General features: G+C 44.4%; 1 pseudogene; it reads right to left on the reverse strand.

Moving 5' to 3' along the window:
- Window positions 1-32,316: 32,316 nt before the first annotated feature.
- Window positions 32,317-34,757, reverse strand: LOC123125774 (probable inactive purple acid phosphatase 2; annotated as a pseudogene).
- Window positions 34,758-72,089: the final 37,332 nt, after the last annotated feature.

The raw sequence follows: 72,089 nt of genomic DNA on the forward strand, positions 1-72,089 counted from the left end.
GAGGGGGGCAATCTCCATCAACATCTTCACCAACACCATCTCCTCTCAAACCCTAGTTCATCTCTTGTATCCAATTCTTGTCTCCAAGTCTGGGATTTGTACCTGTAGGTTTCTAGTAGTGTTGATTACTCCTTGTAGTTGATGCTAGTTGGTTTATTTGGTGGAAGATCATATGTTCAGATCCTTTATGCATATTAATACCCCTCTGATTATGAACATGAATATGCTTTGTGAGTAGTTACATTTGTTCCTGAGGACATGGGAGAAGTCTTGCTATTAGTAGTCATGTGAATTTGGTATTCGTTCGATATTTTGATGAGATGTATGTTGTCTCTCCTCTAGTGGTGTTATGTGAACGTCGACTACATGACACTTCACCATTATTTGGGCCTAGAGGAAGGCATTGGGAAGTAATAAGTAGATGATGGGTTGCTAGAGTGACAGAAGCTTAAACCCTAGTTTTTCCATTGCTTCGTAAGGGGCTGATTTGGATCCATATGTTTCATGCTATGGTTAGGTTTACCTTAATACTTCTTTTGTAGTTGCGGATGCTTGCAATAGGGGTTAATCATAAGTGGGATGCTTGTCTAAGTAAGGACAGCACCCAAGCACCGGTCCACCCACATATCAAATTATCAAAGTACCGAACGCGAATCATATGAACGTGATGAAAACAAGCTTGACGATAATTCCCATGTGTCCTCGGGAGCACTTTTCTCTATATAAGACTTTGTCCAGGCTTGTCCTTTGCTACAAAAAGGATTGGGCCACCTTGCTGCACTTTATTTACTTTTGTTGCTTGTTGCTCGTTACAAATTATCTTATCACAAAACTATCTGTTACCTATAATTTCAGTGCTTGCAGAGAATACCTTGCTGAAAACCGCTTATCATTTCCTTCTGCTCCTCGTTGGGTTCGACACTCTTACTTATCGAAAGGACTACGATAGATCCCCTATACTTGTGGGTCATCAAGACTCTTTTCTGGCGCCGTTGCCGGGGAGTGAAGCGCCTTTGGTAGGTGGAATTTGGTAAGGAAAAAATTATATAGTGTGCTGAAATTTATTGTCACTTGTTACTATGGAAAGTAATCCTCTGAGGGGCTTGTTCGGGGTATCTTCACCCCTACCAGTAGTGCAAAGAGTTGCTCCTCAACCTACTGAACCTACTGAAAATGAAAATGTCTACTTTGAAATTCCTTCGGGTATGATAGACAAACTGCTAGCTAATCCTTTTGCAGGAGACGGAGCAATGCATCCTGATGAGCACCTAATATATGTGGATGAAGTTTTTGGATTATTTAAGCTTGCAGGTGTGCCCGATGATGTTATTAAGAAGAAGGTATTCCCTTTATCTTTGAAGGGATATGCGTCGACATGGTATAGGCTATGTGATGATATGGGATCATGGAACTACAAACGATTGAAATTGGAATTTCATCAGAAGTTTTATCCTATGCATCTTGTTCATCGTGATCGCAATTATATATATAATTTTTGGCCTCGCGGAGGAGAAAGCATCGCTCAAGCTTGGGGGAGGCTTAAATCAATGTTATATTCATGCCCCAATCATGAGCTCCCAAGAGAAATAATTATTCAAAACTTTTATGCTCGGCTTTCTGATAACAATCGCACTATGCTCGATAATTCTTGTGCTGGCTCTTTTATGATGAAGACTATTGAATTCAAATGGGATTTATTGGAAAGAATTAAACGCAACTCTGAAGATTGGGATCTCGACGAAGGTAAGGAGTCAGGTATGACACCTAAGTTTGATTGTGTTAAATCTTTTATGGATATCGATGTTTTCCGTAAATTTAGCACTAAATATGGACTTGACTCTGAGATAGTAGCTTCTTTCTGTGAATCTTTTGCTCCTTACGTTGATCTCCCTAAGGAGAAGTGGTTTAAATATCATCCTCCCATAGAAGTAAAAGTAGCTGCACCTATTAAAGTTGAAGAAAATACCATCACTTATAATGATCCTATTGTTCCTACTGCTTATGTTGAGAAACCACCTTTCCCTGTTAGAATAAAGGATCATGCTAAAGCTTCAACTGTGGTTCGTAAAAGCAATGTTAGAACTTATACACCACCTGAGCAAGTTAAAGTTGAACCTAATATTGCTATGGTTAAAGATCTCTTGGCTGATAATTGATGGGCATGTTATTTATTTCTGTAATGAAACTGCTAGAATTGCCAAACCTTGTGCTAAAGATAAACATAGACCTGTGGTAGGCATGCCTGTTATTTCTGTTAAAATAGGAGATCATTGTTATCATGGCCTATGCGATATGGGTGCTAGTGCTAGTGCTAGTGCAATACCTATTGACTTATACAAAGAAATTATGCATGATATTGCACCTACTGAGTTACAAGATATTGACGTTACAATTAAGCTTGCCAATAGAGATATTATATCACCAATTGGAATTGTTAGACATGTTGAAGTCTTGTGTGGGAAAACTAAATATCCTGCTGATTTTCTTGTTGTTGGTTCCCCACAAGATAGCTTTTGTCCCATTATATTTGGTAGACCCTTCTTAAACACTGTTAATGCTAAGATAGAAAGCGAAAAGGATGTTGTTACTATTGGTTTAGGTGATATGTCTCATGAGTTTAACTTTTCTAAATTTCGTAGACAACACCGTGAAGAGGAATTGCCTAGTAAAGATGAAATTATTGGTCTTGCTTCTATTGCCGTACCTCCTAGTGATCCTTTAGAACAATATTTGCTAGACCATGAAAATGATATGTTTATGAATGAAAGAAGGGAAATAGATGAAGTGTTCTTTAAACAAGGACCTATTCTGAAACACAACTTGCATGTTGAAATCCTAGGGGATCCTCCTCCACCCAAGGGTGACCCCATGTTTGAGCTTAAACCATTGCCTGATACTCTTAAATATGCTTATCTTGATGAAAAGAAGATATATCCTGTTATTATTAGTGCTACCTTTCAGAGAAGGAGGAAGAAAAATTATTGAAAACTCTGAAGAAGCACTGTGCTGCTATTGGATATACTCTTGATGATCTTAAGGGCATTAGTCCCACTCTATGTTAACATAAAATAAATCTGGAGAAAGATGCCAAACCAGTTATTGATCACCAACGACGGCTGAATCCTAAGATGAAAGAAGTGGTAAGAAAGGAAATCCTAAAGCTCCTTGAGGCAGGTATAATCTATCCCGTTGCTGATAGTCAATGGGTAAGTCCTGTCCATTGTGTCCCTAAGAAGGGAGGTATTACCGTCGTTCCTAATGATAAAGATGAATTGATTCCGCAAAGAATTATTACAGGTTATAGGATGGTAATTGATTTCCGCAAATTAAATAAAGCTACTAAAAAAGATCATTACCCCTTACCTTTTATTGATCAAATGCTAGAAAGATTATCCAACCATACACATTTTTGCTTTCTAGATGGTTATTCTGGTTTCTCTCAAATACCTGTATCAGCTGATGATCAAGCTAAGACCACTTTTACTTGCCCTTTCGGTACTTTTGCTTATAGACGTATGCCTTTTGGTTTATGTAATGCACCTGCTACCTTTCAAAGATGCATGATGGCTATATTCTCTGATTTTTGTGAAAAGATTTGTGAGGTTTTCATGGAAGATTTCTCCGTTTATGGATCCTCTTTTGATGATTGCTTGAGCAACCTTGATCGAGTTTTGCAGAGATGTGAAGAAACTAATCTTGTCTTGAATTGGGAGAAGTGCCACTTTATGGTTAATGAAGGTATTGTCTTGGGGCATAAAATTTCTGAAAGAGGTATTGAAGTTGATAAAGCTAAAGTTGATGCTATTGAAAAGATGCCATGTCCCAAGGACATCAAAGGTATAAGAAGCTTCCTTGGTCATGCCGGATTTTATAGGAGGTTCATTAAGGACTTCTCAAAAATTTCTCGGCCTCTGATTAATCTATTACAAAAAGATATACCATTTGTCTTTGATGACGATTGTGTAGAAGCATTTGAAATACTCAAGAAAGCATTGATTTCTGCACCTATTGTTCAACCACCTGATTGGAATTTACCCTTTGAAATTATGTGTGATGCTAGTGATTATGCTGTAGGTGTTGTTCTAGGGCAAATAGTTGATAAGAAATTAAATGTTATTCAATATGCTAGTAAAACTCTAGACAATGCTCAGAAAAATTATGCTACTACTGAAAAAGAATTTCTAGCAGTTGTATTTGCTTGTGATAAGTTCAGACCTTATATTGTTGATTCTAAAGTAACTATTCACACTGATCATGCTGCTATTAAATATCTTATGGAAAAGAAAGATGCTAAACCTAGACTTATTAGATGGGTTCTCTTGCTACAAGAATTTGATTTGCATATTATAAATAGGAAGGGAGCTGAGAACCCCGTTGCAGACAACTTGTCTAGGTTAGAAAATGTTCTTGATGACCCACTACCTATTGATGATAGCTTTCCTGATGAACAATTAAATGTCATAAATGCTTCTCGTACTGCTCCATGGTATGCTGATTATGCTAATTACATTGTTGCTAAGTTTATACCACCTAGTTTCACATACCAGCAAAAGAAAAAGTTTTTCTATGATTTAAGACATTACTTCTGGGATGACCCACATCTTTATAAAGAAGGAGTAGATGGTGTTATTAGACGTTGTGTACCTGAGCATGAACAGGAACAAATCCTACGCAAGTGTCACTTCGAAGCTTATTGAGGACACCACGCTGGAGATAGAACTGCACACAAGGTATTGCAATCCGGTTTTTATTGGCCTACTCTCTTCAACGATGCCCGTAAGTTTGTCTTATCTTGTGATGAATGTCAAAGAATTGGTAATATCAGTAGACGTCAAGAAATGCCTATGAATTATTCACTTGTTATTGAACCATTCGATGTTTGGGGCTTTGATTATATGGGACCGTTTCCTGCCTCTAATGGATATACACATATTTTAGTTGCTGTTGATTACGTTACTAAGTGGGTAGAAGCTATTCCAACTAGTAGTGCTGATCATAACACTTCTATTAAGATGCTTAAAGAATTTATTTTTCCGAGGTTTGGAGTCCCTAGATATTTAATGACTGATGGTGGTTCACATTTTATTCATGGTGCCTGTCGTAAAATGCTTGCTAAGTATGATGTTAATCATAGAATTGCATCTCCATATCACCCACAGTCTAGTGGTCAAGTAGAATTGAGTAATAGAGAACTCAAATTAATTTTGCAAAAGACTGTTAATAGATCTAGAAAGAATTGGTCCAAGAAACTTGATGATGCATTATGGGCTTATAGAACTGCATATAAAAATCCTATGGGTATGTCTCCGTATAAAATGGTTTATGGAAAAGCATGTCACTTACCTCTCGAACTAGAACATAAGGCATATTGGGCCATTAAAGAGCTCAACTATGATTTCAAACTTGCCGGTAAGAAGAGGTTATTTGACATTAGCTCACTTGATGAATGGAGAACCCAAGCCTATGAGAATGCCAAGTTGTTTAAAGAAAAAGTTAAAAGATGGCATGACAAAAGAATACAAAAGCGTGAGTTTAATGTAGGTGATTATGTATTGCTATACAACTCTCGTTTAAGATTTTTTGTAGGAAAACTTCTCTCTAAATGGGAAGGTCCTTACATTATCGAGGAGGTCTATCGTTCCGTCGCCATAAAAATCAACAACTTCGAGGGCACAAATCCGAAGGTGGTGAACGGTCAAAGAATTAAACATTATATCTCAGGTAATCCTATAAATGTCGAAACCAATGTTATTGAAACCGTAACCCCGGAGGAATACATAAGGGACACTTTCCGGAACATTTCAGACTCCGAAAAGGAATAGGTATGTGGTACGGTAAGTAAACCGAGTCCAAAACAGTTCTAATGGCAATTTTTCTCCGTTTTGGAATATTTAGAAAAATAGAAAAATAAGAAGCAGTCCGGGAAGGACACGAGGTCTCCACGAGGGTGGAGGGCGCGCCCTACCCCCCTGGGCACGCTCCCTGCCTCGTGGGCACCTCGTGCGCTCTCCGGACTCCGTTTTCTTGCACGATACGTATTTTGGTCGGTAAAAATTCATTATATAATCTCCCGAAGGTTTTGACTCATGTACCACGCAATTATCCTCTGCTTTTGTTTCGAGCTGTTTCTGTAGCGGATTTGGCGCAAGATGTCATCTCAGGATTCCGACGGAGAGAGCTATGTCTCACACCTCATTGCTGACCCAAAGACCTATGGGGATCTATCTCCTTGTGGTCAAACTACGGATGAGGAGGAGGATGCTTATCTGATGAGGATCAATGATTCAAGTTCGGAGGAGGAGGATGTCCCTCTACCTCAACCTGGGGATATGCACGTGAAGTTCAAGAAATCTAGTCTCCCTAAGAGGGCTAAACTATCTAACAACCGATCTATTCCTTCTCGTTTTCGGCAGAAAAGCAAAGGAGATTTATGTGACAAGATCTTGAAGCTGGAGTCAGAGGTCGATGATTTAAAGGACGAAATTGATGTCCTCAACTACAATATGAAGAAGCTGAAAGCACAATTTACATCATCAACAACTCCATCATCACCACCTCCGAAGAAAGAGATATAATCACATGGGTATGGGCACTCCCCTTGGAAACTGCCAAGCTCAGGGGAGGTACCCCAGTATCGTATCACCATCACATCTCTATCTTTACCGTTTTTCTTAGTTCGATCCTTTTAGTAATATCTTGATCTAGTAGAATAAAGTTTTGGTTTGATCTAGTTTTGAGTTTTGCTTTATGATCCCTTTATGTAATCGAGTCCGTGAGCTATATAATAAAGATTAGTGTTGAGTCAAGGGCTTGATTATTTTGCTATGATCTTGAGTGAATAAAAGAAAAAGAAAGAATAAAAAGAAATAAAAAAGAGATCATATTGATCTTATGGATAGTAATGACTTCACATAGAAAGAGTATGATGATTAAAAGTTGTTGAGAGTTGACAAGCATAGCTTTGGTCATCGTTGCAATTAATAGGAAGTAATAAAGAAGGAGAGGTTTCACATATAAATATACTATATTGGACATCTTTTATGATTGTGAGCACTCATTAAAATATGACATGCTAAATAGTTGATGTTGGACAAGGAAGACAACGTAATGGGTTATGTTTTCTTATATCTGAGATAAAGTATATTGTTATGGATCATCCAACATGTTGAGCTTGCCTTTCCCCCTCATGCTAGCCAAATTCTCAGCACCAAGTAGAGATACTACTTGTGCTTCCAAATATCCTTAAACCCAGTTTTGCCATGAGAGTCCACCATATCTACCTATGGATTGAGTAAGATCCTTCAAGTAAGTTGTCATCGGTGCAAGCAATAAAAATTGCTCTCTAAATATGTATGATTGATTAGTGTGGAGGAAATAAGCTTTATACGATCTTGTGATGTGGAAGAAATAAAAGCGACGGACTGCATAATAAAGGTTCATATCACAAGTGGCAATATAAAGTGACGTTCTTTCGCATTAAGATTTTGTGCATCCAACCCTGAAAGCGCATGGCAACCTCTGCTTCCCTCTGCGAAGGGCCTATTGTTTACTTTTATCTTCTACCTTATGCAAGAGTCATGGTGATCTTCACCTTTCCTTTTTACATTTTATCCTTTGGCAAGCACAGTGTGTTGGAAAGATCGAGACATATATATCGAATTGGATGTAAGTTAGCGTGAACTATTATTGTTGACATTACCCTTGAGGTAAAAGGTTGGGAGGCGAAACTATAAGCCCCTATCTTTCTCTGTGTCCGATTAAAATTCCGTAACCACAAGTATTGCGTGAGTGTTAGCAATTGTGAAAGATTAAATGATAGTTGAGTATGTGGACTTGCTGAAAAGCTCTGACATAGACTCTTTCTGATGATTATGATAAATTACAATTGCTTCAATGACCGAGATTATAGTTTGTTAGTTCTCAATGAAGTTTCTGAATCATACTTTGCATTGTGAATAGATTATTACTTGAGCATAAGAAATTATATGACATTATCCATATATGTTGCTATTATGAGAATAATCATGGTGCCCTCATGTCCGTATTTTATTTTATCGACACCTCTACCTCTAAACATGTGGACATATTTATCGTTATCGGCTTCCGCTTGAGGACAAGCGAGGTCTAAGCTTGGGGGAGTTGATACGTCCATTTTGCATCATGCTTTTATATCGATATTTATTGCATTATGGGCTGTTATTACACATTATGTCACAATACTTATGCCTATTCTCTCTTATTTTACAAGGTTTACATAAGGAGGGAGAATGCCGGCAGCTGGAATTCTGGGCTGGAAAAGGAGCAAATATTAGAGACCTATTCTGCACAACTCCAAAAGTCCTGAAACTCCACGAAAGTTGTTTTTGGAAATAATAAAAATACTGAGCGGAAGAAATACCAGAGGGGCCCCACACCCTGGCCACAAGGGTGGGGGGCGCGCCCTACCCCCTGGCGCCCCCTGCCTCATGGGCCCCCTGTTGGCCCTCTGGTGCCCATCTTCTGCTATATGAAGGCATAAGCAAGCTTCCGGGACGAGACTCCGCCGCCACGAGGTGGAACCTTGGCGGAACCAATCTAGGGCTCCGGCGGAGCTGTTCTGCCAGGGACACTTCCCTCCGGGAGGGGGAAATCATCGCCATCGTCATCACCAACGCTCCTCTCATCGAGAGGGGGCCAATCTCCATCAACATCTTCACCAGCACCATCTCCTCTCAAACCCTAGTTCATCTCTTGTATCCAATTCTTTTCTCCAAGTCTGGGATTGGTACCTGTAGGTTGCTAGTAGTGTTGATTACTCCTTGTAGTTGATGCTAGTTGGTTTATTTGGTGGAAGATCATATGTTCAGATCCTTTATGCATATTAATACCCCTCTGATTATGAACATGAATATTCTTTGTGAGTAGTTACGTTTGTTCCCGAGGACATGGGAGAAGTCTTGCTATTAGTAGTCATGTGAATTCGATATTCGTTCGATATTTTGATGAGATGTATGTTGTCTCTCCTCTAGTGGTGTTATGTGAACGTCGACTACATGACACTTCACCATTATTTGGGCCTAGAGGAAGGCATTGGGAAGTAATCAGTAGATGACGGGTTGCTAGAGTGACAGAAGCTTAAACCCTAGTTTATGCGTTGCTTCGTAAGGGGCTGATTTGGATCCATATGTTTCATGCTATGGTTAGGTTTACCTTAATACTTCTTTTGTAGTTGCAGATGCTTGCAGTAGGGGTTAATCATCAGTGGGATGCTTGTCCAAGAAAGGGCAGTACCCAAGCACCTTTCCATCCACATATCAAATTATCAAAGTAACGAACGCGGATCATATGAGCGTGATGAAACTAGCTTGACGATAATTCCCATGTGTCCTCGGGAGCGTTTTCCTTCATATAAGAAATTGTCCAGGCTTGTCCTTTGCTACAAAAAGGATTGGTCCACCTTGCTGCACTTTATTTACTTTTGTTACTTGTTGCTCGTTACAAATTATCTTATCACAAAACTATCTGTTACCTATAATTTCAGTGCTTGCAGAGAATACCTTGCTGAAAACCGCTTATCATTTCCTTCTGCTCCTCCTTGGGTTCGACACTCTTACTTATCGAAAGGACTACGATAGATCCCCTATACTTGTGGGTCATCAGTAGTGCCTCAGACCTTGCTGGTAAATGGCTGAGCAACTGAGCGCTAGGAGACGTGCTTCTTCGAGCAGGTCGACGCCGTCTTTGTGGCCTTCCTTTGCTTCGATTTCCGTGTACATCGTGACGCGCGGCGAGTCGAACTCAACGTTGGTCAGGATGACGGCTTCTGCTCTGTAGAAGAGGAAGAATGGGGTGAACCCAGTCGACCTGTTTGGCGTGGTGCGGAGACTCCAGAGGACGGCCGGGAACTCGTCAAGCCAACTGCCGGGTGAACGGATGAGCGGCTCGACGAGTCGTGGTTTGGTGTCGGACAGGATGAGGCCGTTGGCCCGCTCGACCCGGCCGTTGGACTGCGGATGTGCAACAGAATCCAGGTCGAGGCGGATGCCAGAGATGGAGCAGTACTGTGCGAGCGCGCCCTTGGCGAAGTTGGTGTCGTTGTCCGTGATGATGCTGTTCGGCATGCCGTAGCGTACTCCGATGTCCTTGACGAATCAGACGGCCATTGGCCTGTCCAGCTTTTTGATCGGCCTTGCCTCGATCCACTTGGTGAACTTGTCCACTGCCACCAGCAAATGCGTCATGCCGCCTCGAGCGGTCTTGAAGGGCCCCACTGATACGTCCATTTTGCATCATCCTTTTATATCGATATTTATTGCATTATGGGCTGTTCTTACACATTATGTCACAATACTTATGCCTATTCTCTCTTATTTTACAAGGTTTACATAAGGAGGGAGAATGCCGGCAGCTGGAATTCTGGGCTGGAAAAGGAGCAAATATTAGAGAGCTATTCTGCACAACTCAAAAAGTCCTGAAACTCCACGAAAGTTATTTTTTGGAAATAATAAAAAATAGTGAGCGGAAGAAATACCAGAGGGGGCCCACACCCTGGCCACGAGGGTGGGGGCGCGCCCCCTGCCTCGTGGGCCCCCTGTTGGCTCTCCGGTGCCCATCTTCTGCTATATGAAGTCTTTCGTCCAAAGAAAAAATCATAAGAAAGCTTTCGGGACGAGACTCCGCCGCCACGAGGCGGAACCTTGGCGGAACCAATCTAGGGCTCCGACAGCGCTGTTCTGCCGGGGACACTTCCATCCGGGAGGGGGAAATCATCGCCATCGTCATCACCAACGCTCCTCTCATAGGGAGAGGGCAATCTCCATCAACATCTTCACCAGCACCATCTCCTCTCAAACCCTAGTTCATCTCTTGTATCCAATTCTTGTCTCCAAGTCTGGGATTGGTACCTGTAGGTTGCTAGTAGTGTTGATTACTCCTTGTAGTTGATGCTAGTTGGTTTATTTGGTGGAAGATCATATGTTCAGATCCTTTATGCATATTAATACTCCTCTGATTATGAACATGAATATGCTTTGTGAGTAGTTACGTTTGTTCCTGAGGACATGGGAGAAGTCTTGCTATTAGTAGTCATGTGAATTTGGTATTCGTTCGATATTTTGATGAGATGTATGTTGTCTATCCTCTAGTGGTGTTATGTGAACATCGACTACATGACACTTCACCATTGTTTGGGCCTAGAGGAAGGCATTGGGAAGTAATAAGTAGATGATGGGTTGCTAGAGTGACAGAAGCTTAAACCCTAGTTTATGTGTTGCTTCGTAAGGGGCTAATTTGGATCCACATGTTTCATGCTATGGTTAGGTTTACCTTAATACTTCTTTTGTAGTTGCGGATGCTTGCAATAGGGGTTAATCATAAGTGGGATGCTTGTCCAAGTAAGGGCAGCACCCAAGCACCGGTCCACCCACATATTAAATTATCAAAGTACCGAACGCGAATCATATGAACGTGATGAAAACTAGCTTGACGATAATTCCCATGTGTCCTCGGGAGCGCTTTTCTCTATATAAGAGTTTGTCCAGGCTTGTCCTTTGCTACAAAAAGGATTGGGCCACCTTGCTGCACTTTATTTACTTTCGTTACTTGTTGCTCGTTACAAATTATCTTATCACAAAACTATCTGTTACCTATAATTTCAGTGCTTGCAGAGAATACCTTGCTGAAAACCGCTTATCATTTCCTTCTGCTCCGCGTTGGGTTCGACACTCTTACTTATCGAAAGGACTACGATAGATTCCCTATACTTGCGGGTCATCAAGACTCTTTTCTGGCGTCGTTGCCGGGGAGTGAAGCGTCTTTGGTAGGTGGAATTTGGGATGGAAAAAATTTATATAGTGTGCTGAAATTTACTGTCACTTGTTACTATGGAAAGTAATCCTCTGAGGGGCTTGTTCGGGGTATCTTCACCCCGACCAGTAGAGCAAAGAGTTGCTCCTCAACCTACTCAACCTACTGAACCTACTGAAAATGAAAATGTCTACTTTGAAATTCCTTCGGGTATGATAGACAAACTGCTAGCTAATCCTTTTGCAGGAGACGGAGCAATGCATCCTGATGAGCACCTAATATATGTGGATGAAGTTTTTGGATTATTTAAGCTTGCAGGTGTGCCCGATGATGTTATTAAGAAGAAGGTATTCCCTTTATCTTTGAAGGGAGATGCGTCGACATGGTATAGGCTATGTGATGATATGGGATCATGGAACTACAAACGATTGAAATTGGAATTTCATCAGAAGTTTTATCCTATGCATCTTGTTCATCGTGATCGCAATTATATATATAATTTTTGACCTCGCGAAGGAGAAAGCATCGCTCAAGCTTGGGGGAGGCTTAAATCAATGTTATATTCATGCCCCAATCATGAGCTCCCAAGAAAATTATTATTCAAAACTTTTATGCTCGGCTTTCTGATAACAATCGCACTATGCTCGATACTTCTTGTGCTGGCTCTTTTATGATGAAGACTATTGAATTCAAATGGGATTTATTGGAAAGAATTAAACGCAACTCTGAAGATTGGGATCTCGACGAAGGTAAGGAGTCAGGTATGACACCTAAGTTTGATTGTGTTAAATCTTTTATGGATACCGATGTTTTCCGTAAATTTAGCACTAAATATGGACTTGACTCTGAGATAGTAGCTTCTTTCTGTGAATCTTTTGCTGCTTATGTTGATCTCCCTAAGGAGAAGTGGTTTAAATATCATCCTCCCATAGAAGTAAAAGTAGCTGCACCTATTAAAGTTGAAGAAAAGACTATCACTTATTGTTCCTACTGCTTATGTTGAGAAACCACCTTTTCCTGTTAGGATAAAAGATCATGCTAAAGCTTCAACTGTGGTTCATAAAAGCAATATTAGAACCTATACACCTCCTGAGCAAGTTAAAGTTGAACCTAATATTGCTACAGTTAAAGATCTCTTGGCTGATAATATTGATGGGCATGTTATTTATTTCTGTGATGAAACTGCTAGAATTGCTAAACCTTGTGCTAAAGATAAACATAGACCTGTGGTAGCCATGCCTGTTATTTCTGTTAAAATAGGAGATCATTGTTATCATGGCTTGTGTGATATGGGTGCTAGTGCTAGTGCAATACCTATTGACTTATACAAAGAAATTATGCATGATATTGCACCTGCTGAGATAGAAGATATTGATGTCACAATTAAACTTGCCAATAGAGATACTATATCACCAATGGGAATTGTTAGAGATGTTGATGTCCTGTGTGGGAAAACTAAATATCCTGCTGATTTTCTTGTTCTCGGTTCCCCACAAGATAGCTTTTGCCCCATTATATTTGGTAGACCCTTCTAGAACACTGTTCATGCTAAGATAGACTGCAAAAAGGATGTCATTACTATTGGTTTGGGGGATATGTCTCAGTTTAATTTCTCTAAAATTCGTAGACAACACCGTGAAGAGGAATTGCCTAGTAAAGATGAAATTATTGGTCTTGCTTCTATTGCCGTACCTCCTAGTGATCCTTTAGAACAATATTTGCTAGACCATGAAAATGATATGTTTATGAATGAAAGAAGGGAAATAGATGAAGTATTCCTTAAACAGGAACCCATCCTGAAACACAATTTGCCTGTTGAAATCCTAGGGGATCCTCCTCCACCCAAGGGTGATCCCGTGTTTGAGCTTAAGCCGTTACCTCACACTCTTAAATATGCTTATCTTGATGAGAAAACGATATATCTTGTTATTATTAGTGCTAACCTTTCAGAGCATGAAGAAGAGAGATTATTGAAAACTCTAAAGAAGCATCGCGCTGCTATTGGATATACTCTTGATGATCTTAAGGGCATTAGTCCCACTCTATGCCAACACAAAATAAATCTGGAGAAAGATGCCAAACCAGTTATTGATCACCAACGACGGCTGAATCCTAAGATGAAAGAAGCTCCTTGAGGCAGGTATAATTTATCCCGTTGCTGATAGTCAGTGGGTAAGTCCTGTCCATTGTGTCCCTAAGAAGGGAGGTATTACTGTCGTTCCTAATGATAAAGATGAATTGATTCCGCAAAGAATTATTACAGGTTATAAAATGGTAATTGATTTCCGGAAATTAAACAAAGCTACTAAAAAAGATCATTACCCCTTACCTTTCATTGATCAAATGCTAGAAAGATTATCCAAACATACACATTTTTGCTTTCTAGATGGTTATTCTGGTTTCTCTCAAATACCTGTGTCAGCCGATGATCAATCAAAGACCACTTTTACTTGCCCTTTCGGTACTTATGCTTATAGACGTATGCCTTTTGGTTTATGTAACGCACCTACCACCTTTCAAAGATGCATGATGGCTATATTCTCTGACTTTTATGAAAAGATTTGTGAGGTTTTCATGGACGATTTCTCCGTTTATGGATCCTCTTTTGATGATTGCTTGAGCAACCTTGATCGAGTTCTGCAGAGATGTGAAGAAACTAATCTTGTATTGAACTGGGAGAACTACCACTTTATGGTTAATGAAGGTATTGTCTTGGGGCATAAAGTTTCTGAAAGAGGTGTTGAAGTTGATAAAGCCAAGGTTGATGCTATTGAAAAGATGCCATGTCCCAAGGACATCAAAGGTATAAGAAGTTTCCTTGGTCATGCCGGTTTTTATAGGAGGTTCATTAAGGACTTCTCAAAAATTTCTCGGCCTCTGACTAATTTGTTACAAAAAGATATACCATTTGTCTTTGATGATGATTGTGTAGAAGCATTTGAAATACTTAAGAAAGCATTGATCTCTGCACCTATCGTTCAGCCACCTGATTGGAATTTACCTTTTGAAATTATGTGTGATGCTAGTGATTATGTTGTAGGTGATGTTTTAGGGCAAAGAGTTGATAAGAAATTAAATGTTATTCAATATGCTAGTAAAACTCTAGACAATGCTCAGAGAAATTATGCTACTACCGAAAAAGAATTCTTAGCAGTTGTATTTGCTTGTGATAAGTTCAGACCTTATATTGTTGATTCTAAAGTAACTATTCACACGGATCATGCTGATATTAAATATCTTATGGAAAAAAAGATGCTAAACCTAGACTTATTAGATGGGTTCTCTTGCTACAGGAATTTGATTTGCATATTATTGATAGAAAGGGAGCTGAGAACCCCGTTGCAGACAACTTGTCTAGGTTAGAGAATGTTCTTGATGACCCACTACCTCTTGATGATAGCTTTCCTGATGAACAATTAAATGTCATAAATGCTTCTCGTACTGCTCCATGGTATGCCGATTATGCTAATTACATCGTTGCTAAATTTATACCACCTAGTTTCACATACCAACAAAAGAAAAAGTTTTTCTATGATTTGAGACATTACTTTTGGGATGACCCACATCTTTATAAAGAAGGAGTAGATAGTGTTATTAGACATTGTGTACCTGAGCATGAACAGGAACAGATCGTATGCAAGTGTCACTCCGAAGCTTATGGAGGACACCACGCTGGAGATAGAACTGCACATAAGGTATTACAATCCGTTTTTTATTGGCCTACTCTCTTCAAGGATGCCCGTAAGTTTGTTTTATCTTGTGATGAATGTCAAAGAATTGGTAATATTAGTATATGTCAAGAAATGCCTATGAATTATTCACTTGTTTTTGAACCATTTGATGTTTGGGGCTTTGATTATATGGTACCTTTTCCTGCCTCTAATGGATATACACATATTTTAGTTGCTGTTGATTACGTTACTAAGTGGGTAGAAGCTATTCCAACTAGTAGTGCTGATCATAACACATCCATTAAAATGCTTAAAGAAGTTATTTTTCCGAGGTTTGGAGTCCCTAGATATTTAATGACTGATGGTGGTTCACATTTTATTCATGGTGCTTTCCGTGAAATGCTTGCTAAATATGATGTTAAACATAGAATTGCATCCCCTTATCACCCACAGTCTAGTGGTCAAGTAGAATTGAGTAATAGAGAACTCAAATTAATTTTGCAAAAGACTGTTAATAGATCCAGGAAGAATTGGTCCAAGAAACTTGATGACACACTATGGGCCTATAGAACTACATACAAAAATCTTATGGGTATGTTTCCGTATAAAATGGTTTATGGAAAAGCATGTCACTTACCTCTCGAACTAGAACATAAGGCTTATTGTGCTATTAAAGAACTCAATTATGATTTCAAACTTTCCAGTGAGAAGAGGTTATTTGACATTAGCTCACTTGATGAATGGAGAACCCAAGCCTATGAAAATGCCAAGTTGTTTAAATAAAAAGTTAAAAGATGGCATGACAAAGGAATACAAAAGCGTGAGTTTAATGTAGGTGATTATGTATTTCTATACAACTCTCGTTTAAGATTTTTTGCAGGAAAACTTCTCTCTAAATTGGAAGGCCCTTACGTTATCGAGGAGGTCTATCGTTCCGATTCCATAAAAATCAACAACTTCGAAGGCACAAATCCGAAGGTGGTGAACGGTCAAAGAATTAAACATTATATCTCAGGTAATCCCAAAAATGTTGAAGCCAATGTTATTGAAACCGTAACCCCGGAGGAATACATAAGGGACACTTTCCGGAACGTTTCAGACTCCGAAAAGGAATAGGTATGTGGTACGGTAAGTAAACCGACTCCAAAACAGTTCTAAAGGCAATTTTTCTCCGTTTTGGAATATTTAGAAAAATAGAAAAATAAGAAGCAGTCCGGGAAGGACACGAGGCCTCCACGAGGGTGGAGGGCGCGCCCCCCTGCCTCGTGGGCACCTCGTGCGCTCTCCGGACTCCGTTTTCTTGCACGATACGTATTTTGGTCGGTAAAAATTCATTATATAATCTTCCGAAGGTTTTGACTCCAATATCATGCAATTGTCCTCTGTTCTTGTTTCGAGCTGTTTTCTGTCAGGGTTGTCAAGGCCAGGCATCATGTCGTCTCCCTCCTCCAACAATGGTGACAACGATGCTTGGCTAATGAAGATAGAGCTGAAGAGGGAAGAACCCATGGAGATCAACAAGGATGAAGGGATCAAGAAGGCCACGAAGGACCAAGTTCCGGCAACAGAAGACATTCTTCAACTTGATCACAATCTTCTTACCCCAACTGAGATAGAAGCTTTCAAGATGATTGAGTTAGCTCGTATACAAAACAAGTATCTCACACGTGAAAATATTTTGTTGAAGGAGCATATCATTGCACTCAAGGGCATTAGCCGCAAGTTGGAGGATCTCTTACGCTCGATGTGCGACTACCCATCATCACCACCATGTTCTTCACCAGCAAAAGAGATATAATCACATGGGTATGGGCACTCCCCTTGGCAACTGCCAAGCTTGGGGGAGGTGCCCCGGTATCGTATCACCATCACACTCCTATCTTTACCGTTTTTCTTAGTACGTTCCTTTTAGTAATATCTTGATCTAGTAGAATAAAGTTTTGGTATGATCTAGTTTTGAGTTTTGCTTTATGATCCCTCTTTGTAATCGAGTCCGTGAGCTATATAATACTCCCTCTGTTCCTTGATATAAGGTGTATAGATTTTTGAGAAAAAGTCCGAAATATAAGGTGTATTGCATTGCACCACTCGTTTGGATATTTTTTTAGGGATTTGATTACATTTCCTTAGATCGGGCAAGCTCATGTATTTCCTCATGTCAATTAGTCAAGTGTAATCTCGCCCAAAACATGTGAAATTTTCCCTCCATGTGCGTTCTTTAAATTTCGTGCCAAAAACTATACACCCTATATCTAGGAATGGAGGGAGTAAAGATTAGTGTTGAGTCAAGGGCTTGATTATTTTGCCATGATCTTGATGGAATAAAAGAAAGAGAAAAGAATAAAAAGAAACAAAGAGATCATATTGATCTTATGGAGAGTAATGACTTCACATAGAAAGAGTATGATGATTAACAATTGTTGGGAGTTGGCAAACATAGCTTTGGTCATCGTTGCAATTAATAGGAAGTAATAAAGAAAGAGAGGTTTCACATATAAATATACTATCTTGGACATCTTTTATGATTGGGAGCACTCATTAAAATATGACATGCTAAAGAGTTGATGTTGGACAAGGAAGACAACGTAATGGGTTATGTTTTCTTATATCTGAGATAAAGTATATTGTCATGGATCATCCAACATGTTGAGCTTGCCTTTCCCCCTCATGCTAGCAAAATTCTTTGGACCAAGTAGAGATACTACTTGTGCTTCCAAAAACCCTTAAATCAGTTTTGCCATGAGAGTCCACCATACCTACCTATGGATTGAGTAAGATCCTTCAAGTAAGTTGTCATCGGTGCAAGCAATAAAAACTGCTCTCTAAATATGTATGATTGATTGATGTGGAGGAAATAAGCTTTATACGATCTTGTGATGTGGAAGAAATAAAAGCGACGGACTGCATAATAAAGGTCTATATCACAAGTGGTAATATAAAGTGATGTTCTTTCGCATTAAGATTTTGTGCATCCAACCCTGAAAGCGCATGGCAACCTCTGCTTCCCTCTGCGAAGGGCCTATCTTTTATTATTGCCTTCTACCTTATGCAAGAGTCATGGTGGTCTTCACCTTTCCTTTTTATATTTTATCCTTTGGCAAGCACAGGATGTTGGAAAGATCCTGATATATATATCTAATTGGATGTGGGTTAGCATGAATTATTATTGTTGACATTACCCTTGAGGTAAACGGTTGGGAGGCGAAACTATAAGCCCCTATGTTTCTCTGTGTCCGATTAAAACTCCGTAACCACAAGTATTGCGTGAGTGTTAGCAATTATGAAAGACTAAATGATAGTTGAGTATATGGACTTGCTAGAAAGCTCGAACATAGACTCTTTTTGATGTTATGATAAATTGCAATTGCCTCAATGACTGAGATTATAGTTTGTTAGTTCTCAATAAAGTTTCTGATTCATACTTTGCATTGTGAATAGATTATTACTTGAGCATAAGAAATCATATGACAATATCCATATATGTTGTTGTTATGAGAATAATCATGATGCCGTCATGTCCGTATTTTATTTTATCGACACCTCTACCTCTAAACATGTGGACATATTTATCGTTATCGGCTTCCGCTTGAGGACAAGCGAGGTCTAAGCTTGGGGGAGTTGATACGTCCATTTTGCATCATGCTTTTATATCGATATTTATTGCATTATGGGCTGTTATTACACATTATTTCACAATACTTATGCCTATTCTCTCTTATTTTACAAGGTTTACATAAGGAGGGAGAATACCGGCAGCTGGAATTCTGGGCTGGAAAAGGAGCAAATATTAGAGACCTATTCTGCACAACTCCAAAAGTCCTGAAACTCCACGAAAGTTATTTTTGGAAATAATAAAAAATACTGAGCGGAAGAAATACCAGAGGGGGCCCACACCCTGGCCACGAGGGTGGGGGCGCGCCCTACCCCCCTGGGCACGCCCCCCTGCCTCGTGGGCCCCCTGTTGGCCCTCCAGTTCCCATCTTCTGCTATATGAAGTCTTTCGTCCGAAGAAAAAAATCATAAGAAAGCTTTCGGGACGAGACTCCGCCGCCACGAGGCGGAACCTTGGCGGAATCAATCTAGGGCTCCGGCAGAGCTGTTCTGCCGGGGACACTTCCCTCCGGGAGGGGCAAATCATCGCCATCGTCATCACCAACGCTCCTCTCATCGGGAGAGGGAAATCTCCATCAACATCTTCACCAACACCATCTCCTCTCAAACCCTAGTTCATCTCTTGTATCCAATTCTTGTCTCTAAGTCTGGGATTGGTACCTGTAGGTTGCTAGTAGTGTTGATTACTCCTTGTAGTTGATGCTAGTTGGTTTATTTGGTGGAAGATCATATGTTCAGATCCTTTATTCATATTAATACTCCTCTGATTATGAACATGAATATGCTTTGTGAGTAGTTACGTTTGTTCCTGAGGACATGGGAGAAGTCTTGCTATTAGTAGTCATGTGAAGGTATTCGTTCGATATTTTGATGAGATGTATGTTGTTATCCTCTAGTGGTGTTATGTGAACGTCGACTACATGACACTTCACCATTGTTTGGGCCTAGAGGAAGGCATTGGGAAGTAATAAGTAGATGATGGGTTGCTAGAGTGACAGAAGCTTAAACCCTAGTTTATGCGTTGTTTCGTAAGGGGCTGATTTGGATCCATATGTTTCATGCTATGGTTAGGTTTACCTTAATACTTCTTTTGTAGTTGCGGATGCTTGCAATAGGGGTTAATCATAAGTGGGATGCTTGTCTAAGTAAGGACAGCACCCAAGCACCGGTCCACCCACATATCAAATTATCAAAGTACCGAACGCGAATCATATGAACGTGATGAAAACAAGCTTGACGATAATTCCCATGTGTCCTCGGGAGCACTTTTCTCTATATAAGAGTTTGTCCAGGCTTGTCCTTTGCTACAAAAAGGATTGGGCCACCTTGCTGCACTTTATTTACTTTCGTTACTTGTTGCTCGTTACAAATTATCTTATCACAAAACTATCTGTTACCTATAATTTCAGTGCTTGCAGAGAATACCTTGCTGAAAACCGCTTATCATTTCCTTCTGCTCCTCGTTGGGTTCGACACTCTTACTTATCGAAAGGACTACGATAGATCCCCTATACTTGTGGGTCATCACCCACCATGTCGACTCCCCAGACCGAGAAGGGCTAGGCGATCAGGATGGTTGGGAGTGCCGACGTCGGCTGGTGGCTGCCTTTGCTAAAGCGCTGGCACCCCTCACACTTGAGGACGAGCGAATCTGCGTCTTCGAGGGCCGTGGGCCAGTAGAAACCATGGCGGAAAGCCTTGGCCACCAGGGATAGTGAGGCGGCGTGGTACCCGCACTCGCCCTGGTGTATGTCGAGGAGGATCTTGATGCCCTTGTCTTGTTCGACATAGCGTTGGAATACGCCGGTGGAGCTGCGCTTGACGAGCTCATTGTTGATGATGGTGTAGGCAGACGCTCGGCGCTGGCACTTGCCGGGCTTCGGTCTCGTCCATGGGAAGGACCCCGTTCTCCAGGAACTCCGAGATGGGCAGGGCCCAGGATGGTGCCAAGATCCCAGCGAAGACAACCATCACGGCGGGCTCCGGGGCGGCAGCCCCCGAGCCGGATTCAGCAGCCCCCAGGGGTACAAGGGTAATGTTACAAGGCCGTATGGCCGGGTTGTTAGCGTCTAGGAACCTAGTGCTGGGACCCGCCGGGTACCAGGGCTCCCCGGGTTCGCCGGGCACGGGCCCCATGCGCCTAGGGGGCACTGTGTGCCGTCTTGTCGGTCGTCAGGGCATGGCCGAGTCAAGTCGGCTACAGTGGCGCTCCATCAGGTCGCCGCTTGCCGGCGTCATGTGAAGGAAATATGCCCTAGAGGCAATAATAATGTTATTATTTATTTCCTTATATCATGATAAATGTTTATTATTCTTGCTAGAATTGTATTAATCGGAAACTTAGTACATGTGTGAATACATAGACAAACAGAGTGTCACTAGTATGCCTCTACTTGAGTAGCTCGTTGAATCAAAGATGGTTATGTTTCCTAACCATAGACATGAGTTGTCATTTGATTAACGGGATCACATAATTAGAGAATGATGTGATTGACTTGACCCATTCCGTTAGCTTAGCATTTGATTGATTAGTATATTGCTATTGCTTTCTTCATGACTTATACATGTTCCTATGACTATGAGATTGTGCAACTCACGTTTACTAGAGGAACACTTTGTGTGCTACCAAACGTCACAACGTAATTGGGTGATTATAAAGGTGCTCTACAGGTGTCTCCGAAGGTACTTGTTGAGTTGGCGTATTTCGAGATTAGGATTTGTCACTCCGATTGTTGGAGAGGTATCTCTGGGCCCACTCGGTAATACACATCACTATAAGCCTTGCAAGCATTGTAACTAATGAGTTAGTTGCGGGATGATGTATTACGGAACGAGTAAAGAGACTTGCCGGTAACGAGATTGAACTAGGTATTGAGATACCGACGATCGAACCTCGGGCAAGTAACATACCGATGACAAAGGAACAACGTATGTTGTTATGCGGTTCGACCGATAAAGATCTTCGTAGAATATGTAGGAACCAATATGGGCATCCAGGTTCCGCTATTGGTTATTGACCAGAGAGATGTCTCAGTCATGTCTACATAGTTCTCGAACCCATAGGGTCCGCACGCTTAACGTTCGTTGACGATATAGTATTTATGAGTTATGTATGTTGGTAACCGAATGTTGTTTGGAGTTCCGGATAAGATCACGGACATGACGATCGAGGAACTCCGGAATGGTCCGGAGATAAAGATTGATATATGGGATAAAAGTGTTTGGTCTCCGGAAGGGTTCCGGAATTCATCGGAAGGGGTTCCGGATGTTTTCCGAAATGTTTGGGTACGAGAACACTTTATTTGGGCCAAAAGAGGAAAGCCCACGAGGCTTTTGGAAAGTGCAAAAGGAAGTTTTGCGGAGACCAGAGGCTAGACGCCAGGAACCTGGCGTCTAGGGGGTAGACGCCGGGAACCCTGGCGTCTAGCCCTGGAGTCCGAAAAGGACTCTTGCCTTTCGGGCAAAACCGACTTTGAGGAGGCTTTTACTCCAAGTTTCGACCCCAGGGCTCAACATATAAATAGAGGGGTAGGGCTAGCACCCAAGACACATCAAGAAACACCAAGCCGTGTGCCGGCAACCCTGTCCCCTCTAGTTTATCCTCCATCATAGTTTTCGTAGTGCTTAGGCGAAGCCCTGCGAAGATTGTTCTTCACCAACACCGTCACCACGCCATCGTGCTGCCGGAACTCATCTACTACTTCGCCCCTCTTTCCTGGATCAAGAAGGCGAGGACGTCATCGAGCTGAACGTGTGCTGAACGCGGAGGTGCCGTACGTTCGGTACTTGATCGGGACGGATCGTGAAGGTGTACGACTACATCAACCGCGTTGATAAACGCTTCCGCTTACGGTCTACGAGGGTACGTAGACAACACTCTCCCCTCTCGTTGCTATGCATCACCATGATCTTGCGTGTGCGTAAGAAATTTTTGAAATTACTACGTTCCCCAACATCATGGGTGACGTCGGGTGCACTGTTGCCACGCCAGCCCTGGTCAGCGGGTAGGTGGGGGGCACTGTTGCCTCGTCCGGCTGACCAGAGGCATGGGCGGGGCACTGTGGCTTCGGTCATCAGTTGGTGGAGACTCGTGCCATCGTAAGGCTGGGATGGGACGGCCGCTGACCCTTGGCCGGGTTTGGAGAACACGCCAAGGGCGGTGCTGGCTTGTTAGGGAAGTCTTGAGCTTGGTTGTTGGGGCCGAGTTGAGGAGTCTGCCCGGGTTGCAGAGCTCAGTCGGGTCACAGGGCTTGGCCGGGTTGAGCGACCCGGCCAAGTGCGAGCCAGATTCAGGGGTGATGCTGGCCCCGTTATTTTTGAAAAGGATCTGGGTTCCGTTGCCTCCTGGGGTTCACCCCCCCGACACATTGGTAGTTCAATATTTCCATTTTCATAAAAATATTAAATTTATGAAAGTACAATTAATTTTCCATAAATGTGAATTTTCAAAAATTTGGAAATCCAATACACTAAAGATAAAGTAACATTTAATGCGCCTCCATCCTCTGTTGCAATTAAACACGGATCCTGCTCGAAAAAGACAAAAATCACTCAAGTATACATAGGTCAGCTAGTTAGGCCAACTCCAACACCGACCCTTAAACTGCCCGCAACCGTCTGGACCACGCGGTCTGGACGTGTTTTGCCATCTAACGTGGGTCTGCATCAATCCGCCGATCAGACCGAACGCACTTTTTTTCGCAAACCCGAGACAAATTGAGGGGGGGCGGCTTTGCGAGTGTTCAGACCACTGCCACAACCGTGCCTGACTAACTCGGCCCACCAAAAAAATCACCCGCCTCTTCCACAATTTCCATCAAATGCCCCCGACACATTCATGCGGCCCAGAGCATGCGGCGACCGGCATTGATGCCTCTTGACGTGACCGGTCATGACGACGATGCTAACGGACGCGACCGCTCAGGCGTCGTTGCTTCAATGCAGATGTCGCATCCCGAGAAACCAACTCCGGCCTCTTCGCCGCATTGAAGCGAGTTGACCGCCCCTTCGCATGGCCTGGCCGCGAATATTTAAACCGTGAGCCGATGATGCACACCCACACCTCCTCCTCTCCGAGCCCCTCCAACTCCAGCTCCGATGCGGACGGAGGCGGTGATAGTTCTTCATCGGGCGAATCTTCGCGACGCTGCCCTTGTCCTCCGGGCCCCTCGGCATCCAGGACGGCCGGCTCCTCTAGCTCGGAGGAGATCGTCATCTCCTCCGGCAACGAGGGGAACCAGACACCGCATCAGCCATTGTAACAGCAGCCCGACCTCCTCTCAGAGGCCGCTATGATGGACAAAGAATCTGTGCATCAGATGAAGATCATGACAAAGCTTCGCTCCATTAGATGGGCCCGACGCCACCATCGCCAGCGTGAGTCAAGGAGGAGCCACCGTACCCGCCGCACCAACGCATCAAGAGCGAGCTGGCGTCCCCACTCCAGCGGGTCAAGGAGGAACCATGATACGTCCATTTTGCATCATGTTTTCCTGTTGTTATTTTCATTGTTTTAAAGTTATATTTCAGTTTTAGGTGCTATTCTAATGTCTTTTCTCTCTTAAATTGCAAGTTCTATCACAAGAGGGAGATTGCCGGCAGCTGGAATTATGGACCTGAAAAGAGCTACGGCAGAGATAGCTATTCTCCGGAGCTCCAAGAAAGAGGTCACCTCAGCCCCCAACCCTGCCCATGGCTTCTGGGTCATGCAGGACTAGCAGGTCCGTGCTTTTCTACTCGCCTCTCTCTCACGGGAGGTTCTCCTTCAGGTCCATGACATCCCGACGACCACTGGAGTCTGGACATCAATCCTCGACATGTCCAGGTTGCAGTCCCGTGCGCGAGGGATCCAGCTCCGCGCACAGCTCGTCAACACCCGCAAGGGCGATCTGTTTGCCACCGCCTACTTCGCCAAGATGAAGGGCCTCGCCGATGATATGGCACTGGCCGGAAAACACCTTGACGAAGACGACCTCGTCTCTCATATCCTCGATGGGCTGGATTCATATTACAATCCATACGTCGTGGCCCTCTCTGCTCGCACGGACCAGACCATCGGTCTCAGCGAGTTGCATGCCCTGCTGCTCTCAGCGGAGGCACGGCTCGACTCCTAGAACATGACCCACTCCGGCTACTCTATCGACCTCGTCTCCAAGGGTGGGAATTGTGCCTAGCCTGGTTGCTCCTCGGCCGGCAACACGGCGGAGGTGGATCACGCCCAGAAGGTGGGAGTGGTGGCCCTATCAAGTGCCAGATCTGCAAGAAAGACGGCCATGACACATGGAGTTGCGCCAAGCGCTACGACAAGACCTTCAACAACAACCAAAAGTGCCATAGAGGAGGTGATCGCCATGGTGGAGGTGACCACCAAGGTGCAGGTGCTCGTTCTGTCAACACAGCTGCTACAACCTCCGATGGCATCGATACCAATTGGTATCTTGACGCCGGAGCCACTAATCATGTGACCGGAGAGTTGGAGAAGCTCCATGTACGTGATCGCTAGACCGGGCTGGAACAAATCCACACCGCGAGTGGTCAAGGTATGGAAATTACACATGTTGGTCGTTCGCTTCTTCCTACTCCACATGATCCTCTTAAGTTGAACCATTCTTCACGCTCTGAGTAAGGAGGGGTTGTACCCCTTCACTGACCAACCAGCTTCCCATGGACGTCACATGCTTGGAGTTGTCAAGCTATCTATCTTTAGGTGGCACCGGCGCCTTGGTCATCCGTACATACCGGTGGTCCAGCAAATTCTTCGCAATCATACTCTTCCAGTGTCCAATAAAAGTGATCACCATCTTCTTTGTGATGCGTGTCAAATGGCTAAGAGCCATCAATTACCATACCCTCGTTCGACTAGTGAGTCTCAAGCTCCTTTAGTGCTAATTTTTTTCTGATGTATGGGCCCCGGGCCTCTTTCTGTTGGTAGACAAAAATATAATGTCAGCTTCATAGATGATTTCAGTCAATTTTGTTGGATTTATCTTATCAAAAATAAGTCTGACGTGTTCCAAAAATTTCATATCTTCCAACAACATGTTGAACGTTTATTCGATAACAAAACTCTAGCCATGCAAACCAACTGGGGTGGCGAGTATAAAAAGTTGAATCAATTTTTTGAGCGCATTGGCATCACCCATCATGTGTCATGCCCCCATGCCCACCAACAGAACAGTTCCGCTGAACGCAAACACAGACATATTGTGAAGGTCGGTCTCTCCCTCCTCGCTAATGCTGCCTCTCAAATTTTGGGACGAGGCTTTTTTCACGGTTGTTTATCTCATCAACCGTATTCCTAGTCGGTCATACACAATGAAACTCTCCTAGAACGTCTCTTTGGAACGAAACCTAACACGTTTACAACAAACACACGCACGCAATCCTCTAACTGTTTATACAACACCGTGACAATACAATGTTTAACACAGGGTAGGGAGAAAGAGGCCATAATCATTACAATAGTGAGATCCAACCCAAAGAAAGAGGCCATAATCATTACAATGGTGAGACCCAACCCAAAGAAAGAGGGGTGTCCATTCTACAATATGCTGATGACACTATCCTTTTCATGGAACATGACATGGCTAAGGCACGTAACATGAAACTTATCTTATGTCTATTCGAACAATTGTCTGGATTAAAAATCAATTTTCATAAGAGCGAGGTGTTCTGTTTTGTGAAGGCCAAAGACGAGGAACATACTTACAGACAATTGTTTGGATGCGAATTAGGTGCTTTACCATTCAGTTACTTGGGTATTCCGATTCATCACCGTAAACTATCCAATAAGGAATGGAAATGTATTGAAGAACGAATTGAAAAAAAACTCAGCTGCTGGAAGGGCAAGCTGATGTCATATGGAGGTCGACTAGTTTTGATTAACTCAGTATTGACTAGCATGCCAATGTTTTTACTTTCGTTCTTCGAAATTCCGAAAGGGGTCCGAAAGCGACTTGATTTCTTTAGATCTCGTTTCTTTTGGCAGTCTGATGAGGCCAAGAGGAAATACCGTCTCGCGCGATGGGATATCCTTTGTCGACCTAAAGACCAAGGGGGCCTCGGTATTGAGAACTTGGAGATTAAGAGCAAATGGTTGTACATGTTAGAGACAGAGCCAGAGGGCATGTGGTCTCAAATCCTGCACAATAAGTATTTGCACTCGAAAACGCTAGCCCAGGTTACCATCAGACCGACTGATTCACCGTTCTGGAAGGGACTTATGAGAACGAAGGATATGTTCTTTCGTAGGGTCAAATTCTTGATTGGCAACGGGATGTCAACAAGATTTTGGGAGGATACGTGGCTAGGAGAGACACCTTTGGCCTTACAATATCCTACCCTTTACAATATTATACAACGTAAGGAAGATTACGTAGGTATCGTCCTTCAAACTATTCCCTTGAACATCCCGTTCAGACGTACGTTAGTGGGTGAGAGATGGACAGCCTGGATGCACTTGGTTCGGAGATTGATTGAAGTTCGACTCTCCGACGTGCCGGACTCCACACAATGGAAGTTAACTAAAAATGGAATATTTACGGTGAAATCATTTTATACGGATCTGATTAATTCTGGCCCCATCTCAAGGTCACTTCATATATGGAAGGTTAAGGTTCCTTTGCGGATTAAAATTTTCATGTGGTTTGTCCACAAGCAAGTAATACTCACAAAGGACAACTTACTTAAGAGGCGATGGGTAGGTAACTCGCGGTGTTGTTTTTGTGCTCAAGATGAGACAATACAACATTTATTTATCGAATGCCCACTTGCCAAGTTACTTTGGAGAACGATTCATATAGCTTTTAATATCAATCCCCCAGTAGATATTGCGTCTTTGTTTGGGACGTGGTTAGCTGGGGTTGAACAGATCACGGCAGCTCGTATTCGGATTGGAATATGTGCGTTATTATGGGCTATATGGAACTGCAGAAATGATATGATTTTTACGAGACAACACAACTTAACTTTTTTGCAGGTTATCTTGAGAGCTACAGCTTGGATCCGTACGTGGTCCTTACTCACTCCTATGGACTCCAGGGAGCCTTTGGTTACTGGGTGCAACCAATGGGAGATGGTGGCTCGGGCTATATTCAACCGGTTCGGATGGCGTTCGCATAACAGGATAGGAGTCTAGAGAGCTTGTCCTTATTATCACCGTACCGGTTGTCTTTGTCCGATTGTATTTTTCAGTTTTATGTGCTTTGTTTTGCTCCGTTTGCGAGCTGTAAGACCTTTGTGACGATACTTTCTGAATTTTAATAAAAGGGCCGCATGAATCATCATGATGCAGAGGCCGGGCGTATACCTCCATTTCAAAAAAAAAATCTTCCTGGGTTGAAAAATGTCCTCTATTTTGGTGTCTGGTGTACACGGACATGGGACATGATGTTGATTTTGCATTGCATGTTTGATAAATAAATTAGGAGACGGGAAGCCAAAATTCCATACGATTAAAAAGTCTAATAAAATAGCGTAAGCATTTTAGATATGACGTGAGTGATCAGCAAATAATAGGTGTCTGCGGCCCTGAGTTACTCTGTATAATGAACATAAAACCGGTCTTCTCAATTATGATTGAAGATTCATACCCACTACGTGGGCAGCTTGGATGCTTGAACTAAAACCTATATTCATTTGCTTCTCCAGGTCGGGTTCTTGAGCGACCATAGGCGGATGAACGTCGCCGTAACACGAGCAATGCGGCAGTGCTGCATAGTGTGTGATGCCGAGACCGTAAACAGCGACAGATTCCTGAAACGCTTGGCTGAGTACTTTGAGGAGAACGGCGAGTTCTTTTACAAGCTTGGTACGCACCACAAGAAAGGTACAGAAACCTAGTGGTTTTTATTCGGCTGACACATGAGCACTGGGCTAGAAGAATCACAACGACAATAAACACACCACAATGAACAAGATGGACAAATTTCCATGGATACATTCATCAGCAGTACATCAACAATCGTAGTACATCAGTAAGACATCAGTAAGCGTTGGCAGCCACTCATCGGTAATCGAAAATATTGTATGGAGCCATGGTTTAGCCGAACCCACACTCGAAGCCGTACATTATTTGACACAATTTATGGAGATATGTGCATAGCGCCCATCAATAAGTTTGGCGGGAGAGATCAATTACTGTTTAGAGCATGGTTAGTAGTATAGCCAGCCACTGGTTATAAGTCAGTGCCATGTCATATACAACCCATCTTATAGCCAACATGTATAATAGTAGATCAAAAAAGTGTACTACTTTTTTATTATGTGGCTCACCTTTCATTCACAAAGTGCCTACAAGCACGTGTTAGAGCTGGCTCTTCACGAAGAGCCCGCTAACCTTCTCTCTTCTCTTCTCTTTCCTACAACTAAGCAGAAATATACTAGTTTATTCCTTATAGCCCGCTGCCTCATCTTTATTATACTACTTGCTCTTACCATGCTACAGTTGCTAACAAAGCCTAGTACTTGCTGATGGCACAGGCTATAAAATATGAACCTAGGTCACCTGACAATGTTTATTCAACTCTGGTCTGCCCCACGTCTTGCCTTTGCACCAGCAGTACTAATATTTGTTTGAAATGAAACATATCCCTGTGTCAAAGGAATTATGTTTTTTCTTCTAACGTTGCCTATTTGTTGTTTGAAAGGAACCGTATTGCTGTTTGCTATTCTTCTAAATTTGCCTAATTGACATCCCTGTAGAACAAAAGTTTCATCATGAGTTGTTCTGTTGAATAACCTGAAAAAACAGGTCCAACCAATTGCTGTAAGTCTGGTATTGTTGTTTGCTATGTCTTCACTTTAATTGAAAGAATTCTGTGATTATACACATTAGATTCTAAAACTGAACAATAAACTGCTCGTGGAAGAATATTCTCATGTAAAACAGTTGGTACTTTCTTTTGCGAATAAAAAAAAAATTGGTACTTCTGACATTATAAGAACCATATCCCTGACATGATAAGAACTACATTAATAATCCAGAGGATTTTAATTTTATTCTTTTAACAATAAGCTTGCGAGTGCTGCTAGATGCGATGAAGAGTGTGAACAGAATATTTATTTTTTAATTCTCAGGCTTGGGCTCATGATCTACAGTAAACATAGGGGCATGTGCCAACCCATCCTTTTCCTAAAAAGATGAGCCTAGGCAGGCCTACGGGCAAGTTGACAAAGAGGAGAATTAAGCTAAACGGAGAAATTTGAATGCTAACTATGCACAAATCCACATGAAGACCAACACTCTATCGAACGGCACCGACCATGGGTTCGAGCGGACCATGGTCCTGAATCCCTTGTCTCGTAATCGAACCCATCGGTAATACATCAAGAGTTAAATACATCAGGGATGCCTCAACTTGTTCGGTAAAGTTAATTTGGTGCCTAAAGTTATAAAATACATGAAACTGATGCTCGAACTTATCTGATTGTGCAAATACGGTGCCTCCTTCCGTATCCAGACGTACGCTATGCCGGCATGGAGTGACAGCATGGCGGTGGCCCACATGTAAGTGGCTGAGAGCAGGGGAGGAGCTGTGTAGCCTACGTGTGAGGAGTCGCCTCATATTTTATTTAATCACGTATGAAAGCCAATAGTAAAAATAAATTGCATGATTTAGAATCCATGCTGAGATCTCACGGTCGCAGATTGTATTGTACGCATAAGCTATCCACCACGCCAAAATATGCACAGTGGACTTTCATAAGGTCGAATTATATATACGGTGTTGCCGTGCAAAAGCTAACTTTGGAGCACGGGCATATTGTGCCAGTTTCTCTTAAGTTCAGAGAATTGGATTTTTACAACTAAAAAAATTCCAAAATCTTTTATACGTGCAAATTTTCATCAAAATTCGCGTTTGTATGAGAGATACCAAAAATATACATACATGCAAAATTTTCCTTGTTATTTGTCAAGAATTTTGTCTTTATTGCAGGGCATAATATAACATAATTTCGTACGAAATTTGACAGTCAGAGCACGTGCATACGTTTCTGGTGTGAAAAAAATCTGAACTTTTAAGTGACAATTTTTAACCTTTAAAAAAAATGCCCAGTCGCCACCGTGCTCCGAAAATCCGCTTTGGCTGCTATGTACCTCTTCAAGCTATTCCTTTATATATGGTACTCGTTTGGGCCCACACAAGTTTATTTTTATTTTTCAAGTTTATGTTTATTTTTGGTCTTTCATATTGTTTTTACCTTTTGAAAGAAGAAATGCAAGAAAAAGTTACAGCTGCCATGAACTTAAAAGAAAGCGCTAGTGCATTTCATGTTTTTGGAAAATGTTTCACATGTATTCAAAAGTTATAACGTGTTTACGAAATTTGTCAGGTTCAACATGTTTTAGAATATGTCCATAGAGTATTAACTTTTTTGTGTGTGTAAAATTATCCTTACAATTCTACAAACACGGTTGACATGTTTTGATACATTTCTAGAATTTAATATTACTACACAGTAATTTTAATATATGTTGAATAATTTCAAAAAAATACAATGCTGTCAATTGTTTAATACTTTTGTATTTCAGAAATACAATGAAGATACACCATAATCATGTATCCTTCTGGTCCGGAATGAAGATATATAAATTTACACAATAATCTTAAATATTTTTTGTAACTTTTAAATCCACATATATTTTTGAAAAAGTTAATTTTACCTCTTCAAAGTACACAATGAAAAGATAAAAAAATAAATAGTAACTGCATATCGATAATTATTGTATTTTTTATATGGGAAATTTGCGTGTCATAAAACTAAACAGGAACTTGGGAAAAAACCGGTAGATTACGCATCAGAAAAATTGCAAAGCAACACGTGGAATTGGTCTACATAATTTTCTAGCTATTACTTGTACATACCGGATAGTTTGCCCACGTGGGCAGATCATGACGTTTGGTAACCTGAAGGTGCAGGTTCTAAACACAGTCATGGAGATCTTTTTTCATGGAGATCTTTTTTCATGTTATTTCTCTCTAGCATACACTGTATTTGAGGACTTTCCTACATGATTAAATAAAATACAAGGGATGTTTCTGCAAAATAATTCCTCCCTGCACGTATCCACTTACATGTGGGCCACTGCAATGCTGGAACTTCACGTGGGCAGGGCGTATGTTTGAATACGGAAGGAGGCACCGTATTTGCACGACTGGACAAGTTTGGGCACTAATTTTATGTATTTTGCAACTTTTATGCACCAAACTGATCGTGCAGGACAAATTTAGGCACCTCCGGTGTATTTAACTCATGCATCAACTGCGTGTCGAGATCGTATTGCTTCGTTCAGACACACTGATGAAGGTGAATCTGAAGACTAAGTATCTAGTTGCTGTTGTGTCTAGACATTCAATTGGTGTCTAGATATGTTACAGTGGAAAAGGAAGAGCAATTACCAACACAAACGAGTAAAAGGGCGAACCAATCAGGACTCCTCATCTTGTACAGGACTCCATCCTGCAGAGCCCGCCTTCTTCTTTCTAACAGCAAAGCCAGCCATGAAACCGAGCAGCATGGCAAGCACCACGCCGCCGGCAAGTCCCAGGTACCTCATCTTCTCCGGCATCGCACCGACCAACTTACCAGGCGCACCGCCGGCGGCACCGACTTGCGGCGACAGTATTTCGACCATGTCATGGACTTGCCCATCATGGTTCCCAATGTACATCAGTGTCAACTTCTCCCTCGTGGCCACAAGCTTCGCGTACCCGAACTCGCTGCCACGGTACATGGACCGTTGCGGCTGAGGGAATATGGGCACATCGGCTGGAAGTCCTGCCCGGCCATCCCGATCACGACATGCACAGGAGCACCGGGGTACACGAAGCTCGACGACGTGTTGAGGCACCGGTAGCTCTTCATGGGGCAGAACCTCTCGCACCTGTGAATGTGCCCCCACAGGGCGAGCGTCACGCCGTGCTACACAAAGAGGGGCTCCAGGTGCTGGATCATCTGCTCCCTGTGAGCCGCGTCCTTGGCCTCGTTGCTCGAGGTGTACATCGGCCGGTGGCCCTGGAACACGACGAACGGCGTTCGGCTCCGGTTGACGCGCTCGAGGTCGGCCTTTATGTAGTTGTACTGATCACTGCCACGGATAAAATCTGTTTCGGTGGACATGTAAACGAAATGGACAACACCTGCGTCCAAGGAGTAGTAGAGGTTCCGGGTGTCGGGGGCGTCGGTGCCGGTGGGGAGGGAAGAGTTTCCGGGCATTCTGAACTTGATGCTGTATGGCACTCCGCATTCGCCGCCGCCGTCCTTCCCGTTGTACACGTTTGCTGCCCAGGAGGGTTTCCAGGGCTGGGAGGGCCAGTCATACTCGTGGTTTCCAATGCAGACGTGGTATGGTGTGCTGGCAGCGATGGGCTCGATCTGCTCGAAGAAATGATCCCATAACAATGCGTAACCTTTGGCGTAGCTGATGTCGCCGATGTGTGAAATGATTGCCGGTTTGTCGCTGAGGGCTTGGAGATCGCGGAGGATCCATTTCACGGTCGACAGACTTTCTTGAGGCGTTCGGAAGTAGGTGTTGTGAGGGACGTAGGTGCCCAGGTCGCCGAAGAGGAATGCGATGGTCTCGTTGGCCTCGGCGTCGCGTGAGATGAAGCTGTGTGTCTCACTCCAACCTCCTGAATCATTGCCAACCTATCAAATGACAGTCCAAACTTCAAAAGATTAGGTGAGCGTTTATGCCAAATGCCGATGATGTTTGATGCTCCTTATGGTTGGAACTTTTGAAACTATGTGCTACGAAAATTATGTATTGTGTCACAAACTACACTGTATATCAAACTGAAGCTAGTGTTCTAGAATTAAATTTTGCACAACTTTCAGACGACCCCATCTGAAATTAAGTGTAATTTTGCACATCCTAAACTAGGATTGCGGACAATGAGCTATGTCTGTCTGGAAATCAAACTCAGATCAAAATGCCAGCACAGAATTAGTGTTAGCAGCCACAGTTCACCATGTCACTACCTTGTAGGAGTACCTGGTCCCAGGCTGCAGCGCCTTCATGACGCCGTCGAAGACGAACCCGGGGTGGCGCCACCCGACGCTGTGGTTGGCCGGGTGGCCGCACATGTGGCGCCGCTCGTACGTGCTCGCCACCGCCGGCACCTCCTCCCACTCCTCCTCCTCCTCGCGCCGGCCGGCGGGCCCGTACCTCACGGACCTCGTCCCGCCGTCGCCGCACACGAACAGCACCCGCATCTCGTCCGCCTCGTCGGTGAACGCCAGGTGCAGCTGGGCGGGCCGGGCGCCGGATCCCTCGTGGGCCACGTCGCCCGAGACGGCGGTGCGGTGGCTGGCGTCCGGGAGCGGGTCGCCGTCCTGGTCAACGCGCGGGTTCTGGCCCGGCGGCCCCCGGAAGAGGCGGAACTGGTAGGGGGCGCGCAGGTCGGGCAGGCGCGGGAGCGCGAGGCTGCCGGCGCCCGTGGCCCAGGAGGCGGAGGAGTTGAGGAGGAGGAAGCCGAGGTAGTCGAGGTCGCCGGAGGTCGGCGGGGAGTAGACGGCCACGTAGTCGAGCGGGCCCGGGTCGGGGAGGTTGGACCATTGCAGGGTGACTGCGTGGTGGTCTGGTTTGGTCAGCGTCGCCGGGGTGGCGGTGAGGGTCGTGGTGGAGGTGGTGGTCTCGCCGGCGGCGAGGTGGGCGGCGAGCAGGAAGAGCAAGGCCGAAGGCGACATTGTAATGCATTTGTTTATGGATGGAGCTTAACTTAATGAATGTGCTCAGGAAGCTCAGATCAGTTTAAACAAATATTTCAAGATCGCGCTTCATTTCAGTTCAGTTGACACCGTAACCTCCAGTTTCATGCTTCATTGGGTGACGCGTCATCACCCTTTGCAACAAGACTTATATTGGGATCCGCGCTTCGCAACACGAGCCATACTGCATTCCTCGTCGAACCGTTCTTTTACCTCGTCTAAATCATCGCAGCACGAACCATGTTGCGGTCACCTAAGCCTTGCGTGATGTGAGCTTTTTGTCACCCATTGTTGACATGGACCATGTTACTGTCACCTCTAGCAACATTGATGTCATTGTTGGCGTGGCAAGCCATTGTCACGCAACATCGAATGTGTTGCTGCCGGTGTGGTCATCGTAGTCACGGCGCATGCTCCTCCTGGACGTCATGTGCACGCGCGCAGCTGTGCTAGGTTCAGCAGCAGCCCTTGAGTCGGTGACCCTTCCCCAACCTTGCGTCGGCGCCAACGCGCATGGACTTGTTGCATCAAGCATAGGCTTGCGGCGTTAGAGGGTTAGCGAGCTGCGGCAACAAGCGTGCGCCGTTCCATTGTTTTCGGTTGTGGCATCTAATGCATCGACGGCTTGCGGTGTGATAGAGAGACAATTAAGAGAGACAAACGAGTGAGAGATTTTTCTCAAACAATCAACGTGGTTGGGGTGGGGTCCATGGGGATGTGTGGCATAGTACCGAGGCAGCCAATGACCATGCTGTAAATCAGCCAGTTGAGGGGGAGTTTAACCCCTTTTTTGCGAGAGTCTAATATCTGCAGGGAATATCTGGATTATATTACATAATGAAAACGAGTATGCAAAATAAATACCCAGGTCTAGGACAGTTGTCCTCGCTTTTACAAGAGACATTGGGAAAACTTAGAGGTACATGTAAGCCCTCATGAAAATCCATTTGAACTAATTTCACTGTCGCTAGCTTAGTCGTCGTAGCATCGCTGGTGGAGAGAACGAAGACGGGATAGCTATAATTGTGTCGTCACAAAGTCCTGTAGAGGGAAATTCCTCCTTGATGTCGTTGAAGTAGCCACCCATCACGCACGACGAGATTTGGGGGGGAAATCTGAATTGACAAGAGGATCACCTCGATCTGTGTCGACGATCGTGCTAGCATCACCTTTTTCTTAGGCGAATACTATAACTGATTTCTTCTGTAAATCACTTCGATCCACGCCTTGTAGTCATTGATTGCGGTCAATACAGACTTCGCCATTGCATCGCAAGGATGCTACACAACACCTCTCGTAGTCCTAGCACCATGCAACATCTACAACTCCTACACCAGCTCAAGTTTCGAGATGAAAGGACCAATGACTAGAGCTCACAAACGACAACTGAATTATCATGTACTTACGTTTCTAGAAACTTTCATTATCGTTCATGAGAATATGATAGGACCTAAATAAAATGTATTTATATTACTCATGAATGAATGACCTAACACATACCAGAGATAGACATGCTGGTAATGATCAAACATGGAGATGACAACAGATATACAGGTAGCGAAGATGGAGCTCTAAGTGTGGATTCTAGGACTTTGAATCCATCATGATGACACGTGAGTGACATGGACGAAGTATACTGTAGGATCGAAAGTATGTCTAGAGGGGGGTGATTAGACTACTTGACCAAATAAAAATCTAGCCTTCTCCCAATTTTAAGTCTTGGCAGATTTTAGCAACTTAGAACAAGTCAAGCAATCAACCTACACATGCAAGTCTAAGAGTATAGCAGCAGAATGTAAAATATTGCACATGAAGGTAAAGGGAGGAGTTTGGAGGGAGCAAACGCAATGTAGACACGGAGATTTTTGGCGTGGTTCCGATAGGTGGTGCTATCGTACATCCACGTTGATGGAGACTTCAACCCACGAAGGGCAACGGTTGCGCGAGTCTACGGAGGGCTCCACCCACGAAGGGTCCACGAAGAAGCAACCTTGTCTATCCCACCATGGCCATCGCCCACGAAGGACTTGCCTCACTAGGGTAGATCTTCACGAAGTAGGCGATCTCCATGGCCGTACAAACTCCTTGGTTCAACTCCACAATCTTGACGGAGGCTCCCAAGTGACACCTAATTAACCAATCTAGGAGACACCACTATCCAAAAGGTAATAGATGGTGTGTTGATGATGAACTCCTTACTCTTTTGCTTCAAATGATAGTCTCCCCAACACTCAACTCTCTCTCACAGATTTGGATTTGGTGGAAAGATGATTTGAGTGGAAAGCAACTTGGGGAAGGCTAGAGATCAAGATTTATGTAGTTGGAATGGAATATCTTGACCTCAACACATGAGTAGGTGGTTCTCTCTCAGAAAATGTATCCTGGAAGTGTAGGCATGTTCTGATGGCTCTCCTCATGAATGAAGAGTGGGTGGAGGGGTATATATTGTTGGGGATCGTAGCAGAATTTTAAAATTTCCTACACATCACCAAGATCCGTCTATGGAGTTTACTAGCAACGAGGGGAAAGGAGTGCATCTACATACCCTTGTAGATCGCGAGCGGAAGCGTTCAAGTGAACGGGGTTGATGGAGTCGTACTCGTCGTGATCCAAATCACCGATGACCGAGCGTCGAACGGACGGCACCTCCGCGTTCAACACACGTACGGAGCAGCGACGTCTCCTCCTTCTTGATCCAGCAAGGGGGAAGGAGAGGTTGATGGAGATCCAGCAGCACGACGGCGTGGTGGTGGAAGTAGCGGGGATCCCGGCAGGGCTTCGCCAAGCGCAAGCGGGAGGGAGAGGTGTTGCAGGGGGAGAGGGAGGCGCCAGGGGCTGTGGTCCTGCTGCCCTCCCTCCCCCCCCCCCACTATTTATAGGGGCCCTGGGGGGGCGCCGCCCCCCTGGAGATCCCATCTGAGGGGGGGCGGCGGCCAAGGGGGGGTGGCTTGCCCCCCAAGCCAAGTGGGGCGCCCCCCACCCCTAGGGTTTCCAACCCTAGGCGCAGGGGAGGCCCAAGGGGGGCGCCCCAGCCCACTAGGGGCTGGTTCTCCTCCCACTTCAGCCCATGGGGCCCTCCGGGACAGGTGGCCCCACCCGATGGACCCCCGGGACCCTTCCGGTGGTCCCGGTACAATACCGATAACCCCCGAAACTTTCCCGGTGGCCGAAACTGGACTTCCTATATATAATTCTTCACCTCCGGACCATTCCGGAACTCCTCGTGACGTCCGGGATCTCATCCGGGACTCCGAACAACTTTCGGGTTTCCGCATACTAATATCTCTACAACCCTAGCGTCACCGAACCTTAAGTGTGTAGACCCTACGGGTTCGGGAGACATGCAGACATGACCGAGACGCCTCTCCGGTCAATAACCAACAGCGGGATCTGGATACCCATGTTGGCTCCTACATGTTCCACGATGATCTCATCGGATGAACCACGATGTCGAGGATTCAATCAATCCCGTATACAATTCCCTTTGTCAATCGGTACGTTACTTGCCCGAGATTCGATCGTCGGTATCCCAATACCTTGTTCAATCTCGTTACCGACAAGTCACTTTACTCGTACCGTAATGCATGATCCCGTGGCTAACTCCTTAGTCACATTGAGCTCATTATGATGATGCATTACCGAGTGGGCCCAGAGATACCTCTCCGTCATACGGAGTGCCAAATCCCAGTCTCGATCCGTGCCAACTCAACAGACACTTTCGGAGATACCCGTAGTGCACCTTTATAGTCACCCAGTTACGTTGTGACGTTTGGTACACCCAAAGCACTCCTACGGTATCCGGGAGTTGCACGATCTCATGGTCTAAGGAAATGATACTTGACATTGGAAAAGCTCTAGCAAACGAACTACACGATCTTTTGTGCTATGCTTAGGATTGGGTCTTGTCCATCACATCATTCTCCTAATGATGTGATCCCGTTATCAATGACATCCAATGTCCATAGTCAGGAAACCATGACTATCTGTTGATCAACGAGCTAGTCAACTAGAGGCTTACTAGGGACACGTTGTGGTCTATGTATTCACACATGTATTACGATTTCCGGATAACACAATTATAGCATGAATAATAGACAATTATCATGAACAAGGAAATATAATAATAACCATTTATTATTGCCTCTAGGGCATATTTCCAACATATATAGCCTCCACACAAAATCTAACCATTACACACAATTCACCAAACTCAGTGAGACCGAATCATAAAACTCGGTCAGACCGATTCAGTTCAGAATGTGAACGTTAGGCTTTTCGGTGGGACCGACATGTCAACTCGGTGGGACCGATTTCATTAGGGTTAGGGCATAACGTAATCTCAGTGAGACCGATTACACAAACTCGGTGAGACCGACTTTGGTAATAAGCTAACCAGAGAGTTGGTCAAGCAAACTCGGTGGGACCGATTCACTCATTTCGGTGAGATCGAAATGTTACGAAGGGGAAGCAGAGAGTTTGCATTGCGAACTCGTTGGGACCGATCGCTCATCTCGGTTAGACTGAAACGTTATGAAGGGAAACAGAGAGTTTGCAATCCCATCTCCGTGAGACCGAGATCCCTATCGGTGAGACCGAAGTGACTAGGGTTTCTGGCAGTGGCTATGTCAAATGGACTCGGTGGCGCCGGATAGATCAAATCGGTGGGGCCGAGTTTGACTTTTGGTTTGGGACATATGTGGATATGAGAAAGTGGTTGAGGGTTTTTGGAGCATATCACTAAGCATTTTGAGCAAGCAAGCCATTAAGCAACACCTCATCCCCTTTTAATGGTATTGGCTTTTCCTATGGACTCAATGTGATCTTGGATCACTAAAATGAAAATGTAGAGTCTTGAGCTTGAGCCAATATGTGTCCTTAGCATTTTGAGGGGTCCACATTCCTAATCCATGCCATGCCAATCATTGAACTTTTTGAAATGATCATCTTGAAATAGCATTAGTTCAATGAGCTATATGTTGTTAGTAATTACCAAAACCACCCAGGGATAGTTGCACTTTCAATCTCCCCCTTTTGGTAATTGATGACAACATATAGATCAAAGCTTCGACAAATGATAATAAGATTTAAAATACATCGTCGCTTTGAGAAGTATGTGATAAGCAAGAGCTCCCTCTAAATTTGTGCATTATTTAATATTTGCTTTTGAATGCAAATGCACAATCGATTAGGATCATGGGTTACTCTTCCATGTCACATACATCTTGGTGAAGCGCTCAAAATGATAGGAATCAAAACATGCACTCATCACCAAGCAAAGTGAATGATCATATATGGGATATAAGAGATAATATCATCCAAGCAAACATTAAAGTAAGATATGATCAAACACATGATCATATAAGTATCTCACACACAGACATAAAGTATCAAGCACACACAAAAGTATCAACCAAATTGCAAGAGAGACAAAGAAAGCAACACTCTCTCTCGAAGCCTATGATCTATACATTTCTCCCCCTTTGGCAACAAGTTACCAAAAAGTTTGAAAATGCATAGTGTTATGCGTCTCTCAGGCTTGGTCTTCGGGAGGTGGTGTAGAGAGAACTCCAAGGACGAAGGCATCAGTTGATGTAGTTGGAGCTGGTGGAGTGGCTGCTGGAGGTGGCACTGAAGCTGTTGCTGCTGGTGCAGATGAAGTAGCTCTTGTATCTGGCACTAGCACTCAGCTGACCTCTGGCCTCTAGGCACTCGCTAAAAAGCATCTGTAGTACCCTGTCCTCTCTTCTCCTCTTATTCCTCCTGGAGCTGCTAAACTGTAGTCTATATCTCAGTGACTTTCAGATCAAGATCATAGAACTTTGTTTCTATAATCCTCTCCAAGCTCTCCTGATTATGAGTCAGGGTGGCCAAGCCCTTCTCAATACTCAAAGTTGCTTGAATCAGATAAGCTAGTTGATCTTGTTTGCTCTTCAAGAATACTTCAGATGCCTCCTCAACACTTGGCATCCTTGCAGCTTTTTCTGCCTTTGCCTTTGCTCTCTTCTCTTGTGCTTGCACTGATGAAGGGTCATCCTCATTCATCACAACTGTGTTATCTTTAAATTCTGGGTGCAAAGGTAAATGCTCCTTGTCCAACAAGTAAGTGCCTATGCCCATCTTGGAGTTGATGAGCACCTGAATGTGTGGAGCATACCCACAAGATCTCTTCTGATCAGCAGCTGTCCTTTTGATTGTCTCTACAATCAGACTCATGACCTTGAATTTTTGTGGCACGTCAAATATCTGCAGCAAGTTGATTGAATGTCCTCTAATCATCTTGTGATCACCAGATTTGGGTAACAGAGTATGCCTTAAGATGGTGTTGATAGTAGGCAGACGAGACAACAAATAATGTACAGATCCAAACTTGTGTCTCTCCAAAGCTTTGTCCGGGATCTCTTTGTACATATTTGCCATTGAGTTGTGGTCTTTCTTCTTCTTGGCATACACATCCAAATCATCCTCATGTTCTTCTGGGGCATTGATCAACTTGGCCCACTCATCAAAAGTTGACTGGTACCTTGTACCTTCAGACATCCAAACAATTCTACCATCTGGATAGAAATGAGCAGTGGAGTAGAATTGCATGATGAGTTCATCGTTCCACTTTGTCGATTTCTGTCCCACAAACTTATCAACTTCACAAGCCTTGAAGCTCTCATGTACACTTGGGAAGTGATCTTCATTCTCATCAATGTATTCCCAATCAACCCACTTCATATCACAGACTATAGGTTTCTTGTCAAGCAGGATTGTCTCATAGAAATCTTGTGGTTCTCTAGTGTGAAACCTGTAGTCCACTGCAGTTCTTCTTCTCACAACATAAGGATCATTCTGCCTCCAAAGTCTCATACCAGCATCCTTTCTGAGTTTCATGTCCTCTGCCACTGGATGAGTGTCATTGTGGTCTAGAATCTTTGGTTTGAGTTTTCTCAGCACTTGGGCTTCCTCTTCTTCTTCTTCAGCTTCATCATCACTTCTTCTCATAGAAGGATGTCCAAGAACTTTGGCAGAAGTTGTTCTGGCCTTCTTCCTCTTCTTCCCATCTCCAACCGCCTCACCATCATCAGATTCTATTGTGAATTTCATGGTTTCTCCTGTTGGAACTTTCCTTGGCTTTGACATTGGCACTCTCTTTGCAGGTGCCTTTTTGTTCATTCCTGGTTTAGTTGATGCAGCTGCAGCATACTCTTTCTTCAGCACTTTCTTCTTGGAGCTCACTTCCTCCTTAGTAGCCACATAGTCCTCATCCTCAGAATCTGAGGTTCTATTCTTTCTTGTTCTAGTGGCTGCCTTGGGCAAATTGCTGGGAGTGTTCCTGCTGCCCTCACCATAGCTGCTTGAGGGACTTGTGCCCTCACTCATTTGCACTTGCTCTTCTGATCTGTTCTGGCTATCACTCTGGTCAGACATTCTGGCAAGCAAACCGACAGCAAACCCTGTGAATAGATATAGATGAGGTAGAATGGATGAGCATCACAAAGTGTAGAGTTTTTGCAACACAAATGAGTCAAAAACTTAGTTTTAGTCCTCCATAGAAATCATTTCGGAGCTACCGATTTGTTAAACTTGGTGATACCGAAGCAACTTTTGGAGTCTAAACTAGTGAACTCGGTCAGACCGAGAAATAGTTTGGTGGCTCCGAGATCGCTAGGGTTTCACTGAGAGTTGAACTCGGTCGCACCGATTTGCAATTTTCGGTCAGACCGAAAAGCGCATGTGCAATGGCCTAAGCCAAATCAGTGAGACCGATTTCTACAACTCGGTCGGTCCGAGATTGTTGGGAATCGTAGCATAATTCTAAAATTTTCCTACGTTCACCAAGATGCATCTATGGAGTATACTAGCAACGAGGGGAAAGGGGTGCATCTACATACCCTTGTAGATCGCGAGCGGAAGCGTTCCAATGAACGTGGATGACGGAGTCGTACTCGCCGTGATTCAAATCACCGATGACCGAGTGTCGAACGGACGGCACCTCCGCGTTCAACACACGTACGGTGCAGCGACGTCTCCTCCTTCTTGATCCAGCAAGGGGAAGGAGAGGTTGATGGAGATCCGACAGCGCGACGGCGTGGTGGTGGATGTAGCGGGTCTCGGCAGGGCTTCGCCGAGCTTCTGCGAGAGGGAGAGGTGTAGCAGGGGAGGAGGGAGGCGCCCAAGGCTGTAATGTTGCTGCCCTCCCCCCCTTTATATAGGCCCCCTGGGAGGGGGGGCGCCGGCCAAAATCCATCTGGAGGGGGGCGGCGGCCAAGGGGGGTGGCTTGCCCCCCAAGGCAAGTGGGGCGCCCCCCCACCCTAGGGTTTCCAACCCTAGGCACAGGGGGGAGGCCCATGGGGGGCGCCCAGCCCACTAGGGGCTGGTTCCCTTCCCACTTCAGCCCACGGGGCCCTCCGGGATAGGTGGCCCCACCCGGTGGACCCCCGGGACCCTTCCGGTGGTCCCGGTACAATACCGGTAACCCCCGAAACTTTCCCGGTGGCCGAAACTTGACTTCCTATATATAATTCTTCACCTCCGGACCATTCCGGAACTCCTCGTGACGTCCGGGATCTCATCCGGGACTCCGAACAACTTTCGGGTTTCCGCATACACATATCTCTACAACCCTAGCGTCACCGAACCTTAAGTGTGTAGACCCTACGGGTTCGGGAGACATGCAGACATGACCGAGACGCCTCTCCGGTCAATAACCAACAGTGGGATCTGGATACCCATGTTGGCTCCCACATGTTCCACGATGATCTCATCGGATGAACCACGATGTCGAGGATTCAATCAATCCCGCATGCAATTCCCTTTGTCAATCGGTATGTTACTTGCCCGAGATTCGATCGTCGGTATCCCAATGCCTTGTTCAATCTCGTTACCGGCAAGTCTCTTTACTCGTACCACAATGCATGATCCCGTGACTAATGCCTTAGTCACATAGAGCTCATTATGATGATGCATTACCGAGTGGGCCCAGAGATACCTCTCCGTCACACGGAGTGACAAATCCCAGTCTCGATCCATGCCAACCCAACAGACACTTTCGGAGATACCCGTAGTGCACCTTTATAGTCACCCAGTTACGTTGTGACGTTTGGCATACCCAAAGCACTCCTACGGTATCCGGGAGTTGCACGATCTCATGGTCTAAGGAAAAGATACTTGACATTGGAAAAGCTCTAGCAAACGAAACTACACGATCTTTTATGCTATGCTTAGGATTGGGTCTTGTCCATCACATCATTCTCCTAATGATGTGATCCCGTTATCAATGACATCCAATGTCCATAGTCAGGAAACCATGACTATCTGTTGATCAACGAGCTAGTCAACTAGAGGCTTACTAGAGACACGTTGTGGTCTATGTATTCACACGTGTATTACGATTTCCGGATAATACAGTTATAGCATGAATAATAGACAATTACCATGAACAAAGAAATATAATAATAACCATTTATTATTGCCTCTAGGGCATATTTCCAACAGTCTCCCACTTGCACTAGAGTCAATAATCTAGTTACATTGTGATGAATCGAACACCCATTGCGTCCTGGTGTTGATCATGTTTTGCTCTAGGGAGAGGTTTAGTCAACGGATCTGCTACATTCAGGTCCGTATGTACTTTACAAATATCTATGTCTCCATTTTGAACACTTTCACGAATGGAGTTGAAGCGACGCTTGATATGCCTGGTCTTCCTGTGAAACCTGGGCTCCTTCGCAAGAGCAATAGCTCAAGTGTTGTCACAGAAGAGAGTCATCGGGCCCGACGCATTGGGAATCACCCCTAGGTCGGTAATGAACTCCTTCATCCAGATTGCTTCCTGCGCTGCCTCCGAGGCTGCCATGTACTCCGCTTCACATGTAGATCCCGCCACGACGCTTTGCTTGCAACTGCACCAGCTTACTGCTCCTCCATTCAAAATATACACGTATCCGGTTTGTGACTTCGAGTCATCCAGATCTGTGTTGAAGCTAGCGTCGACGTAACCCTTTACGACGAGCTCTTCATCACCTCCATAAACGAGAAACATATCCTTAGTCCTCTTCAGGTACTTCAGGATATTCTTGACCGTTGTCCAGTGTTCCATGCCGGGATTACTTTGGTACCTTCCTACCAAACTTACGGCAAGGTTTACATCAGGTCTGGTACACAGCATGGCATACATAATAGACCCTATGGCCGAGGCATAGAGGATGACACTCATCTTTTCTCTATCTTCTGCCGTGGTCGGGCATTGAGCCGTGCTCAATTGCACACCTTGCAATACAGGCAAGAACCCCTTCTTGGACTGATCCATATTGAACTTCTTCAATATCTTGTCAAGGTATGTACTCTGTGAAAGACCAATGAGGCGTCTTGATCTATCTCTATAGATCTTGATGCCTATATATAAGTAGCTTCTCCAAGGTCCTTCATTGAAAAACACTTATTCAAATAGGCCTTTATACTTTCCAAGAATTCTATATCATTTCCCATCAATAATATGTCATCCACATATAATAAGAGAAATGCTACAGAGCTCCCACTCACTTTCTTGTAAACACAGGCTTCTCCATAAGTCTGTGTAAAAACCCAAACGCTTTAATCATCTCATCAAAGCGAATGTTCCAACTCCGAGATGCTTGCACCAGCCCATAGATTGAGCGCTGGAGCTTGCATACTTTGTTAGCACTCTTAGGATCGACAAAACCTTCCGGCTGCATCATATACAACTCTTCCTTAAGGAAGCCATTAAGGAATGCCGTTTTGACGTCCATCTGCCATATCTCATAATCATAGTATGCGGCAATTGCTAACATGATTCGGACGGACTTCAGCTTTGCTACGGGTGAGAAAGTCTCATCGTAGTCAACCCCTTGAACTTGTCGATAACCCTTAGCGACAAGTCGAGCCTTATAGATGGTCACATTACCATCCGCGTCTGTCTTCCTCTTAAAGATCCATTTGTTTTCTATGGCTCGCCGATCATCGGGCAAGTCAGTCAAAGTCCATACTTCGTTTTCATACATGGATCCTATCTCGGATTTCATGGCCTCTAGCCATTTGTCGGAATCCGGGCCCGCCATCGCTTCTTCATACTTCGAAGGTTCACCGTTGTCTAACAACATGATTTCCAGGACAGGGTTGCCGTACCACTCTGGTGCGGAACGTGTCCTTGTGGACCTACGAAGTTCAGTAGTAACTTGATCCGAAGCTTCATGATCATCATCATTAACTTCCTCCCCAGTCGGTGTATGCACCACAGGAACATTTTCCCGCGCTGCGCTACTTCCCGGTTCGGAAGGGGTGACTATCACCTCATCAAGTTCCACTTTCCTCCCACTCAATTCTTTCGAGAGAAACTCCTTCTCCAGAAAGGACCCGTTCTTGGCAACGAAGATCTTGCCTTCGGATCTGAGGTAGAAGGTATACTCAATAGTTTCCTTAGGGTATCCTATGAAGACGCATTTTTCCGACTTGGGTTCGAGCTTTTCAGGTTGAAGTTTCTTGACATAAGCATCGCATCCCCAAACTTTTAGAAACGACAACTTAGGTTTCTTCCCAAACCATAATTCATACGGTGTCGTCTCAACGGATTTCGACGGAGCCCTATTTAAAGTGAATGCGGCAGTCTCTAAAGCATAGCCCCAAAATGAGAGCGGTAAATCGGTAAGAGACATCATAGATCGCACCATATCCAATAGAGTGCGATTACGACGTTCGGACACACCGTTTCGCTGAGGTGTTCCAGGCGGCGTGAGTTGTGAAACGATTCCACATTTCCTTAAGTGCGCACCAAATTCATGACTTAAATAATCTCCACCACGATCTGATCGTAAGAATTTTATTTTCCTGTCACGTTGATTCTCAACCTCACTCTGAAATTCCTTGAACTTTTCAAAGGTTTCAGACTTGTGTTTCATTAGGTAGACATACCCATATCTACTTAAGTCATCAGTGAGAGTGAGAACATAACGATATCCTCCGCGAGCCTCAACACTCATTGGACCGCACACATCGGTATGTATGATTTCCAATAAGTTGGTTGCTCGCTCCATTGTTCCGGAGAACAGAGTCTTGGTCATCTTACCCATGAGGCATGGTTCGCACGTGTCAAATGATTCGTAATCAAGAGACTCCAAAAGTCCATCTGCATGGAGCTTCTTCATGCGCTTGACACCAATGTGACCAAGGCGGCAGTGCCACAAGTATGTGGGACTATCGTTATCAACTTTACATCTTTTGGTATTCACACTATAAACATGTGTAACATCACGTTTGAGATTCATCAAGAATAAACCATTAACCAGCGGGGCATGACCATAAAACATATCTCTCATATAAATAGAACAACCATTATTCTCGGATTTAAATGAGTAGCCATCTCGAATTAAACGAGATCCAGATACAATGTTCATGCTCAAAGCTGGCACTAAATAACAATTATTGAGGTTTAAAACTAATCCCGTAGGTTGATGCAGAGGTAGCGTGCCGACGGCGATCACATCGACCTTGGAACCATTCCCGACGCGCATCGTCACCTCGTCCTTCGCCAGTCTCCGTTTATTCCGTAGTTCCTGTTTTGAGTTACAAATATGAGCAACCGCACCGGTATCAAATACCCAGGAGCTACTACGAGTACTGGTAAGGTACACATCAATTACATGTATATCACATATACCTTTGGTGTTGCCGGCCTTCTTATCCGCTAAGTATTTGGGGCAGTTCCGCTTCCAGTGACCACTTCCCTTGCAATAAAAGCACTCTGTCTCAGGCTTGGGTCCATTCTTCGACTTCTTCCCAGTAACTGGCTTACCAGGCGCGGCAACTCCCTTGCCGTCCTTCTTGAAGTTCTTCTTACCCTTGCCCTTCTTGAACTTAGTGGTTTTATTCACCATCAACACTTGATGTTCTTTTCTGATCTCCACCTCCGCTGATTTCAGCATTGAATATACCTCGGGAATGGTCTTTTCCATCCCCTGCATATTGAAGTTCATCACAAAGCTCTTGAAGCTTGGTGGAAGCGACTGAAGGATTCTGTCAATGACCGCGTCATCCGGGAGATTAACTCCCAGCTGAGTCAAGCGGTTGTGCAACCTAGACATTCTGAGTATGTGCTCACTAACAGAACTGTTCTCCTCCATTTTACAGCTAAAGAACTTGTCGGAGACTTCATATCTCTCGACCCGGGCATGAGCTTGGAAAACCATTTTCAGCTCCTCGAACATCTCATATGCTCCATGTTTCTCAAAACGCTTTTGGAGACCCGGTTCTAAGCTGTAAAGCATGCCGCACTGAACGAGGGAGTAATCATCAGCACGCTGCTGCCAAGCGTTCATAACGTCTTGGTTCTCTGGGATTGGTGCTTCACCTAGCGGTGCTTCTAAGACATAATCTTTCTTGGCTACTATGAGGATGATCCTCAGGTTCCGGACCCAGTCCGTATAGTTGCTGCCATCATCTTTCAGCTTGGTTTTCTCTAGGAACGCGTTGAAATTGAGGACAACGTTGGCCATTTGATCTACAAGACATAGTGTAAAGATTTTAGACTAAGTTCATGATAATTAAGTTCATATAATCAAATTATTTAATGAACTCCCACTCAGATAGACATCCCTCTAGTCGTCTAAGTGAAACATGATCCGAGTTAACTAGGCCATGTCCGATCATCACGTGAGACGGACTAGTCAAGATCGGTGAACATCTCCATGTTGATCGTATCTTCTATACGACTCATGCTCGACCTTTCGGTCCTCCGTGTTCTGAGGCCATGTCTGTACATGCTAGGCTCGTCAAGTCAACCTAAGTGTATTGCGTGTGTTCTGAGGCCATGTCTGTACATGCTAGGCTCGTCAACACCCGTTGTATGCGAACGTTAGAATCTATCACACCCGATCATCACGTGGTGCTTCGAAACAACGAACCTTCGCAACGGTGCACAGTTAGGGGGAACACTTTTCTTGAAATTATCATAAGGGATCATCTTACTTACTACCGTCGTTCTAAGCAAATAAGATGCAAAACATGATAAACATCACATGCAATCAAATAGTGACATGATATGGCCAATATCATTATGCTCCTTTGATCTCCATCTTCGGGGCACCATGATCATCTTCGTCACCGGCATGACACCATGATCTCCATCATCATGATCTCCATCATTGTGTCTTCATGAAGTCGTCACGCCAACGATTACTTCTACTTCTATGGCTAACGCATTTAGCAACAAAGTAAAGTAATTTACATGGCGTTATTCAATGACACGCAGGTCATACAAAATAATAAAGACAACTCCTATGGCTCCTGCCGGTTGTCATACTCATCGACATGCAAGTCGTGATTCCTATTACAAGAATATGATCAATCTCATACATCACATATATCATTCATCACATCTTCTGGCCATATCACATCACATAGCACTTGCTGCAAAAACAAGTTAGACGTCCTCTAATTGTTGTTGCAAGTTTTTTACGTGGTTTGTAGGTTTCTAGCAAGAACGTTTCTTACCTACGTATGACCACAACGTGATTTGCCAATTTCTATTTACCCTTCATAAGGACCCTTTTCATCGAATCCGTTCCGACTAAAGTAGGAGAGACAGACACCCGCTAGCCACCTTATGCAACTAGTGCATGTCAGTCGGTGGAACCTGTCTCACGTAAGCGTACGTGTACGGTCGGTCCGGGCCGCTTCATCCTACAATACCGCCGAAACAAGATACGACTAGTAGCGGCAAGAAGAATTGGCAACATCAACGCCCACAACTTCTTTGTGTTCTACTCGTGCATAGTAACTACGCATAAACCTGGCTCTGATACCACTGTTGGGAATCGTAGCATAATTTTAAAATTTTCCTACGTTCACCAAGATGCATCTATGGAGTATACTAGCAACGAGGGGAAACGGGTGCATCTACATACCCTTGTAGATCGCGAGCGGAAGCGTTCCAATGAACGTGGATGACAGAGTCGTACTCGCCGTGATTCAAATCACCGATGACCGAGTGCCGAACGGACGGCACCTCCGCGTTCAACACACGTACGGTGCAGCGACGTCTCCTCCTTCTTGATCCAGCAAGGGGAAGGAGAGGTTGATGGAGATCCAGCAGCACGACGGCGTGGTGGTGGATGTAGCGGGTCTCAGCAGGGCTTCGCCGAGCTTCTGCGAGAGGGAGAGGTGTAGCAGGGGAGGATGGAGGCGCCCAAGGCTGTAATGTTGCTGCCCTCCCTCCCCCCCTTTATATAGGCCCCCTGGGAGGGGGGGCCACCGGCCAAGATCCATCTGGAGGGGGGGCAGCGGCCAAGGGGGGTGGCTTGCCCCCCAAGGCAAGTGGGGCGCCCCCCCACCCTAGGGTTTCCAACCCTAGGCGCAAGGGGGAGGCCCATGGGGGGCACCCAGCCCACTAGGGGCTGGTTCCCTTCCCACTTCAGCCCACGGGGCCCTCCGGGATAGGTGGCCCCACCCGGTGGACCCCCGGGACCCTTCCGGTGTTCCCGGTACAATACCGGTAACCCCCGAAACTTTCCCGGTGGCCGAAACTTGACTTCCTATATATAATTCTTCACCTCCGGACCATTCCGGAACTCCTCGTGATGTCCGGGATCTCATCCGGGACTCCGAACAACTTTCGGGTTTCCGCATACACATATCTCTACAACCCTAGCGTCACCGAACCTTAAGTGTGTAGACCCTACAGGTTCGGGAGACATGCAGACATGACCGAGACGCCTCTCCGGTCAATAACCAACAGCGGGATCTGGATACCCATGTTGGCTCCCACATGTTCCACGATGATCTCATCGGATGAACCACCATGTCGAGGATTCAATCAATCCCGCATGCAATTCCCTTTGTCAATCGGTATGTTACTTGCCCGAGATTCGATCGTCGGTATCCCAATACCTTGTTCAATCTTGTTACCGGCAAGTCTCTTTACTCGTACCGCAATGCATGATCCCGTGACTAACGCCTTAGTCACATAGAGCTCATTATGATGATGCATTACCGAGTGGGCCCAGAGATACCTCTCCGTCACACGGAGTGACAAATCCCAGTCTCGATCCATGCCAACCCAACAGACACTTTCGGAGATACCCATAGTGCACCTTTATAGTCACCCAGTTACGTTGTGATGTTTGGCATACCCAAAGCACTCCTACGGTATCCGGGAGTTGCACGGTCTCATGGTCTAAGGAAAAGATACTTGACATTGGAAAAGCTCTAGCAAACAAAACTACACGATCTTTTATGCTATGCTTAGGATTGGGTCTTGTCCATCACATCATTCTCCTAATGATGTGATCCCGTTATCAATGACATCCAATGTCCATAGTCAGGAAACCATGACTATCTGTTGATCAACGAGCTAGTCAACTAGAGGCTTACTAGGGACACGTTGTGGTCTATGTATTCACACGTGTATTACGATTTCCGGATAATACAATTATAGCATGAATAATAGACAATTACCATGAACAAAGAAATATAATAATAACCATTTATTATTGCCTCTAGGGCATATTTCCAACAGAGATGAGTTCGGATGAAACCTAACCCTAAATTTTCGAATCAAACCTAACCTAAAGGATGTTTTCTCTTGATAGATTGATTTCACACTTGGTGAAGATCATGGCAAAGCAATGTGCTACGAACCAGAGTAAGGAAATAGCACAAATGATCGAACTCATACCCTAGCTCGGTGGTGAGTTCGCTACGGCGACAACGGCGGGGCAGAATCCCGTTGACGGCGACGGATACCAGCGGCAGGAGGTCGCTGGCGACGAGGAGACGATCCGGAGACCCGAGGCGGCAGAGCAGGACACGCGCGGGCTGAGGAGTTTTAAAGAAAATTTCCAAAATGTCACCTGTGGGTATATATCCCGACCCTGTCGGTGTGACCGAGTGGAACAACTCGGTGGCACCGAGATGCAGAATCGCAAGCGGTTACTGCAACTCGGTGTGACCGAAGAGTTCAAATCGGTTGCACCGAGATTGAAACCCTAGATCAACTCAGTAAACTCAGTGTGACCGAAGTGGATGAATCGGTCATACCGAAATGCACAGAGAGGTTTTGGAAGTTTAAGTCTATTACAAATCGAGGACTCCGAGTGCTCCTCACACAAAGTGGTTCGAATCTGACTTGATCAAACTTTGTGATGTAGCATGAATAGAGTTTGAGACGAGAAAAGCATAGATAGCTAGAGGAAGTTCTTAGGCATTCTTGTCCATCCACTTGGCAAAAGAGAAAAAGCCAAACAATCAAAACAACAAGTGGATGTTCTCGAATGAGTAAAATATGCAGTCAACATGCTCACACAATAAAATGGCAAATGAAATATGTGACAAAGCATGCACACACACTCTAGCATCTATCAAGCAATTGGCGATGACTAGGTCATCTATATATGAGTATATTGACTTAGAGTCAAATGAGAACATTTGATCATAGGTCATACTCATCGTTTAAGCACAAGTGGGGTTACCACTTTTACATAAAGCATTGTTGTGTTCACATCATTATAGTTGCTTTAGCTCAATTGATTAGAGTAAAGCTCCCCCTAGATGTGATATCCCCCCCTAAGAGGGATGAACAAACCTTGGGTTTTGTCGATGATGACTTCATGTAGATGTTGAAGATGTGGATGCTCAACGTTGTTGTAGATCATTTGGAGCAATCCATTGGAGTGAGTTGCACTTTCAATACCTACACGGGTTAGTCCCACAAGGAACAAACAAGGATATCCATAGACATAGAGCGATGTACACATAGATGATGTCCATGAAAGCATTAGGTTACCTTGTCCCTTGTCTTACCAACAAGAGGGTTTGTGACTCCTTGAACTAGTGCAAGATGTGGAAGTTGTTTGCACTTGTCGTTGCCAAAATGATATGAGTGAAGTATGTTGGCGGAGTCACCCTCAAGAACTCTCTAGTTCTTCTTTTTCGGGATCCACATCATCTTGATGGGAATCCTTGGAGTTGTAGTCGTATTTGACGTAGTCTTGGGAACCCACTTGACCAAGGCCTTAGGAGCTTCTTCAAATGCATCAATCTCCTCTTGAAGCTTGTCCTTGCCTTTTTGCTTGTGGTCTTCTGGTGGAAGATCATCTTTAGCTTGTGTCCCTTGGAAAGAAGTAGGATCATACTTCTCTTGTTGAGGAACAAACTTCATCTTGGGGTATTTGTTGGGGAACATAGTAATTTCAAAAAAAATCCTATGCACACGCAAGATCATGGTGATGCATAGCAACGAGAGGGGAGAGTGTTGTCCACGTACCCTCGTAGACTGTAAGCGGAAGCGTTATGGTATATTCGTACGTCTCCACGATCAACCGATCCTAGTACCGAAAGTACGACACCTCCGCGATCTACACACGTTCGGCTCGGTGACGTCCCACGAACTCACGATCCAGCAGAGTGTCGAGGGAGAGCTTCGTCAGCACGACGACGTGATGACGGTGATGATGAAGCTACCGGCGTAGGGCTTCGCCTAAGCACTGCAACGATATGACCGAGGTGAATTATGGTGGAGGGGTCACCGCACACGGCTAAGAGATCAATGATCAACTTGTGTGTTCTAGGGTGCCCCCCTGCCCCCGTATATAAAGGAGCAAGGGGGAGGCCGGCCGGCCCTTGGGGCGCGCCAAGGAGGGGGAGGAGTCCTCCTCCTAGTAGGAGTAGGACTCCCCCTTTCCTAGTCCAACTAGGAGGAGGAAGGGGGAAGGAAAGAGAGGGAGAGAGAGGGAGGGGAAGAGGGGCGCCGCCCCCTCTCCTTGTCCAATTCGGACTCCTCAAGGGGGGGGTGCGGCCAGCCCATGGCCCCCTCCTCTCTCTCTCACAAGGCCCATGTTGGCCCATTAGTTCCCCCGGGGGTTCCGATAACCCCCCGGCACTCTGATAATTATCCGGTGACCCCCGGAACTCATTCGGTGTCCGAATATAGTCATCCAATATATCAACCTTTATGTCTCGACCATTTTGAGACTCCTCGTCATGTCCGTGATCACATCCGGGACTCCGAACTATCTTTGGTACATCAAAACACATAAACTCATAATACCGATCGTCACCGATCGTTAAGCATGCGGACCCTACGGGTTCGAGAACTATGTAGACATGACCGAGACACGTCTCCGGTCAATAACCAATAGCGGAACCTGGATGTTCATATTGGCTCCTACATATTCTACGAAGATCTTTATCGGTCAAACCGCATAACAACATGCGTTGTTCCCTTTGTCATCGGTATGTTATTTGCCCGAGATTCGATCGTCGGTATCTCAATATCTGGTTCAATCTTGTTACCGGCAAGTCTCTTTACTCGTTCCGTAATGCCCGCAACTAACTCATTAGTCACATTGCTTGCAAGGCTTAGAATGATGTGCATTACCGAGAGGGCCCAGAGATACCTCTCCGACAATCAGAGTGACAAATCCTAATCTCAATCTATGCCAACTCAACAAGTACCATCGGAGACACCTGTAGAGCACCTTTATAATCACCCAGTTACGTTGTGACGTTTGGTAGCACACAAAGTGTTCCTCCGGTATTCGGGAGTTGCATAATCTTATAGTCATAGGAACATGTATAAGTCATGAAGAAAGCAATAGCAATATACTAAACGATCAAGTGCTAAGATAACGGAATGGGTCAAGTCAATCACATCATTCTCTAATGATGTGATCCCGTTAATCAAGTGACAACTCATGTCTATGGCTAGGAAACTTAACCATCTTTGATTCCATGAGCTAGTCAAGTAGAGGCATACTAGTGACACTCTGTTTGTCTATGTATTCACACATGTACTAAGTTTCCGGTTAATACAATTCTAGCATGAATAATAAACATTTATCATGATATAAGGAAATATAAATAACAACTTTATTATTTCCTCTAGGGCATATTTCCTTCAGTCTCCCACTTGCACTAGAGTCAATAATCTAGATTACACAGTAATGATTCTTACACCCATGGAGTCTTGGTGCTGATCATGTTTTGCTCGTGAGAGAGGCTTAGTCAATGGGTCTGCAACATTCAGATCCGTATGTATCTTGCAAATCTCTATGTCTCCCTCCTTGACTTGATCGCGGATGGAATTGAAGCGTCTCTTGATGCGCTTGGTTCTCTTGTGAAATCTGGATTCCTTTGCCAAGGCAATTGCACCAGTATTGTCACAAAAGATTTTCATTGGACCCGATGCACTAGGTCTGACACCTAGATAGGATATGAACTCCTTCATCCAGATTCCTTCATTTGCTGCTTCCAAAGCAGCTATGTACTCCACTTCACACGTAGATCCTGCCACGACGCTTTGCTTAGAACTGCACTAACTGACGGCTCCATCGTTCAATATAAACACGTATCCGGTTTGTGACTTAGAGTCATCCGGATCAGTGTCAAAGCTTGCATCGACGTAACCATTTACGACGAGCTCTTTGTCACCTCCATAAACGAGAAACATATCCTTAGTCCTTTTCAGGTATTTCAGGATGTTCTTGACCGTTGTCCAGTGATCCACTCCTGGATTACTTTGGTACCTCCCTGCTAAACTAATAGCAAGGCACACATCAGGTCTGGTACACAGCATTGCATACATGATAGAGCCTATGGCTGAAGCATAGGGAACACCTTTCATCTTCTCTCTATCTTTTGCAGTGGTCGGGCATTGAGTCTGACTCAACTTCACACCTTGTAACACAGGCAAGAACCCTTTCTTTGCTTGATCCATTTTGAACTTCTTCAAAACTTTGTCAAGGTATGTGCTTTGTGAAAGTCCAATTAAGCGTCTTGATCTATCTCTATAGATCTTGATGCCCAATATATAAGCAGCTTCACCGAGGTCTTTCATTTAAAAACTCTTTTTCAAGTATCCTTTTATGCTATCCAGAAATTCTATATCATTTCCAATCAGTAATATGTCATCCACATATAAAATTAGAAATGCTACAGAGCTCCCACTCACTTTCTTGTAAATACAGGCTTCTCCAAAAGTCTGTATAAAACCATATGCTTTGATCACACTATCAAAATGTTTATTCCAACTCCGAGATGCTTGCACTAGTCCATAAATGGATCGCTGGAGCTTGCACACTTTGTTAGCGTCCTTTGGATCCATAAAACCTTCAGGTTGCATCATATACAACTCTTCTTCCAGAAAGCCATTCAGAAATGCAGTCTTTACATCCATTTGCCAAATTTCATAATCATAAAATGCAGCAATTGCTAACATGATTCGGACGGACTTAAGCATCGCTACGGGTGAGAAGGTCTCATCGTAGTCAACTCCTTGAACTTGTGGAAAACCTTTCGCAACAAGTCGAGCTTTGTAGACAGTAACATTACCGTCAGCGTCAGTCTTCTTCTTGAAGATCCATTTATTCTCGATGGCTTGCCGATCATCGGGCAAGTCAACCAAAGTCCACACTTTGTTCTCATACATGGATCCCATCTCATATTTCATGGCCTCAAGCCATTTCGCGGAATCTGGGCTCATCATCGCTTCCTCATAGTTCGTAGGTTCGTCATGGTCAAGTAACATGACCTCCAGAACAGGATTACCGTACCACTCTGGTGTGGATCTTACTCTGGTTGACCTACGAGGTTCGGTAGTAACTTGATCTGAAGTTACATGATCATCATCATTAGCTTCCTCACTAATTGGTGTAGGAGTCACAGGAACTGATTTCTGTGATGAACTACTTTCCAATAAGGGAGCAAGTATAGTTACCTCATCAAGTTCTACTTTCCTCCCACTCACTTCTTTCGAGAGAAACTCCTTCTCTAGAAAGGATCCATTCTTAGCAACGAATGTCTTGCCTTCGTATCTTTGATAGAAGGTGTACCTAACAGTCTCCTTTGGGTATCCTATGAAGACACATTTCTCCGATTTGGGTTCGAGCTTATTAGGTTGAAGCTTTTTCACATAAGCATCGCAACCCCAAACTTTAAGAAACGACAACTTTGGTTTCTTACCAAACCACAGTTCATAAGGTGTTGTCTCAACGGATTTAGATGGTGCCCTATTTAACGTGAATGCAGCCGTCTCTAAAGCATAACCCCAAAACGATAGCGGTAAATTAGTAAGAGACATCATAGATCGCACCATATCTAGTAAAGTACGATTACGACGTTCGGACACACCAATACGCTATGGTGTTTCGGGTGGCGTGAGTTGCGAAACTATTCCGCATTGTTTCAAATGAAGACCAAACTCGTAACTCAAATATTCTCCTCCACGATCAGATCGTAGAAACTTTATTTTCTTGTTACGATGATTTTCCACTTCACTCTGAAATTCTTTGAACTTTTCAAACGTTTCAGACTGATGTTTCATCAAGTAGGACCTTGACTTGGAACTTCTTTCCTTGCTTCTACTCTTGTAGAACTTGTTGAAATTCTTCACCATTAGGCTCAATTCCTCATTGAAGGTTTGTTTCTCACTTGATGATGTAGGAGTATCACACGAAGCTTTGTAAGCACCAATTGACTTGTTGTGAAGCTCTTCCTTATCCTTGAGTGACATCTCATGAGCAACAATTCTTCCAATGACTTCCGTAGGCTTGAATCTTTGTAATTGGGCATCATTTGGATCAATGTGCACGCGGTATTATATTTTCCATCCAAGGCTCTTAGGATATTCTTGATGATGAATCTATCGGTCATCTCTTCACTTCCTAAGCCGGCAATCTCATTTGTGATGAGAGCAAGCCTAGAGTACATTTCAGCGACACCTTCACCATCCTTCATTTTGAACTTGTCAAGTTGACTTTGAAGCACATCCAATTTGGATTCCTTGACGGAGTCGGTACCTTCGTGCATATCATCAAAGTATCCCAAATTTCTTTTGCATTCTCAAGACGGTTGATTTTGTTGAATTCATCGGGGCACAATCCATTAAAGAGGATATCGCAAGCTTGAGCGTTGTATTGCAGCATCTTCAATTCTTCCACGGTAGCTTCACGGTTCGATTCTCTCCCATCAAAGAATTCACCTTGCAAGCCAATACACACAATAGCACCCAAACGGCGGGGTTATGTCCAAGAATATGCATTTTCATCTTGTGCTTCCAACTAGCAAAATTAGTACCATCAAAGTAAGGACCTCTACGGTGGTAATTTCCCACGCTAGACGCCATACTCTCCTAGGTTGTGAAACCAAGGCTATGATCACCAAGAGCTATGGAAATCAAGGCAAATGGAGACCAAAGCTCTGATACCACTTGTAGGATCGAAAGTATGTCTAGAGGGGGGGTGATTAGACTACTTGACCAAATAAAAATCTAGCCTTTTCCCAATTTTAAGTCTTGGCAGATTTTAGCAACTTAGAACAAGTCAAGCAATCAACCTACACATGCAAGTCTAAGAGTATAGCAGCGGAATGTAGAACATTGCACATGAAGGTAAAGGGAGGAGTTTGGAGGGAGCAAACGAAATGTAGACACGAAGATTTTTGGCGTGGTTCCGATAGGTGGTGCTATCGTACATCCACGTTGATGAAGACTTCAACCCACGAAGGGTAACGGTTGCGCGAGTCCACGGAGGGCTCCACCCACGAAGGGTCCACGAAGAAGCAACCTTGTCTATCCCACCATGGCCATCGCCCACGAAGGACTTGCCTCACTAGGGTAGATCTTCACGAAGTAGGTGATCTCCTTGCCCGTACAAACTCCTTGGTTCAACTCCACAATCTTGACGGAGGCTCCCAAGTGACACCTAATTAACCAATCTAGGAGACACCACTCTCTAAAAGGTAATAGATGGTGTGTTGATGATGAACTCCTTGCTCTTGTGCGTCAAATGATAGTCTCCCCAACACTCAACTCTCTCTCACACAGATTTGGATTTGGTGGAAAGATGATTTGAGTGGAAAGCAACTTGGGGAAGGCTAGAGATCAAGATTTATGTGGTTGGAATGGAATATCTTGATCTCAACACATGAGTAGGTGGTTCTCTCTCAGAAAATGTATGCTGGAAGTGTAGGCATGTTCTGATGGCTCTCCTCGTGAATGAAGAGTGGGTGGAGGGGTATATATAGCCTCCACACAAAATATAACTCAATTCACCAAACTCGGTGAGACCAAATCATAAAACTCGGTCAGACCGATTCAGTTCAAAATGTGAACGTTAGGCTTTTCGGTGGGACCGACATGTCAACTCGGTGGGACCGATTTCATTAGGGTTAGGGCATAACGTAATCTCGGTGAGACCGATTACACAAACTCGGTGAGACCGACTTTGGTAATAAGCTAACCAGAGAGTTGGTTAGGCAAACTCGGTGGGACCGATTCGCTCATTTCGGTGAGACCGAAATGTTACGAAGGGGAAACAGAGAGTTTGCATTGCGAACTCGATGGGACTGATCCCTCATCTCGGTTAGACCGAAACATTACGAAGGGAAACAGAGAGTTTGCAATCCCATCTCGGTGAGACCGAGATCCCTATCAGTGAGACCGAAGTGACTAGGGTTTCTGGCAGTGGCTATGTCAAATGAACTCAGTGGCGCCGGATAGATCAAATTGGTGGGGCCGAGTTTGACTTTTGGTTTGGGACATATGTGGATATGAGAAAGTGGTTGAGGGTTTTTGGAGCATATCACTAAGCATTTTGAGCAAGCAAGCCATTAAGCAACACCTCATCCCCTTTTAATGGTATTGGCTTTTCCTATGGACTCAATGTGATGTTGGATCACTAAAATGAAAATGTAGAGTCTTGAGCTTGAGCCAATATGTGTCCTTAGCATTTTGAGGGGTCCACATTCCTAATCCATGCCATGCCAATCATTGAACTTTCTGAAATGATCATCTTGAAATAGCAATAGTTCAATGAGCTATATGTTGTTAGTAATTACCAAAACCACCTTATACAAATGAACACATATAATTTCATCCATGTTTATGTTTAAGTGTTGCACTACCTTAGTTTTTGGCCAGGTCCATGAATTCTCTGAATAAAAGACCACGTGTGATTTTGACTCACTAGTAGAAAAAGGGCCTAATGTGAAGCACATTAGTCCCGGTTTGTAACTGAACCGGCACTAATGTGCTCATTAGTGCCGCTTCCAACGGCTAGGCGGGAGCCCATCATTAGTACTGGTTCGTGGCGAACCTTTAGTACCGGTTCGTGCCACGAACCGGTACTAAAGACGTGGTGGCAGGCTTGTGTCAGGCTGGGGCCCCACCAGCACCTTTAGTACCGGTTGGTTATACGAACCGGGACTAGAGATGCACCTTTAGTACTAGTTCTTATAGCCAACCGGTACTAAAGGTCATCCTATATAAACCCCTTCGTCGAGCCCGAGTGCTCTGTTCTTCCCCCTTTCCCCTCTCCTCTGTTTTCTTCCTCTTCCTCTCGAGCTCACACTCCATTTTTGCCAAAATTTGTGAAGGTATTAAGGCACCCCATCCATCCAAGTGATCACAAAGGTTAGCAACTTTGTCCTTTCATCTCTCATTGCTAGATTAGCTCTTGCAATGCTCTATAAGTATAGTGATTTGTGGGTTTTATTTTGGGAGGAATTATATGTGGTAGTATTTGATTTATATGCAATTTGAGGTCAAAATAACTCTTAGTTTGCATATGTATGTGTGGTTTACTTAGTGCCTTCCCGTCTCCATCCTAACCACACCGTCGATCGCCCACACCGTCCCGTCGCCGGCACCACCTTGTGGTGAGCCTCTTGTTCTTATATTTTTATATAAAAAATCATGTTTGTGTGATTTAGATATATAGTTACTTGTATAATTATCTTACCCGTACGTTGTTTGTTATACATGGTGCCATGGTTTTGATATCCGTCCCCGCCAGCCCTCGTCCCGGTTATGATTCGGATGTGGTATATTCTATTTTATAACTATTTGTTACATTTCGTGTTTATGACAAATTATGCCCATCAAGTTGACATAGATATTTTTATCTAGGAGGTATGTGAATCGGAAATTCCAACCGACACTATTGTCGAGAGGTTAAATTTAGTTGAAAGAGAAAACGAGTATTTGGAAGAAAAATTGAAAAGAATTGAGGGGGAGAAGATGGAATTGGAGTTGCATGTTGCCGATGTTGTCGATGATCACAAGATCAAGATAGAGAAAATGTGCTTGAAGATTAGAAAGATTAGAAAATATGCTATTGATAGTGAGGCTTGGTATCATTATGCTGTTGGATCAATTGTTACCTTAGTTGCAATCTTGATCGCATTTGTTGTTGCCTTTAAATGATTTAGCTAGAGAGTTATTTGTATGTTTGTTTTATGACAATAAGTGTTGTATGAACTTGTATTAATTTGGTCTATTCGGTGTTGTGTAATAAAGATGAGCCAGCAATGGATGTACGATGATCGATCCTCTCCCAAGTTTGTTAATGGCATGCATAGTTTTGTGCTTGCGGCTGAGGCAAACAAGCGGGCGGATGGTTTTATGCCTTGTCCATGTGCTGGCTATAAGAATGATCAGAATTACTCTAAGTCAAGAACCATTCACGTCCACCTGTTTGAGTCCGGTTTCATGGCCCACTATAATGTTTGGACCAAGCACGAAGAAAGAGGGGTTATGATGGAAAACAATGAAGAAGAAGAGAACGACGACAACTATCCTGGCCATGGGTTCCCTGAATACGATGGTACAACAATGGGGGAAGAAGTTGAGCGGGCAATGCGAGAAGAAGGTGAAGAAGAGGCATCAGATGAGCCAGCTGATGATCTAGGTCGGGCCATTGCTGATGCAAAGAGAAACTGCGCAAGTGAAAAGGAGGAGAAGAAGTTGCAGCGCATGTTAGAGGATCACAAGAAATTGTTGTACCCAAATTGCAAAGCTGACAAGAAAAAGCTGGGCACCACACTGGAATTGCTGCAATGGAAGGCAGAGAATGGTGTATCTGACAAGGGATTTGGAAAGTTGCTGATGATGTTAAAGAAGATGCTTCCAAAGGACAACGAATTGCCCGAGAGTATGTACGAAGCAAAGAAGGCTGACTGCCCTCTAGGATTAGAGGTGCAGAAGATACATGCATGCCCTAATGACTGCATCCTCTACCGCGGTGAGTACGAGGATTTGAACGCGTGCCCGGTATGCGGTGCATTGTGGTATAAGATCAGCCACGATGACCCTTGTGATGTCGAGGGCGAGCGCCCCAGGAAGAAGATTCCTGCCAAGGTGATGTGGTATGCTCCTATAATACCACGGTTGAAACATTTGTTCCAAAACAAAGAGCATGCCAAGTTGATGCGATGGCATAGAGAAGACCGTAAGAAAGATGGGAAGTTGAGAGTACCCGCTGACGGGGCGCGATGGAGAAAAATCGAGAAAGTACTGGGAGGACTTTGCAGGTGACGCAAGGAACGTATGGTTTGGTCTAAGCGCAGATGGCATTAATCCTTTTGGGGAGCAGAGCAGCAACCATAGCACCTGGCCTGTGACTCTATGTATCTATAACCTTCCTCCTTGGTTGTGCATGAACCAGAAGTTCATTATGATGCCAGTGCTCATCCAAGGCCCTAAGCAACCCGGCAACGACATTGATGTGTACCTAAGGCCATTAGTTGAAGAACTCTTACAGCTGTGGAATGTAAAAGGTGTATGTGCGTGGGATGAGCACAAACATGAAGAATTTAACCTAAAGGCGTTGCACTTCGTGACCATCAATGATTAGCCTGCTCTCAGTAACCTTTTAGGACAGACAAACAAGGGATAACGCGCACGCACGCACTATTTGGATGATACCGACAGTATATATTTGGATAATTGTAGGAATAATGTGTACCTGGGACATCGTTGATTTCTTCCGAGCAGGCATCCCATAAGAGAGAAAGGCAAGCATTTCAAAGGTGAGGCGGATCACCGGACGAAGCCTCGCCGCCGTACTGGTGCTGATGTACATGATATGGTCAAGGATTTGAAGGTAATCTTTCGAAAGGGTCCTGGCGGACAACCTGTTCGGAATGACGCTGACAGACGTGCACCCATGTGGAAGAAGAAATCTATATTTTGGGACCTGCCCTACTGGAAAGACCTAGAGGTCCGCTCTGCAATCGACGTGATGCACGTGACGAAGAATCTTTGCGTGACCCTGCTTGGCTTCTTGGGCATGTATGGGAAGACAAAAGATACACCGGAGCCATGGGAGGACCAGCAACGTATGCACGGAAAAGACGGCATACATCAGGGTCATGCCAGCTACGCTCTTACCAAAGAAGAGAAGGAAATCTTCTTTGAATGCCTGCTCAGTATGAAGGTACCGTCTGGCTTCTCGTCGAATATAAAGGGAATAATAAATATGGCAGAGGAAAAGTTCCAAAACCTAAAGTCTCATGACTGCCACGTGATTATGACGCAACTACTTCCGGTTGCATTGAGGGGGCTTCTACCGGAAAACGTTCGATTAGCCATTCTAAAGCTATGTGCATTCCTCAATGCTATATCTCAGAAGGTAATCGATCCAGAAATCATACCAAGGTTAGAGAATGATTTGGTGCAATGTCTTGTCAGTTTCGAGTTGGTGTTCCCACCATCCTTCTTCAACATCATGATGCACGTCCTAGTTCACCTATGCGAAGAGATTAACGTTCTGGGTCCTGTATTTCTACACAATATGTTCCCCTTTGAGAGGCTCATGGGAGTCTTAAAGAAATATGATCATAACGGTGAGAGGCCAGAAGGAAGCATCTCCAAGGGCCATGAAAATGAGGAGGTCATTGAGTTTTGTATTGACTTTATTCCTGACCTTAAGCCGATTGGTGTTCCTGAATCGCAGCATAAGGGCAGACTGGGTGGAAATGGCACGCTAGGACCGGAACAAATAATATGTATGGACGGGCATTCTCTCACTCAAGCACACTACACAGTTCTACAAAATTCCGCCTTGGTGGCTCCGTATATGGAGGAACACAAGAATTTTCTATGCTCCAAACACCCAGAGCAGTCTGACGACTGGATTACACGTGAACAAACGGGGACTTTCGCCGGTTGGTTGCAGACACGTGCCATGCATGATGCCGCTATTGAAGATGACCTGTACTTGCTGTCCCAGTTACCATCTTCGAATATAATGACTTTCAAAGGGTACGAGATAAATGGAAATACATTTTACATTATCGCCCAAGATAAGAAGAGCACCAACCAAAACAGTGGTGTCCGCTTTGATGCAGCAACCAAGAGGGGAAAGGACACATATTATGGTTACATAGAGGACATATGGGAACTTGACTATGGACGTGGTTTGAAGGTCCCTTTGTTTCAGTGCAAATGGGTCAATCTGACACGAGGCGGGGTAACGAAAGACCCCTAGTACGGAATGACAACAGTGGATCTCAACGATCTTGCGTACGCGGACGAACCATTCGTCCTAGCCAATGATGTGGCGCAGATTTTTTATGTGAAGGACATGTCTACCAAGCCGAGAAAAAGAAAAGATAAGGAAGCGAATACATCATACAATGATCCAAGCGCCACATAGTTCTTTTAGGGAAAATAAACATCGTGGGAGTGGATGACAAGATAGACATGTCAGAAGATTATGAAAAGTTTGATGAAATTGCTCCATTCATAGTGAATATTGACCCGAGCATCCTGTTAAATGATGAAGATTGTCCATGGTTACGGCGCAATGGGACACACGCGAAGAAAAAGTTTCACACCCAAAGATCCCACTCTGGGATGTGATCGGCTTCACTGTCAACACTTTCTTCTCTAGTGAGTTTCCAGACTTGTATATCTGGAAAGTCCCACTTTGGACAAACCGTAGGGAACCTTTGTAATAGTTAGGGTGCTTATGTGTTTTGGCATTTGAAACGTGTACTTTTGTGCTTCGGACAAACGTGTACCTTTCTGACTTCATTTGCTATTTTTCAGCTCATTTACCGATTTTTAGAGCTAAATGACCCTAACATTGAAAAGCACTACAAATGAACTCTGAAAAGGTTGAAAGTTGGCATGGTATCATCATTTCACCCCACATAGCATGTGCGAAAAAGTAGAGAGGGTTACGGCAAAAACTGGATGCACTTCGTGTACAAAATGGACAATCTCTTTCGAAGTATCAGGGTTTCGGACGAAAACTCATCTGTTACAAAGGCATTTCATTTTTTAAACCTATTACAACTCCAGACTTTTTGTGTGTTCGGTATGCACCATTCAAAGCCACGTCATCAACTTTCAACCCTTTCTAACATCATTTGCTATTTTTCATGCATTTACTGATTTTTTGAGCTAAATGACCCTGAAATTGAAAAGCAGTACAAATGAACTCTGAAAAGGTTGAAAGTTGGCATGGTATCATCATTTCACCCACGTAGCATGTGCAAAATAGTTGAGAGGGTAAAGGCAAAAAATGGATGCACTTCGTGTACAAAATGGACAATCTGTTTTGAAGTATCAGGGTTTCGGACGAAAACTCATCTGTTACAGAGGCATTTCATTTTTCAAATAACCTTAGTATTACCAAATTGAATACAATGATAGAACACACTAATATAAACATAAGGAAAAAGAATCACTAAAAATCTATTTTTAAAGTAAAGTTATTCACAAACTAGTGATTCACACAAATTTCAAATAATTCAAATTTGAAAACTACTGGCACTAACAGAAACTTTGTAATTTTTTGTACCTAAAGCAAAAATATTCACAAAGAAACTCTAAATACAGCCAAAAAAACAACTCAGAAATAAATAAAGCAGAAAAGAAAAAAAAGAAAAAAAACTAAATAAAAAAAGCCCGCCTACTGGGCCGCCAGGGCCTGCATACGACTAGAAACCCAACCTCTAGTTGGGCCAGGATGCAGGCCCGTACGGCCCAGTAGGCCCAACAGGGCAGAAGAGTTGCAATAGGCCCACAAAGGCCTGGTTAGAGAGGAGCTCGACACGATAGCCGCGGCGGGGCTTATAAACCAGTGTGAGCTCCTCTCAACAAGCGAGGTGGGACTAAACTTTGCGCACCGCGGGTGGCAGCGCACCCCTTTAGTACCGGGTCGTGGCTCCACCGGTACTAAAGGGGGGGTATTTAGTACCGGTTGGTGGCTCCAACCGGTACTAATGGTGCCTTCTATACATAGCAGCACTTCAAATCATCAGTTTTCTTCTCTTCTTCCTCTGCTTCTTCTCCTCTGCCCCGTTGCCGCCGTCCCCGTCGATGCCCCCGTCGCCACCCCTGTCCCCGTCGTCGCCGCCCCAACGCCTCGCCTCACCGCTGTGAGCTCCTGCCCCGCCATGGCCACACACACACACACACATTGTGTTAATTAGTTATAGAAATGTTAGAAATATTTCTATTTTTTAGTTATAGAAATGTTATAGAAATATTTCTATTTTTTAGTTATTCGAGACGATGTATTCAAGATTATATATATTATTCGAGACGATGTATTCGAGATTATAAATTATTCAAGACGATGTATTCGAGATTATATATTATTCGAGACGATGCATATTATGTACTATGATTCGGTTTTTCCTTATTGATTGCATGCATGTATTGTAATTTGAATACTAAATTGTTTTATATTTCTTCTGGATTAGTTAAATAAAAGCTATGGTGGACAATACCGGCAGAGAGGGAGAAGAGGCCCTGTTCGAGATCATACGCTCCCCTCGCGGGCCAGATGATCAGAATGAACAAGATGACGGCTCCCAATATCTAAACAATACCGGGGAGGGTGATGATATGATATTCGAGCGCGACGACCGAATTGATGAAGTCATGAACTATGATTATGATGACGAAGAAAATGTTGATCTTGAAATAACAGAGACCGGCGAGGTATATTTATATAAGCAGGCATATGGTGATCATCACATGTTTTAAATGATTTGTATATATATTAACGAATCGATCTTTCTTCTTTCAGCCCTCCGGATCGAGCAAATCTTCTACATGCAGCAGGACAATGCGAGGCCCAGCCAAAAAGTTGAAGGAGGGCGTAAAGTACAACATCGATGCCATCAAACCTAATGGCGAAGCAAGAGAGCCTAAGAAGAATGCGAACAAGTTCGTTCGTCAGTGTGGAGTTCTTGTGAAGGACCAAATCCCAATCTCCATTCAAGAATGGAAAAAGCCAGCAAAGCAATGTCCAGATCTTACTTGGGTTGACCAAAGAGCAAAAGATCAGCTTTGGGAATCTCTCATGGAACATTTCACCCTACCAGATCATTTCAAAGATGCAGATGTGCAGAAAGTCAAGGACACTGCTCTTAGGAAGATGGCAATTGCATTCAACACCCACAAGAAAACTATATGTGCCAAGTACGTCGAAGGAGAAAAGAAGACTCCAGAATTCACGAGAACACTGGAGAAGCAAAGAGATCACTGGCCCGCTTTCATGAAATTCAAGGAATCGGAATTATCTAAGGAATGGTCGAGAATAAACAAGATCAATGCGGCAAAAAAGGAGCATTTCCATATGCTGGGGCCAGGTGGCTACACGGTGGCCCAGCCTAAGTGGGATAAGTCTAAGCAACATATGCTGGATGCAGGGGTCACTCCAGTTACATTGAGCTGGCCGGAAAGGTGCAGGACTTGGTTCTATGCGCATGGGGGGCGTTGGACCCAAAGACGGGCCAGGTTTTGAAGAAGGCAAGTCTTAAAGGAGCCGATGACAAGTTACTTGTTGCAATAGAAGAGGCTCGAACGGGGGTGTTCATGCCCAATAGAGAGAACGACGAGCTTACGCGCGCCCTGGGAAATCCTGAACACCCGGGAAGAACACGAGGCAAAGGCGTTGTTCCGTGGTATGAGGGGGTTGCGGACTGGAACGCCGACTACAGAAGCCGTGCGAGAAGGAAGATGGAGGAGGAGGAGAAGAGGAAGCTGGAGGAGGAGCAGAGGAAGCAGGAAGCAGAACGCCTTAAAGGCCTAGAATCAAAGCACGGGGAGTTGGCACTCCAATTCGAGCGGCAGCAGCAGCAGATCGACTCACTTAGCGAGGAAAGGGGGTCTCAGCAGCGGCAGCAGCTAGTGAATGCATCATTGGATAGCACCGTCCCATCCATGCCGAGAAGCAGTGTGGGTTCCGCCCAAGGCAATGAGGCACTGCTGGATAGATACCCTGTGGATGACATCATGGAGAACACTAATTGTGAGCTACACTTCAAAATGAAGAACATATCCATGAAGGTGGCGGACGCTGTTGCTTATACAAACCCCCCTGAAGCAACCTTCCATTGTAACCCGATTCCAACTGGCTATGCTTGTGTCGTGGTTGATGAAGTGGTGGCACAATATTCGAGGCTAAAGCTTGACATTCCTGGAGGTGACGAGGAGCACACACTAGGAGAGGCCATTGATACGTCTCCAACGTATCTACTTTTCCAAACACTTTTGCCCTTGTTTTGGACACTAACTTGCATGATTTGAATGGAACTAACCCGGACTGACGCTGTTTTCAGCAGAATTGCCATGGTGTTATTTTTGTGCAGAAATAAAAGTTCTCGGAAAGACCTGAAAATCCACAGAGACATGTTTTGGAAATAATAAAAAATACTGGCAAAAGAATCAACATCAGGGACCCCACACCCTGTCCACGAGGGTGCAGGGCGCCCCCCTGGGGCGCGCCCCCTGCCTCGTGGGCCCCCTGGGACTCCACCGACCTCAACCCTGACTCCATATATTCACGTTTGGGGAGAAAAAATCAGAGAGAAGGATTCATTGTGTTTACGATACGGAGCCACCGCCAAGCCCTAATCTCTCTCGGGAGGGCTGATCTGAAGTCCGTTCGGGGCTCCGGAGAGGGGGAATCTGTTGCCGTCATCATCATCAACCATCCTCCATCGCCAATTTCATGATGCTCACCCCCGAGCGTGAGTAATCCCATCATAGGCTTGCTGGACGGTGATGGGTTGGATGAGATTTACCATGTAATCGAGTTAGTTTTGTTAGGGTTTGATCCCTAGTATCCATTATGTTCTAATATTGATATTCTATGACTTTGCTATGCTTAATGCTTGTCACTAGGGCCCGAGTGCCATGATTTCAGATCTGAACCTATTATGTTTTCATGAATGTATGTGAGTTCTTGATCCTATCTTGAAAGTCAATAGTCACCTACTATGTGTTATGATCCGGCAACCCCGAAGTGACAATAATCGGGACCACTCCCGGTGATGACTGTAGTTTGAGGAGTTCATGTATTCACTAAGTGTTAATGCTTTGGTCCGGTACTCTATTAAAAGGAGGCCTTAATATCCCTTAGTTTCCAATAGGACCCCACTGCCACGGGAGGGTAGGACAAAAGATATCATGCAAGTTCTTTTCCATAAGCATGTATGACTATATTCGGAATACATGCCTACATTAAATTGACGAACTAGAGCTAGTTCTGTGTCACCCTATGTTATAAATGTTGCATGAGGAATCGCATCCAACATAATTATCCATCATTGATCCATTGCCTACGAGCTTTTCACATATTGATCTTTGCTTAGTTACTTTTCCATTCCCACTGTTACGATTACTACAAAAACTGCTACTATTACTTTTGCCACCGTTACCGTTACTTCCATACTACTTTGCTACTAAACCCTTGTTGGGGAACGTAGTAATTTCAAAAAAATTCCTACGCACACGCAGGATCATGGCAATGCATAGCAACGAGAGGGGAGAGTGTTGTCCACGTACCCTCGTAGACTGAAAGCGGAAGCGTTAGCACAACGCGGTTGATGTAGTCGTACGTCTTCATGATCCGACCGATCCAAGTACCGAACGTACGGCACCTCCGAGTTCAGCACACGTTCAGCTCGATGACGTCCCGCGAACTCCGATCCAGCAGAGCTTCACGAGAGAGTTCCGTCAGCACGACGGCGTGATGACGGTGATGATTTTGCTACCGACGCAGGGCTTCGCCTAAGCACCGCTACGATATGACCGAGGTGGAATATGGAGGAGGGGGCACCGCACACAGCTGGAATAGATCAACAGATCAACTTGTGTGTCTAGAGGTGCCCCCTGCCCCCGTATATAAAGGAGCAAGGGGGGAGGCGGCCGGCCAGGAGGAGGGCGCGCCAAGGGGGGAGTCCTACTCCCGGTAGGGAGTCCTACTCCTACCGGGAGTAGGACTCCTCCTTTTCCTTGTTGGAGTAGGAGAGGGAAGGAAGGAAGAGAGGAGGAGAAGGACAAAGGGGGGCGCCGCCCCTCCCTCCTTGTCCAATTCGGACTAGAGGGGGAGGGGGAGCGCGGCTGCCCTGGCCGCCCATCCTCTTCTCCCACTAAGGCCCATGAGGCCCAATTAACTCCCCAGGGGGTTCCGGTAACCCCCCGGTACTCCGGTTTTTCTCCGAAACCACTCGGAACACTTCCGGTGTCCGAATATAGTCGTCCAACATATCGATCTTTATGTCTCGACCAGTTCGAGACTCCTCGTCATGTCTGTGATCATATCCGGGACTCCGAACTACCTTCGGTACATCAAAACACAAAAACTCATAATACCGATCGTCACCAAACTTTAAGCGTGCGGACCCTACGGGTTCGAGAACTATGTAGACATGACCGAGACACGTCTCCGGTCAATAACCAATAGCGGGACCTGGATGCTCATATTGGCTCCCACATATTCTACGAAGATCTTTATCGGTCAAACCGCATAACAATATACGTTGTTCCCTTTGTCATCGGTATGTTACCCTCCCGAGAGTCGATCGTCGGTATCTCAATACCTAGTTCAATCTCGTTACCGGTAAGTCTCTTTACTCGTTCCGTAGTACATATCCCGCAACTAACTCATTAGTTACAATGCTTGCAAGGCTTATAGTGATGTGCATTACCGAGAGGGCCCAGAGATGCCTCTCCGACAATCGGAGTGACAAATCCTAATCTCGAAATACGCCAACTCAACAAGTACCTTCGGAGACACCTGTAGAGCACCTTTATAATCACCCAGTTACGTTGTGACAATTGGTAGCACACAAAGTGTTCCTCTGGTAAACGGGAGTTGCATAATCTCATAGTCATAGGAACATGTATAAGTCATGAAGAAAGCAATAGCAACATACTAAATGATCAAGTGCTAAGCTAACGAAATGGGTCAAGTCAATCACATCATTCTCCTAATGATGTGATCCCGTTAATCAAATGACAACTCATGTCCATGGCTAGGAAACTCAACCATCTTCGATTAACAAGCTAGTCAAGTAGAGGCATACTAGTGACACTATGTTTGTCTATGTATTCACACATGTATCATGTTTCCGGTTAATACAATTCTAGCATGAATAATAAACATTTATCATGATATAAGGAAATAAATAATAACTTTATTATTGCCTCTAGGGCATATTTCCTTCAGTCTCCCACTTGCACTAGAGTCAATAATCTAGATTACACAGTAATGATTCTAACACCCATGGAGCCTTGGTGATGATCATGTTTTGCTTGTGGAAGAGGCTTAGTAAATGGGTCTGCAACATTCAGATCCGTATGTATCTTGCAAATCTCTATGTCTCCCACCTGGACTTGGTCCCGGATGGAATTGAAGCGTCTCTTGATGTGCTTGGTCCTCTTGTGAAATCTGGATTCCTTTGCCAAGGCAATTGCACCAGTATTGTCACAAAAGATTTTCATTGGACCCGATGCACTAGGTATGACACCTAGATCGGATATGAACTCCTTCATCCAGACTCCTTCATTTGCTGCTTCCGAAGCAGCTATGTACTCCGCTTCACACGTAGATCCCGCCATGACACTTTGTTTAGAACTGCACCAACTGACAGCTCCACCGTTCAATGTAAACACGTATCCGGTTTGTGATTTAGAATCGTCCAGATCAGTGTCAAAGCTTGCATCGACGTAACCATTTAAGACTAGCTCTTTGTCACGTCCATAAACGAGAAACATATCCTTAGTCCTTTTCAGGTATTTCAGGATGTTCTTGACCATTGTCCAGTGATCCACTCCTGGATTACTTTGGTACCTCCCTGCTAAGCTAATAGCAAGGCACACATCAGGTTTGGTACACAGCATTGCATACATGATAGTGCCTATGGCTGAAGCATAGGGAACATCTTACATTTTCTCTCTATCTTCTGCAGTGGTCGGGCATTGAGTCTTACTCAACTTCACACCTTGTAAACAGGCAAGAACCCTTTCTTTGCCTGGTCCATTTTGTACTTCTTCAAAACTTTGTCAAGGTATGTGCTTTGTGAAAGTCCAACCAAGCGTCTTGATCTATCTTTATAGATCTTGATGCCCGATATGTAAGCAGCTTCACCGAGGTCCTTCATTGAAAAACTCTTATTCAAGTATCCTTTATGCTATCCAGAAATTCTATATCATTTCCAATCAGTAATATGTCATCCACATATAATATTAGAAATGATACAGAGCTCCCACTCACTTTCTTGTAAATACAGTC

This window comes from Triticum aestivum, chromosome 5D (assembly GCF_018294505.1).
Source record: "Triticum aestivum cultivar Chinese Spring chromosome 5D, IWGSC CS RefSeq v2.1, whole genome shotgun sequence".
Taxonomy (NCBI): domain Eukaryota; kingdom Viridiplantae; phylum Streptophyta; class Magnoliopsida; order Poales; family Poaceae; genus Triticum; species Triticum aestivum.